At 43.4% G+C, this 52,267-nt stretch overlaps 1 long non-coding RNA gene across 1 annotated transcript; it reads left to right on the forward strand.

The window, feature by feature from the left end:
* The first annotated feature begins 21,008 nt into the window (after positions 1 to 21,008).
* On the forward strand, positions 21,009 to 36,308 carry LOC133502000 (uncharacterized). Its single transcript, XR_009795331.1, has 3 exons — positions 21,009 to 21,040; positions 35,319 to 35,407; positions 35,820 to 36,308. It is a non-coding gene; the product is annotated as an uncharacterized LOC133502000 (long non-coding RNA).
* The last annotated feature ends 15,959 nt before the right edge of the window (positions 36,309 to 52,267 follow it).

The raw sequence follows: 52,267 nt of genomic DNA on the forward strand, positions 1-52,267 counted from the left end.
ACTAAGAAGAAAAAAAAGATCATACAGTAAATGTATACAAAAAACATTTGGAGGCTGTCATTGCTGCGAAAGGCTGTGCAAAAATAATATTAAGGAGAGTTGCCAGTATTGCTGCATGTGTGCTTTTCTGAATTTCTTTGAAATTACAAAACAGAAGTGGGGGAAAAAACATTTATCATTCTTAAGTTACTTTTGACCTCCAATTCAAATATACTGATAGTTTTAAGTTTGGTGAGCACCACTGTCATGGCTGTGAGTTGTCAGCTCTGAAAATTTAAGATGATGAAACATCCCAGGCCCAGCACTCTGTCTCTCATTAGGCGCAGCCCCCCAAAAAAATTTTCGTGGCACCTTAGCAAACATCTTAATGTTCTGTCTCCTCTTTCATGTGCTTCTCCCTGGCGTATCCCCTCTTTCATGTCTCTTGAGCGCTTGCGTTCGTTCGTTGATGTTTCGTGAGTGATTGCTCAAGAAGCCCCTCACAACATACAGTAAATGCACGCCACACATTCCTGACATATGTTTATTTTTAATTTTACTGGTACTTAAACAAAGCGTAACAGTGGAATTATGACATCTAAGAATTCATTTATTCATTCCAGAGCTTCCGGGTTACGCTGGCTTAGTGGTTCCCAAACATTTTTTGCAGCGCGCCCATTTTTGGAGATGACATTTTCAGCACCCCCCCCAGGCCTGTTATTCCTTGGGAATCAACAACAACATGAACGACAGCTGGATGTAACTTGATAACGAAAAGTGTTTGCGGTGGTTCGCAAGGGGGCGCGCCCCCCAGTTTGAAACCTATGTGCTAACTCAACAGACAGACTGGCTAACGGTTAGCCAACTAATAGCCAGCTGGAAACTTGAGCCAATAGCAGCCACCTCATTTGCAGACTCATTCTTTAACCCAACATTAAATCTACTCCATTTCAATATCATTTACAGTACACATATTAAACAACACTCGAGCTACCGTATTTTCCGCACAATAAGGTGCATCGCATTATAAGGCGCACCTTCAATGAATGGCCTTTTTTAAGGCTTTTTTTTTTTTTTTCATTTATAAGGCACACCAGATTATAACGCGCACTGCAAATCGACACCATCACTGAGCAGGAATTGATCTCACACTGCCCGCACCAATGTCAGGCGTCAGTACCGCTACACCCTCTGTGACCGTTATTAGCACAATTTAAAGGTCAAATGAAGTTTTCCATATTTTCCTCACATAATTTGATAATATGAGCTGGGCCAAAAAATATGCAGCACACACACCTCCTTCGGTGTGCCTAACAAAGTGGTAGGGACGTGCTTCCCGTTTTCACCTGCAGAGAGCAGACTTGTTTGCAGAATAAACAGAAGCGATAAATTGTGGTTCTTTAGTCACCTGGTTTAACCTCCTTCAAAAAAAAAAAAAAAAGTTAAAAAAAAAAAGCATATGAATGGCAATCATTCACAACAAACAGCTATTCACAGGATTAACGGCTATGGGCTAATGGTGTTTTCAATTAAGTTTACATAGGCGTTTTTGGAATGTCGTGGGGGGGAGCTGGAATAGTCGTAGAAGACCATGAAAAAAAGAGAAAAAACGTGAAAACTGCACACAAGAAGCAAAGCGCTGAGATGTAGACACAGACCTCAGAACTGTAAGGTGGACATGTTAACCACCAGACCAATGTGCTGCCTTTAAAAAAAAAAAAAAAAAAAAACTTGAATAAATTTCCTTGTAGACTAGCGAGGAAATTAAGCCAAATAACCATCCTTTATTGGTACAAAAATAAGTTTTAATAGTAAAACTTGGGTGTTTTGGTTAAGCTACATCTGAGTCCATTGTACATACGCAGGCGTACATACAGCGATAATCATTTTCCTGCCCTTCTGATCAAAGTCAACACGACCATTTCTCTGTCTCGAGAAGATTATCCTAAGCGGTTATTCTGTATTGTGCAATGTGTTTCGTGTGATTTATTTTTATTTTATTTTTTTTTCTCCCCCTCCCCTATCTGCTCAGAAAACTGTCAGGGCCGACATTTGTGAATGTTAAACGTGGTCAATATGCGAAGCAGGCGTGCTGAGCACGACTTCACGGTGTTGCCCAATAATAATAGTCCGGCTTTAGTGACTTAATTCTCCTACCATGAGCAGTTTGTTTCCCTTAGACCAGAAAATCTGCTTTTGATTCAGGTTCATGTTGCTCTGCGGATTCCAAGCTAGAAATGTGAGATAAGGGTCCAGAAATAGAAGTGAACACAACAATGTGATCTCCTCGTGTGCCCGCCAACGTGCACGCACAGTAGATTGGTGGCTGATTGGGTCATTAGGAGGTCTGAGTCGTGACACGTCGTCCAGCAGCTCGGGCTCGAGTGATTCGGCCTGACCTCGGCGAGCTGAGGCGATGCCCTCGGTGTTGTAACTATTCTCCTTGCTTGTTGACAGCAGGCCCCCTCTGGGGGAGGCTGGCCGGCGGCCCCACGCTGACCTCCTGCCATTCTGCAGAAGGGTGGTGGTGGTGGGGGGGGGGGGGCAGCACAGGGGTAACGAGGGAAACTTCTTGACAGCTCTTTGCCTCCACTGACACACACAAACACAGTGTACAAGTTTGGGAGACTTTTATTGTGTGAGGGTTTCTGCACTTTCATCACTCGTATTTCCCCCGTGTGAGTGTTCATTTGATGCTATAATCAGTCCTCAAGTGTATGCTAACATTTTATGTGTTGTTTTTCAAATGCAGCCATATGTAATGGAGGATGGTATGTCTCAGGGAGCCCAGAGGTTTGGTTATTATTATAATTTAAGAAGCAAGTCACAGAATTGGTGTTGGGACAGCTCCCTCTTACACCTTTAGGAAGCGGAAATGGAATAAAATATGCCTGGAGTTGGATTCGTTTTATTTATTTATTTATTTATTTTCAAGTGGATCCAAGGGAACATTTGTGACTGTCTACATTCTCTATTCTAGTTCATACGAAGTTTGGGATTTTCTCCAAAAACCCATCCAATGGATTTACAATCTGATTAGTAGTTGGGTGTGCATGCACACACCGTTAATCGGACCTAATTTAAGCAGCCACCAACATGCCTTCACCTCCGATTGTTGGATGTCTCTAAAGACTACGCTGAGCAATTATCTTGTTACATGGAGTGTGTCGAGTTTTTTTTTCTTTTTCCTCTCTCAGCTGCTCAGAAAATGTTAGTGGTTGACAATAATAGATGTTAAACACCTTCACTATGTACAATAGTACAAATCTTTATGTCTGTGCTCAACACAGTTTGACTTTTTACATTTAGTCGAGGGTCTGAGTTGGTCGAGTCTCAGCCGGCTCCTGCGTTTGGCCCTGTTGGTGGCTGGGGCCCACAGGCTCTTATTGGGCGTGGGCAGCAGTGGTGCAATAGCCAAGCCCCTCCCTCCGAGACTGGTCCGGCCACGTCAATTGGGCCAGGGGGGACTGTCGTGGTCGGTGTCCCTCTGGCTGGGTCCCTTGTGTATTATTCGCTGCTGAGTTCCATAGACACGCTATAGTAGGCTTTAATTGCTTGTGCTAGAACCACTAATAACAACACAGGTTATATTAAGATATCAACTCACATGTTCTTCGAGGTGTTTAGAATCTAAAATAAATCCTGCGGCATCGTTCATCAGTAGCACTTAATTCCTCATTTTATTGAAACCAGATGAAAGACCAATTAGAAGAGAGCATCTCTTCTGCAGCAGTGAGCTGGCCAAGAGGCAGCAAGTTAAACGTCAAGTCCAAGTCAAACAAGTTTATTTCAGTTGTTTATTTTCGCCTCCTTCTCAAAAAGATACAAACAAATCAGTTGAGTTGAAATTCTAAGTGCCATGAATGGTGAGAAGTCTTGAAATGATTTTTCTTGTTCAAACGTCTTTTACGACAAAAATGGGCATTTGAAGAGGGGTGTGCAAACTTTTTATATCCTCAGCAACCTTCTTCCTATTTTGTAATCTCCCTGGTGACCTTTTGTTCTTCTTTTCATTTTGGCTTGTTCTTTTAGGAGTCGCCACAGAATGTCATCCTTTTCCATGTGAGCTTATCTCCTGCATCCTCCTCTTTAACTCCAACTGCCCTCATGTCATCCCTCACAACATCCATCCACCTTCTCTTTGGTCTTCCTCTTGCCTGCTTGCTCCATCCTCATCATTCTCCTCACAAGATGCTCACGGTCTCACCTGTGGATATGTCCAAACCATCAAAATTTTCTCTCCCCATTTATTTCTCTAAAATATCAAACCTTGGCCGTCCCTCCAATGAGCTCATTTCTTATCCTTTCCAACCTCCTCACTCGTATAGGAAAGCGCAAAATCTTCATTTCTGCTTCCTATTGTCTCTGAAGTGCCACCGTCTCTAATCCGTACATCATGGTTGGCCTCACCAGTCTTATAAACTTTGCCCTTCATCCAAGCATAACACACCTGACACCTTCCTCAACCTGTTCAAACCTGCTTCTTCACTTCCTTACCACACTCACCTTTGCTCTGTACTGTTGATCCCAAATATTTAAAGTCCTCCACCATGGCAAACTCTTTCCCCCTCCACCCCTCTCATTCACGCAGATATATTCTGTCTTCAGCTAATCTTCATTCCTCTCCTTTCCAGTGCATGCCTCCATCTTTCCACTTGTTCCTTCACCTGCTCCCTGCTTTCACAGCAGATCACAGTCATCTAGGAACGTCATGGTCCGCGGGGATTCCAGTCTAACCTCGTCTGTCAGCCTATTCATCACCACTGCAATCAGGAAGGGACTCGGAACTGATCCCTCATGCAGTCCCACCTCCCCCTGAAAATCCTCTGTCACACTGACAAGCATACCTCACCACTGTTCTGCTGCCCTCATATATGTCCTGTATTATTGTAACGTACTTCTCTGCCACGCCAGACTTCTCCATGCAGTACCACAGGGTACTCTGTCATGGCTTTCTCTAGATCCACAAAGACACAGTGTAACTCCTTCTGAACTTCTCTGTACTTTTCCATTAACATCCTCAAGGCAAATAATGCATCTGTGGTACTCTTTCTAGGCATGGAACCATACTGTTGCTCGCAAATACTCACTTCTGTCCTGAGTGTAGCCTCCACTAGTCTTTCTCATAACTTCATTGTGTGGCTCATCATGTGTTCCCTGCTTAAAGCACAGCAGCACGCTGTAGTCTGTGATGTCTTTATAAATGGGTGATGCCTTGAGATATGAATGGCCCAACTTACAAGTATGTCGAGATATTAGACGTGTCTTGGTTGATTTATTTTCTTTTTTTTTTTTGTGCTTTGACTTGTGAATATGAATTTTAGATTCAAGTGCTGTATGGTTGCTGTGAACTCAAATGAGGTAACTTCCCAACAAGAGGTAGTTTGACATAGTGTTTACAGTTCTTAAAAAAAGACGCTTCAAGCTGTTTATTTAAATTCCCAGTTAATTTCATGTCAAACTAAACACAAAACAAAGAGAATTACAGGTTCTGTATTTAAAATAACCACATAACTTTGCCTTGAAACCTGTGAGTTTAATGCTAACTGAGCGCCATAGATGGGCTAACAAAAAGCATCTACTGTATGGCGCAGTAGCAATGTAAGTAACACTTTAAGCAGCTATTTGAACACAAACATTGTGGCAAAACATGGAAGTGGAAAAACAAACAATACTCTTGGGCCCTGATTGACTAATAAATTGATCCGGAAGCATGTCCCAATAATTGAGGCCGCATATCGTTGGTTGGCTGTTGTCAGCGCGTTAAATTCCCCCACGTTGTGTGTCGGTAGATGCGCCAGAAATTGCACGGATCAATTAATGATTAATACGCCATCTGCTGGTGCCGTCGTTTCAGACTCCCTTTGGATGTTTGATCACCTGATAGCGGAGTGTTGGAACACAACAACAGCGCTGTTGGACTCGCTGTAGTGTCAGCGAGCTCAAATGTTTTGATCCTCCTCCAAGCATGCTCATTGGATATTCACCGTTGTGCGGCGTGCGCGCATACGGATACGCGTCTAGTGCCGCTGCGTGGATCCCACCCACGGCAACACTCCATCGGAGCCCTCCGGCTGGGGAGGATGTTGTGGATGTGTGGCCTTGACAGCTTTCTTAACCCAGAGGCCTAGCACAGACAGGAAAAAGTTGACTCTTTTCCCCGCTGAAGTGCCGCCTGGGAATTTGCTCCTCGCTGTCCGGCGTGACCTGTGGTCAGGAAGGAGGGGAGTCAGGCTTACTGTGCGCGTAGAAGTTGTTGTAGAAAACTTATCAGAGGGGATTCATTGGCCCTTAGCAGAGAGAACAGCATCAATTATTTGCTCTGGCAGATGTTCACAGAGGCAAATATGCATGAATGTGGATCTGGCAGGCCTCCCTCAGCCTTCACCATGCATGCAGGAGCAGTTGTTATGCTGGCTCTCGTTCAGACAGCATTCATCTGAGCTGTCAGCACCGCCAACCACTTTGGTGGAAATTATTTCACCCCTTAATAAGAGAACCATGGTGCTCTATTACATTTGGCGGTCGAGGCAACATTCTTGGTGGGTCTGTCATCACGTGGCCGCTTTCCAACGGAGGGCCTTGTGCGCTTGGCCGCCTGCACACCCTTTAACCCACGGACGAAAATAATACTCTAGACGAGACCTTAAATTAAGCCGCCAACCTGCCTCGCATCGAATCGTGGGCCTGAAAATGTGTCAAATGTCACGTTGATGATGGATTAGTATTTGGAGGATGTGCTGATATGTGCGGATGGCTTCTGTGTGAAGAGCGAAAGGTCAGGTTCAAGCTCATCTAACGCAGCCATTAAAAGTCAATAGGGAGAAGATCACATCATTTTACAACATAACACATGGCGAGTCTGGACTGGAACTGATGTGCATGTCTTTTAATTGCTGTGTTACAATACTGCATTCCCACAGTTAGACAGGAAGTAGATGGCTGTATATTTGAACCTCTGAGGGGAAACTATAATTAGAAGGGAAGGGCATCTCACTAGTGAATAATTCAGTGACAGTTTAATTTTCTGAAGCAAAGTGTGATAAAGCATTATTATTTATGTGCACGATTTGACTAATTTTAGTTTTTTTTTCCCCCATTTCTTTTATGTGTAATCTGCTAATGTTCAAAGGTAAAGAGTCCAAGTGTATCACAATGGCTTGCAAAGCCCAGACCGGTTGGTATTGTGCAAGCCGCTTTCCCCACTGCGAGCTGCCAATAACAATAACAAAGGCAGCGAGAGACAAGCGATGACTGTTAACGGTGTGCAACCGCAACTTATGGAGCTTTGCTTCAAGGAAGGCCTTTTGGCAGACTGCCACTCATTGCGCTTCCCCTGAGGGCTCTTACTCATGAATCAGAGAAAATGGGAATTTCACATATTAAAAGAGGGTCAACGTCTCTAATCACAGCACTGGGATGTGGGGGCTGGGGGGGGGGGGAGTACTGCTTGAGCACTCATCAGGCCCACTGTTGCTGTTTTTAAAGACACTTGATTCAAGGGGCATCTGTAAAAGGACATCCCTTGACGCAATTCACCATTTGGAAACCCGTCTGTGTCGGAAAGTGTTCCAACCCAACAGTGTTGACATCACTTCACGTAAAAACAGCAGTGTCATAATTATACCGAGTTAAATTAACCTGAAAAAAAACATGAAACACTGTCAGCAAATTAAACTTGATTCAGCCTGTAGGTGGTGATGTCACATTTTTGAAATTCTTGTTTCAACACTTTGTTGATGTTTATTTGTTTGTCTTTTTTTTTTAATACAGTGGTGCCTTCAGATAATAGTTTAATTTGCTTCATAACCACATGTAACTCAACACTCTCAAATCATGTATCCACATTGAAATGAATGGAAATGCTCTTAATCCATTCCAGCCTTGCCGAAAAAACACATTTTTCCATTTGCGTAAATAGCACTCTATAGTAAAAACAGAGTAATAGCTTAAAAGAATGTTAAGAATTAAAGTTCATGCATCATGATTTAAAGCTGCATTTCAATTAATTGTTCTTCTCCTTTTGGTGTGCTCACTTTGACCACTGGGAGCCAGTATAAAAGTCATGCACATACAAACGAAAAAGAATAGTACTTCTTGTAACGATTATAGTAAATCATTTTCCCCAAGGAACAAAAAATATATGCCTTCAAGTATTATGTTATGTCTACATCTTGCCCCACCGATTGTGTTCGCAACATTAACCGCAACATTAATGCCAACTGTTAGCGTTTCATTGGGGGTTTCCATTATATGTTAGCATTAAGCTAGCAGGCCATCTTTAAGACAATGTTGGTTGTTGTAAATATATAAGGTATAATTATCTCTGTATTATGGTTACATTGATAGTACACTGTAATTTGGAGAGGCATCAAACATCTTAAAGCCTCTTTTTTTAATTTTTTTTTTTTTTTTTTTTTTACTATTTATTCAACTGTTACTTATTGTGGAATTAGCTGAATTGGATTCACTGCCACCATACAGTGCTCACAAGTTATAGTAAAAATATTGGAGACTTCTGGAGACTCTAAGACTCCCTCTAGATCAGGAGTTGTTAAACCCACAACATCCAGACTGAATAGTGCACATAGAAAGCCACCGTTGGCTAACTTAATCTACACGACCGTGGTTGTAGAGGTGGTTATTATGTAAATGACGACACAAAGATAGGATGAAAGTGACGAACATCTTGCTAAAAGACACATTTTCAGAACTGCTGATGCAAAGGTTTACTTGATTGTTTAGTTTTATACTTGCTGGGAAGGCAGACACTCCAGAGACCCAGATATCTGTATATAACCAATTATAAAGTAAACTTTCTCCATTTTCACAGATGACTGTTTTTGCGGTTTCTGTGGAAATGATTAGGAAGATCTACTTTGAGTTTTTAAATCCATCTCCAATAAAAACCGCCCTTCAGGCGTTATACCACCACATGATAATGACCTACAAGTTTTGTCTGTTGTTGTGCTGGGGTTATTTGACTTCCATTGACAGAATAGCTGGTTGCGTTGACAGACAAATGTTTGTTTGTCCGTCCGATCAAAAGAGGTCATGTGGCGCGATGTTTGTTTACCCGGTCAATAGAACCCACTAACAGAGGATGCTAGCCAGAAGAGATATTTAAAAAAAAAGGGGGGGAGAGGTGAATACGTACTCATCAGGGGGCCCTTCCCCCTGGCCATACCACTGGACACTCACCCTCGATTTCCAGATAAGATGTCTGGAGTCGCTCCACCTAATCATTGGTACAACGACAGAAAACAACACTCAAAGGAAGGAAACTCAGGCAACTGTAAATATTTGGGCACCAAGGAGCTTTATGGCATTTGTTCTAAAATGAATTATAGCAACTGGGAGGTGATGCATGGGTTTCAGAGGCCTTGAAGCAACTCGTGTTTACAACATCGCCTGCGAATCCTCCCACGACTCTCGGCCAAGCCCGGAGAAGTCAACCAAATAAGCACTTGGGCTTGTGGAATGCAAACGGGTCCATTTTTACAAACAGGTTGAAGAAAACAGGTGTGAGCGTGTTGGCCTGCAGGCCAATTGTGCCTGCAGAGATGACTCACAGACAAGACAGGGCCGTGTCCTCCCTGCGAATGATTTGGAAACCGATCTTTAAAGCCATCAAGTGGATAAAATACTGTTATTTGCTCAAACCTGCGGGCTATGAAACACTGTCAACAAGACTGTTATGAGACATTTTGAGTTACCAATGAATTTGGAAGACACGGCGACTAGCGTATCTTAGTGTAGCTGCCGGAAACAAGTGAACAGCTAGCCTGACTTTTCTTGGCCAAACAAGATGTAAAATAATACTTGTCGCCACAGAAACAAGTTTTTTTACTTCTAAGAAAATGCTACTGGCTAATTTGGCACATGCAAGTTATCTTTTCCGAATTATTATCTTCAGTTTGTTTTGTTTAAATGTTTTTAGGCAGCATTTCTACTCAGAAAAATGCAATCACGCGATGGCTTGTTAGCTAGTTGAGGCAAAGTTGTCACATTAGCAGAAATACACCAAGTGATGCTATTCACCTTGCCAACTCAATATCAGTTTAAAAAGATAAAGGAAATAAAATTTTTCAAAGTGAGTCCATCTATGCATGAATTTTATTTTAGGGTCACAGGTGAGCTGGAGCCTCTACTAGTTTACAGGCAGGGTAAACACTACACTGTTCACCAGCAAGTCAGAAATTTAGATCTCTGGACAATTTAGTCGTCTGTGGCCGTAATGCATGAATGTTTTTGGAATGTGGGAGGAAATCGGAGGAAACAAACCCAAACACAGGGAGAAGAATCTAATTATGTGAGGGCCTTAACTGAGATTCAAAGCCAGAACCCCTGACCTGTGAATGCAATGCGATAACCACTAAGCTAGTTTCTTGTCGTTTATGATCGAATGACCGACCAACGGTGGTTTGTATTTATCAAGCTGTTTGACCAGGTACTTGAAACATTGTGGACTAAACTCATTACCATTAACCAACCAACACATTTCAAACTGGATTGGGTTTAGTTTGGTTCTAACTTGACCATCGAAAGTCAGGCCCATCGAACGCCTTGGGACGACCTATAACAGAGTTTGTGACTCACTTCAAAAAAAAATTCCCGGATAATTAAACAGTCCTGGAATGAGCCAAATGTGCACAATTTTTGGTTTGTGGGAGGAAGCCAGAGTACCTGGAGAAAATCCAAACCAGGAGGGTAGACCCAAGATCCAAACGCCAAACCCGAGAACTGTGAGGCCGACCCCGTACCACTAGACTCACGTGCTGCCCTCAAGTGATTCCCCAGTTTGCACAATTCTTTTCATCGACATCGTCCACCTCTGGCCCTCTTTAGCTTTCGCCTCCTCATGCATGTTGCATGAGGCCTTATCTGTATCCCTCTCATCTCTGCCCCCCCACCCGCCGCAAGGTCTTATCCGCCCGTCTCTTTCATCTCCGTACTGCGGGTTAGCCGGACATCTCGTCCAATGCCACGCAGACCCCAGCCGACTCCGTGCGTCCTTCCCACAAAGGTCAGACGGCCGCCTCGTCTCAGATTGCCACAGGATCGGGATTCCTCATTATCCTGTTAACTGTACATTTATCTGACAAGACTGGGAAGCGAGAGAGAGAGAGAAAGAGAGAGAGAGAGAGAGAGACCCTCGGCATCATTAAGCTTTAATGGACAGCCTCGAAATGAGAGGGAAGCCATAAAAGCGGGAGCCGAAGCAGAGTCTCTCTTGAATGTCTCTGATCGCCCTGACAGGATTATTAATCAGGAACTAAAGGAATTTAAAACCTTTGCTCTTGGCTCCCTCACTTAAAGTCTTTAGCTTGCACCATTACATAGCAAGCCAGGGTCAGGAGGGCCGCAGCTAATTGGTTCTACAGGGTTTTGAATAACAATGAGCTGAGCCCAATTACTGAACTACAGAGAGGCGGAGATGAGAGCAGGAGGGTGGAGGAGGAGGAGGCCCAGCGGAGCAGGCGCACAGAGGCCGGTGGGAGGAGGAGGAGACTGAGCGCTTTCGCGGCCACCGCTGTCTCTCTCCTCCGTGGAGTTGGGATATTAATGAGATCAGTAAATGAGTGCTGGCACAGACGGGACGTGATGAAGAAGAAAGCGCCGCCGCGGCCCAGCAAGACAGCGGCTCCTCATTCTCTATTCCATTTGACTTTCTCACCAAACGCCTCACTCTTTTTGTCCCACATTTTCCTTTCTCTTTGTATCTCATGTTCATTTATTAGTGATGTGTTTTGCTTTGCGCCAACACGGGGGTGTGGGTGTGGGGGGAGAGCGTCCCTGCGGTCCTTTGATAGCGCCGCCGAATTGCCGCCTGTTTTGTAAAGCCTTTAATGCTGTCTGCGGGGCTTTCTTCTGCACTGATGGCCAACATAGTTAGTCCCAGCAGTTTAGACGAGGCTGGCCTCCAAATTTGAGCTCATTCAAAGGCCGGGATCCTCATTTTTCCTATCCCCTACTGCTTTGCCGGGCATCAAGGCTTGTTTTTCACACTCATACTCATCCCCCATGACATGTAAATGTGGCTGGATGAGACTGCAGACTATCTGCACTCTAGTCTGCTCCTGCTGCTGATGAAACTGCTTCATCAGATTTTCGAGAGCTCATTTGTCGCGGCACACAAAAAGAGATTCTCGGGCACCTGAAAGGAAGTCTTGTGCTTCCGCATCGATTTATTTTTTGGGGCGTCCTTGAAACGTTTGCGTCAGTCCTGAGCTGTACGACTTTTTAAATGGGTCTTCTTTCAGATTCATGAATTTCTCCTCTTTCTGAGCATTCATAGCTTTCAATAAAAGCCGCCATTATGCCACCACCTTCTCATCTCCTCAACTGCCATTCAAGTGCTTTAAATTGGAAATGAGATTTAAATGGATAGCTACCGTGCACCTAAGCCCCGTGCCAGCGGATATTCACTGTAGTCGCTGCACTGGGACTGACTGCGAGATGTTAATTGCTGCTAGCGGAGGGTTTAGCCCTGACCTTTCCACATCAGCAGGCAAACCAAATTTTCTGTGGCCTCGCACGCCTTTTGTCACTCGCTCTTCATGGCTGGATTTCTCCCAGATGAGACGGATTCTCTTTGCTTACACTTTTAATCGGCTATAGAGCGACGGCAGAATACTCCAGCTGGAATGAGAAGGAGATAAATGCCTTCTTAACTCGAGACTGCAAATGAACTACAAATCCTTGAGCTGGATTGCTGCTCATTCTTTAATTATGTAAGTCTCCATCTTTTTTTTTTTCACACTCAGCAGTGTCAAAAAAAAAAAGCGCAGTATAGGCAAACATTGCTGCCACGCCAAATTATGATATTGTCAAATCCAAAGGAATGATAAGGACACGTAAAAGAATTGGAGCCATGTTGGCACTATGACTGGAGCCGTGAAAACATTTAAATGCGCAATTCATGCTTTGTTGATACTGTCCTGAATATTCATCAGCAGCGATTGATTGGCATCATGTTAGGGTTAGTCTTGCAAAAACCCTTTGAAATTCCTCCTCAGCTGCGTGGTGTGCAGTCAATGTGCCATTTCTCATCAATGTAAAAAAAAAGAAATAACCCCACAAATTGCTAATACGTTCTCAAACCTTCAATCTGCCGTATTTGCATGTTGTAACAGTGTCACAGCTGTGCGCTCCCAAGAGTTTATCGTTATTTCACATTTATTTTGTCTCCCTAATTACCTAATTAATTCCGTTGTTTTGATTGCGGTGTTTACCTTGTGCTTGGTGGAAGTGTAATCCGGTTGTATTTGTCTGTTTGAAGAAGAGGCACCCGCGCTGAATTATTCATGCGCCGCTTCAGTGACAGCGCAGCCGTTTAAATGATGAAGGCATTCATGAAATCACCCCCCAACACACACATACACACACACATACGCAGAAAAACGTCCCGAGGCGCTGGAAGTGAGGTGTAAGGACGGGAAAAGATCTCACCTCGGAGGTCACCTCAAGTGAGGCGTAGTGCAAGAATCACACGTCGTAAGACTGACTGAGCTAGCACGTGCTGTCGTCTAATTGGACAGTGTCGTGTGACCTTTCACCCCTGCACTGTACACACTCTGCGTGTCTACGTGTTGCGAGAAGGAACACGGACGGTTGAGTGGACTCGCAATCCCTCCAGAGTGCTGGCGGTGTGTCAAATGTTGTCCACCGAGCGCTTTTTGACGTGTCATGTGGCCGCACTTCACACTCTCTGATCTGACAGACTGAAGCATCACAAGAGATTGGGATGAGTTTCAGTGTGTCTGCGGGGAGTCTGCGGTTTATGGAGGAGTTCCGTTCCTACGCCAGAGACCGTACTCTAAATTTGTTAGTCAGAACACTCCCAAGTCTTTCAAAACCAAACCACAACGGTGCTTGATATACGAGTGATCCGACTTCCAAGTTTGTGAGCTACGAGCTGTCAATCGACTGATTATGTGCTTTGACTTGTGAGCACAGACTTGAGATACGAGAGCTGTCCGGTGGGAGTGAACGAAACAACTCACAATAAGTTTCACAAACATTTTACAGATTTGAAACTGACTTTTTAAATCCGTGATCTATTGTGAACTCATTAACTAGCTCATGCCTCGTTGGTACCATCGTAAGAAAAAGACTCCCGTTTTCTACCCTTGTTGTCTCTTAAAAAAACATTGTGCTGTGTTCAAATATTAAGCAGCCTCTTACGTTAAACCTCTAACCCGTTGAAATCAACAAGGTTTTGGATTCTTCTCTTCACTTTCCAGGTGTTTGCCATTCCCATTTTCAGGGTTTACACCGTTCAGTCTCCTCTCAGTGGGCTCTCCATAGGGTTTAAATCTGGAGATTGAATTAGTTGCAAGGGTTGGTAATATCAGTAGGTTACTGGCAATGATGGCGTTACTTTAAAATCACAACTTCGTTGAGGGCCACTGTATCGGTTTGTTTCTTTAATTCCCTGTACGGTTTTGTGGTGACTGTGACATCGTTCCCTCTGTCATTTTCAAACCAAAAATTCTTTTTTGTGGGAATGAACGCATGTTTCTACCCCATATCCAGCTTCAAGCGTTTTCTGAACAAGTTCTCACTTCCTTTTTTGTGTCTTTTTCCGAATGGTCTTGCACAATTCGACATATTCAATTATGTCGGTACGTCCGGATGTAAACATCTAGAAGTAAAAGCTGAAACAATTTCTTCTCTCATTTGCGTCTTTTGATATGCCCTCACTGCGACCAATCCTGGCTGTACACTTCTTTTAGGCTGGGCCTATGTGATCCTCATGAGGACAAGTGGTATAAAAATGGATGGATTCCTATAGAAATATTTTTGGAGGGGAGTGTATGAGATTTGTCTGCTTGCACCTGGAGTCCATTGGCGGACGAGGTTTTTTATTTTTATATATATTTCTATATATGATCTGGGAGTTGGCGCACCATGAAGCACATTGTGTAAAAATAGTCAGTCACTGGGCTTGTACTCTTGTTACTTGACTTTTTTTTTTTTTTTTAAGCTCGGGGAGATACCTGTACATTTTTCAAAGCTGGAAAAGAGAGCAAACAGAAACCTTGAAGTGAATTAATCAAATACATTAGTCTTAGTCGTATCCCATGAAGGACACAAATAGGCTCCTTCTTTATTCCTATTTGTGACAGTGCTGGAAGAGTACTTTCCCAGAGGGACGACGAGGAGGGAAACATTTGCGGCTCTCCGGAGGATGTTTATTGTGTTTACCATAAAATCCTGAAGGACATGCAGACATTGTCATCATCAGCGGTGCATAGTTTGCTCTCCTGCTTGAGTTTTTGCATTTTTGTCATTTCATTTCCTTCCTGTGAACTCTGTGTGACAATCGAGGATGGCAGGCGTCACTTTTCTGCATTTGCAAAACCACTTTGGCATCTCTTAAGGGACCACACTCCTCTTATACACTAATTTACATGAAGAGAATCCATCGACAGGCGTCATTTGTTCGCTGCTTCTTTTACGGCATTCCCTAGGGGTGCCATTGTCCTTAAAACACACAAATCACAAACGCTCACTGCGGTTTTAAGGATGCGTCTTTCTGCCTTGATGGACGTTATCTGCTTGCATGACTCCAGGCTCAGACAAAGCCCCCAGCATACAGAATGTCGGCTTTTATTTTTTTTAAAATATTCTGTTCTTTTCTCTGTGTATCCAAGTAGATTCCCTATTCTATTTGATCTGGCCTAAACATACATCTTTAATCTGTCCTGCAGGCTGTGTGTGAGGTTGCGCGTCGTTGCAGCTCCTGTGGGCGGCCGACAGAGGGCAGCATAGCAAACGCGGCCTTGCCTCTCTGCTCCATTACACCTGCAACCACTCCCCACACCTACCGTGTCTTTATTAACACTTTTCTTCATTGAGTCACACGAGGAAAAAAAAAAGAAGTAATGAGAAAATGACACGCACGCACACACGCGCCTGATGAGGAAACCACCACGGGCCCGCGGGGGGTTCTTCTGTTTTCACTGACAGAGGACGAGTTGCGCTAATTGAGCATTCTTTGCATAATTAGGGCGAAAAATGTTTATCATTATTATTAGCAGAGGATAGCCAGACGGAGAGTCATTTTAAGTTTCCCAGCAGGTTACTGAATTTATAAAAAATAAAAAAAAAAGAAAGCAAAGGAGACTCAATGTTATTCCTCCCGTCTTTTGATGCAAGCTGCATAATTCATTGAAGATACTTAGCCTGAATACACTTTAATGATGATGACTTTACCCAGTGTGATTTTCCAAGTGTTTTAATGTACTGTCTTCATTGCAGATGTGTTTACTATGGTAAAACGCGAGGATAGCACATCAGGCTCGTCTCCTAAATTGAGCTTTCATTTATGTTTAATGAGCCTTCACTTTTTTGGGACCTCACGCTGGGTGCTGCGCGCTGTGCTTGCGGCTGCCGTGGGTGTTCTTGTTCATGTCACATCGTGTGTGACACCACCGAGGGACTGGTAGCTGGTGAAGACACGCACGTACTTCAGAAATAAAAAGACCAAAATGCGGGGTCAGCAGGGGTCTTTGCTTAAGGCTGGATTTACACCGAAGGTCCAAAGGCCCACTTATGATTGAATGCCTATACCCAAATCCATTTATATGTAAATTTCGAGCGCCGTACCCGACACGCCTGTAGTTAGATTCACGGAACACGTGCAACAAATCACGTGCGCAGGTGTGACTCCACCAGCATCAACAAGAAAGCAAACAATAATGCCCTAATACAACTAACGTTAAAGCTTCCATCGTGTTTTGTTGGCTTGGGCTGATGCTTTTCCCCAATGATATAAATATTCTACTAATATAAAGAAGACTTGTGCTTTGTGCAGATTTCCTACCAATCGTAAAGGTGTGATTGATTGCAATATAAAATGTATGTGTGTGTCTTTGTATGTATGTATGTATATATATATATATATATATATATATAATATATATATATATTATATATATATAATATTTTTTTAAGTATCTTGTAAATTAAGTGATTTACAGTTCATAGATTTATGGGCACACGAGATGCATGAAAAGGGACAAATCTGTTTAATTCTTTTTCCACCTATGCTATATTTATCAGAATACCTTGTTTACACTATTGGGGTCACATAAAACATATTCTTGCCCCAAAAATCTGAGTTTAGATCCCCGTTAAAGCACCTTTAAAGACTCGCCGTCACATAGGTTGTATTTGTTAGCCTAGTGATGGTGTTACCCATTTTCGTTACTATTTAGCGAGCTACACCAAGTAACTCTTTTGCTTTATGTTTAGTTTGATCATAAATTTCAACTGAACGTGGCATCTAACCGCTTCATATCCTTTTTTAAACAAAAAATGTTCACAATCTGGCAAACAGCTGCCTGTTGAGAAATGAGTCGAGTTCAGTTAGTTGACTGCCATCATAAAGCGCTCGTCTCTCAATTTTGGCTTGCATTTCAAGGCAGAAAAAAAGGCAGATTATATCTTTAAAAAAACCTGTAAATCAGGTCACTTGTAATGTCAAGGAACTTCTCTGCTAATTCTAGAGTACAGCTACATGGTTTTATCCTCGATATTGACCTGATTAGCTCTCGGAGGTGGTTTCCTAGATCAGACCCAACATATTTTCTCAAACAACAAAACCTCTTGGAGTTTGATATAATGCACGACAAACAATTTGGATCTACGATAGCCCTATAATGCCAAAAAGAAGTGTTAGATTGGATTTTTTTTCTTTTTTTTCTAGGTGTGGGTGGGGGCCATCTTCATGTGGTTTGACATTATCACTGACAACTCTCTGAAAGCGCACCTCGATGTCGAGCAATAGAATTGCGTGTCATGGTCGGGCCATCCCCTCCTACGCTTCCCATTGTCGACATTTATTCAGGGCCAGAAATCATGATTCATCCAAATTTTAGCGCATGATTGGACAGTACAGCAGCATGTTTAATTGCGAACGTTAATATTAGCAGTAGCGTGGGGAGGCCCCGTAGCTCAGTGGTTAGAGCACTGGTTTGGTAAACCAGGGGTTGTGGGTTCGTATCCCAATGGGGCCTCCACTCCCTGAGAAGGGTTGCGTCAGGAAGGGCATCCGGCGTAAAAATTGTGCCAAACATATATATGCGTTCATCTGAGATGACACGCTGTGGCGACCCCGAAAGGGACAAGCCGAAAGAAACACACAATATTAGCAGTAGCGTGCTAGCCTACATCCCATTTTGTTGCCTGCTTGCGAGCAGAATTGTATTCAAAGTTTGTGGAAATTACCTCAAGCAATCCCTGAAGGGACAACATATTTTGTCATCTCCCAAGCACCCAGCGACACTGCACGTTTTTTCCTCTTTTTGTTCTTTTTTTTAACATTGACTCAACTATCCATTGTTTGACAGCTTGTTGTCACCATGGTAACGGTTGTATCTGGTTTTGATGAAGCGTGTCACGTTTTATGGTTGATGCCTCCCCGGCAGAGTCCGATTTAACAAGACACAGCCGAGTGATCCTCAAGGACGGGATACGGTGGGATCGGAATACACGTTGTGTAGTGTTTCCGTTGTCCGACTGAGATACGGCAAGAATTTATGGCAGTTGCCGGACAAAGTGCATTCGTGAAAAACCAAATTTGTCTTATAGTCTAATCCAGATATAAAAGCAGCATCAGTCAGGGTTTTCTGTGACAAAGTGAACTATTGGCGCAAACGTGTCCCACGATGCCAATATTCTCTCGTCACGTCTCTTGCTCCAAACCTTGAGGAGCGCCTTTAAATTAGCCTTTGCCTGCATTTAGGCCTAACGATATTTTATGCTGCAGTAAGTGTTCCAATCTGAGGCTTTACAAGGCACCGGGGATTAAGCCATTGTTGCACACTCCTCTCATTTGCGTCAGAGCTGGTAAAGCAAGCACTCTCAATACGCTCTGCACCAGTAGCACGTACAGGCTGGAATGGAGATGAGGGGCTTCTGATGTGAGGGGAGCGCGCTGTTTCCAACCCCCCCGTTGTTCTCCATCGAGATGGCCGACTGCTTTTCGGATGTAGGGAATGTTCCGGCGCTTCAAAGGGTCCCTTGCTTTTTTTTTTTTTTTTTTTTTTTTTTTGGTATGCGCAGCCCACGGCCACAAGCACACAGATTAATATTTCAAAAGATGTTTTTTTGCTGGCAGCCCCCCTCCTTCGCCCCATTCCCCACTCACACTGTACCCAACATCATCTCTCACACAGCCCATTCCTCCTTCAACGCTTTTTCTCCTCGCCCCTCCCCACCTGCCTGCTCGCTCGCTCACCCAAATATGAGATTTTCTTTTCCACGTCTCATGTTTTGCTGCTCCACTGCTCCCTTCTATCCAATCACCAGTGCGCTATGTTTTATGGATTAATAAGATATGATCCTGCAAGGTCCAGTAGAGAGTACCAAAGCAGTGTTGAGAGGTGTGTTCGGGGCTGGGTGGCGTCTGCGGTTGAATTTTAATGAGTACCAAGGGGAATATCTTGTCTTTTTTTTCCCCCTCTATTTTTTTCTTGGGGTGCCCTTCTGGTGCCTGGCTGAGAATCACTGTCACACAAACGAGGTATTTCCCATCATGCCTCGGTTTTGGCTCACTAACTGCGGAGAGTTGTGGCCTCACAGGCACACCTGCTCCACTGTCCTAATTGAACAGATGATCTGCCAATTTGTCATGTTTATCTTCAGAGGCTTGCCAGCCCCTCCCCTTCCAGTTTCAGATGTTAGCAGAGCTTCTTTTTTTTTTGCGATGACAGATCTTGTAGTCACTGAATAATTCATCCCTGCATTAATGTCTTTCGATAGCATCTTCAGCACCTTTCTTTTTTGGGGGGTGGGTGGTCCCCACCTTTCTTATTTTTATTCTCCCAGATGACAGCAGCGCGTACGAGAAAAGATAATTGCCTGGCTAGACTCAGACATTGATACGGAAATAGGGCTGAAATTATGCGACGCCATTTGAAAGTTAAATTGAGGTCATTAGTGTGGAAAAATGGGCAGGCATATTAGTTTTCCACAAAAGAAACAAGAAAATAGAACTTTCACCATTTGTAAAACCTGTGCTCATCCTGTCCAATGAAACTAACTTTGGCACAGCATCCAGAAGTGTTGTTAACAAATGTGACAAATTTGAATTAAAATTAAATTAATTTGCTGTAATTTCCGGCCAATAAAACGAGACTTTTTTGTGCATTTTTTTCCAAGGGCCGCAAGGGGGCACTAGAGCAGAAAAGGTAAGAGTGACACCGGTGCAATATATGTGCTAAGGAAGTGAGTTTTACTGATATGTTTTTTTTTTTTTTTTTTTAAACCAGACCTGTTAGCGCTGTGCTAGTGTGTACTGCCATGTCTCAGTGATTTTTACCGGTGTTTTTTAATTTTTTTAATTTTTTTTTTTATCTAGCCCTGTTAGCACCGCATTAGTGCCGTGCTAGCGTTAGCTGCTGTGTTACTGCCGCGTCTCAGTGATTTAGGTAGTTTTTTTTTTAACTGACCCTGTTCGTGCTGTGCTACCGTGTTCCTTCTGTGTCGCTGCCGTGGCTGGTTTTTTTTGTTGTTGTTTTTTTTTTTTTTAACCAGCCCTGTTCGTGCTACCGTGTTGTTGCTATGTTAAGCCAAGCTAAGGTATTAAAACTTTGAAAACTCTTTCTGTGTACAGTCTTTCTTTGTAAGGATCTCACGTTTCAATGTGGGCAGTTGCGGCTTTTACACAGGTGCGCCTTGTATATGTAGCAAATGATATTTCCTTTACAAATGTACTGGGTGAGGCTTATAATCAGGTGCGCTCTGTAGGCCAGAAATTACTGTAAAAAATTCCATGTTTATAAACATGGAGCTTCAAAATTGTGAAAATTCAAGTTCTCAAGGTCTGTGGACATGTCTGTTTTATGCGTTTCACACCACATGATCAAAAGTCAACTGTCGGACAAATACCACTTTTACAACCTGCAATATAGATGCTACTTCATCTAGCACACACTAACTGTTACGTCAATGTTTTACCTCACGCTTCTGCCTTCTTTCCAGGACATTCGCGCACTCGCAGCTGATAACAAGGTGCTCTTGAGCGGCCATGCCAGAGATCGACCTGAAGGTAACCTGTATTTTCGGCGTGTCCAGCAAAATGCACATCGCAAATGCGCCTGTTAACTGCTGAGGCAGACGGAGGCACTTAGGTTTTATACAGTGGGGGAGGGTGGACTCGTGCTGGGCCTAAACGTGCATCACGCGGCATCGTTTTGAATCGATACGTATCTCCCCAATTGTGCACCTCTAGTTTTCGGTCTTTGTACGTTTTCAGCAATTATTTTCAAATATGTATGTTGTACTTTTTAAAAATAAAATCTCTAAATTCACTTTACAGAGTCTTTAAATTCAATTAGAATTCAATACAAATTCCAATTTTAAACAAGTTGTCTTTTACAGGATTGCAGTAAAAGGAAAAAAATGTATTTGTTTGGATGTTTTGATCATATAATTCGGCTCCTCTTAGTCACATACAGATAAAATATAACAATTTAATTAACACCGTTATATGCAGCATATTTTATCCATGTATATTTTTGACTCCTTCAATTCATGTTGGTAAAACCCAAACACGAATGTGTGGTCTTGAATTGAAATATATAGTATGGTGATCCTTACATACTGTGTGGTGGTGTTTTGATTCAAATGAACTTTCGGCATAAGAAATGTCTTCTGTGGATTCTGCCATCACTACTTGTGCCTGTCTCCATCACCATGGCAACTAGGGTGGGGGCAGACGCAGGTGGCGGTCTGCAAGCTGTAAGATGTCATGGTGCGCAGTTTGATTGAAGCCACACTGACTTCTGCACATGTGCTTCCAAACCTCCCCACATTGATGATATCGGAACGCTCACACATCCCCCTGCTTTCTTCAGATTTTGGTTCATTTAGGAATAATTTCAGGGGGAACATTTCACGCTGTCAGCCCATTCACAATATATACTCAACATTTACTCTTTAACAATTGAATGAGAATCAGTACAGGATGGAAAGATGATAATGCACAGTTTTGACTGACAATGTTTTGGTCTGTTTTGCCGTGATCGTTGTAATTTTCACTGACTGTTGGCTTAAACTGAGGCATGTTTCTTATACTTTATCCCTCTTCAGTAGGTAAGTAAGCAGACCAAAATATAAGAAAAAGCTTCAATATCATGGAAGAAAACAATACAGCGCTTCATAATATAAACACCAGATTGGCAGTACGAGTAATCATAATAATTTGCCTTTCTCCAAAAGTACGAGGTAGGATTGATTATTAGAGCCAGTGCACAGGCAATGTGAAGGAATCACTGTTCATGATTAAGGTTAATCGATCACCTTTATGAGCAAATTTTGAGGAAGAAAGTAATGTCGGATTTGGAATGAGGCAGTAAGAAAACTGTGTTCACCCTACGCAGGTCAAATCTGAATTTGTATGTGATTTTGATCAATGTAAACAATACAATTCAGATTTTTTTTTTTAAACGTATCTGTCCCAGGCCTCTTTCATACGCCTATCAATTGTGCATCCGAATCAAGTGCAGTATGGACGCACATCCGACCTGTACATCGCAATCGTTTAACAAAAACAGAATCGTGTTCAACAGCCACAAATGAGCCATGACGAGACCTACACGAGGGGCCGTACTGACCGGCGTCAACACGCCGACTGACTCGCGGTTGTGTGCACGTTTAATGTGACGTCACAGCGTTCCGTTCACAGTAGAAGATGCATTTGTTTTCTAATGTGGACGATGACACACTAACATCAGATTTAAAAAAAAAAAAAATCAAAATTGGGCCTCGTGCGTTGCAGTGTCAACGTAGGCTAAATGTGGAAAAAGTGAAGCGTTGTTGGAGCCTTCCATGTTTCTAATCAAGATCTTCCAGCTAGTCTGGCCTTGCTGCAAAAAATGGTACAGGCAGATAGAGGATGACTGCAACGTAGCCTTAAGGACGACAAGGTGATGAGTTCTACAATAAGTGTTTCCACAGGGTCATACTGGGGCAAGGTGGGGGTCCATGTTTGACGACAGGCAGCCACGTGCCGCTATCAGCGTGCCCTTCACTTAAGAGTCCCACGGCAAAGCTCAGTGACACCACCACATCTCCTCCAGCCTCTCCTGCACTTGTACAAAGAAATTGGATCTCGTCCTCTCAGCCGAACACTTGAACACGAGCGTTTTTTCTCTCGCCCAAACTGTTTGTGCCATTGCAGGCCGATCGATAACATGGTGTCCTCGACTGGTCCGCCGCGCTGTAACATTGACAAGCCCCCGCAGAGGCGACAGTTTCACTTACTGGAAAAATGCTCTCCATTAGCCGCCTGCCCGCCTCTGCTGCTTGTCATTGTTATGCTAGCGAGGCTGTGACATTTGCGTTGGACGGGTGGCAAGTGCCTCCCTATTCATGCGTCGCGCTGCACTATTTGAATTTTCATCAACTTTTGACAGACAGCACCCGCAGAGTTATCATCAAGAGAATGGAATCTTCCCTGACCCGAAATGCCACAGCCGCTTGCCAGCGTCCCCCGGGGCCGCCGATAACAGCCGGAGGCGCTCGCACAGCGTCTCCCCGCGGCCTCTCGCCCTTTAGCTGTTGTCTTTCAACCGGGGAGGTTAAATGGTGCGGCTTTTTCCAATCGTTTTTGAAGAGGACTGCTGATAGACCGCCTCCTCTCCTTGAAACTCACTGACCCTCGGCCCAGGAAGTGGCGCTCGCGTACACCGGCACTTCAGGGCACAGTGTGTTTTTTCTACGGCTATGCTCTTAAGCCCAAACACTCATATTGACCCATCTCCCTCCTTTGCTCGCACAGCCCCTTCCGGCGTTTCCTCGTTTCAAACTCTATTGTCTGCCTGCTGCTATTGATTGCAGAAGATTGGGTCCCGGGAAGTGCTCCTTTGAGTCTGTTGCTATATTGGTCCATTTTTTTCCAGCAGCAGATGACAGTGCTGGGAAAGGTTTGACCGGTTTTAATTGCTATCATCTTCACATTAATTGATTTGGCAGCCGAATGTACAGAGGATCTAAAAATAGCGGCTTGTTATACTCCAGTGTAATTGATAGCATACCTGCGGTCCAAAGGGCTAAATGGAGCTATGCGCAGAAAGCAGCAACAATAGAATGGTACTCAGACCTCTGCCAAGGCCAAAAAAAACAATGCCAGAGAGAGCAGTGGAATAATCCACCCTAGCTTAGTGATGAGTGAATACTATATGTGAGAGAGAAAATGAAGTGGAAAGCAACTGTGTAAACAGACTACAGATGAGTTGTTGACAAAATTGTTAGGCTGTTAATAAAACATGAGAAGAAAAAGCAGCAGAGCAGTATGAACCTGAACAGGCGTTACTTTGACTGGCGGCTGTCCTACTCCAGTCCTGTAAGTGGCAGTAATGTGCATTACAATGTTACACACACTGCCCCACCCAAAAATGAATGAAAATTTATGTTTCTGTAGATACAAACTGTACAAAAGATGCTATTATAAAAAAGGTAACATCAACAGAGGAATAAAGATGATGAGCCACACAATGAAGATATGGGAAAGAGTAGTGGAGGCTAGACTCAGGACGGAAGGAAGTATCCACGAACAACATTATGGTTTCATGCCAAGAAAGAGTACCACAGATGCAATATTTGCCTTGAGGATGCTCATGGAAAAGTACAGAGAAGGTCGGAAGGAGCTACATTGTATCTTTGTAGACCTAGAGAAAGCCTATGACAGAGTACCAAGAGAGGAACTCTGGTACTGCATGCGCAAATCTGGTGTGGCGGAGAAATATGTTAGAATAGTACAGGACATGTATGAGGGCAGCAGAGCAGCGATGAGATGTTCCATATGTGTGTCAGAAGAATTTAAGGTGGAGGTGGAACTGCATCGGGGATCCCCGCTGAGCCCCTTCCTGTTTGCGGTGGTAATGGATAGGCTGACAGATGAGGTTAGACTGGAGTCCCCTGTTTGCAGATGATATTGTGACCAGCAGTGAAAGCAGGGACCAGGTTGAGGAACAATTAGGAAGATGGAGGTACGCACTGGAAAGGAGAGGAATGAAGATTAGCCAAACTAAAACAGAACATATGTGCATGAATGTGAGGGGTGGAGGTGGGAGAGTGAAGCTCCAGAGAAAAGAGATAGAGAGGGTGGACGACTTCAAATACTTGGGCTCAGCAATCCAGAGCAATGGATAGGGTGGTAACGAAGTGAAGAAACGGGTTCAAGCGGGTGGGAACAGTTGGCGGAAGGTGTCTGGTGTTCCATGTTACAGAAAAATATCCGCCAGGATGAAGGGCAAAGTTTATAAAACAGTAGTGAGGCCGGCCATGATGTACGGATTAGAGATCGTGGCTCTGAAGAGACAACAGGAAGCAGAACTGGAGGTAGCAGAAATGAAAATGTTGAGGTTCTCGCTCGGAGTGATCATGTTGGATGGGATTAGAAATGAGCTCATTAGAGGGAGGGCCAAAGTTGGATGTTTTGGAGACAAAGTGAGAGAGACCAGACTTGGATGGTTTGGACATGTTCAGAGGGAAGAGAGTGAGTATAATGGTAGAAGGGTGCTGAGGATGGAGCTGCCTGGCAAAAGAGAGGAAGACCAAAGAAAAGGTTGATGGATGTGGTGATGAGATAGGTTTAGATGGAAAAAGATGACACGCTGCGGTGACCCCTAACAGGACAAGCCGAAAGAAAAAGAAGATGATGATAATCAACGCTAATGAACGGAATGAACGTTCTCGTAAACCAAGGATCTATGACCAGGATCAATCGGAGGTTGGCAGTTTTGTGGTCACCTAGACTTTGACCATGTGTTTCTAGTTACCTTTGTCAAGGCTGAATGCGAGATACAACTCTTGTGTTGTGTTTCAGGGGAGTTTTCCCAGGTGTACTTAATTTTGCGCTGGGTGAGTGTGCAGGAAACGTGTACTTGTGGTCTTAGAGTGGATCCATACTCACAGTAAGAACCTTTGTCTTGTTTATCCTGCCATCCATTCTGAGTGCAGTTGTCCGCGCATGTCAGCAGTACGGGCCCAATATTGCACATAGTGGTGTTTTGTGGAAGCCGCCTCACCTAAATGCGTCGTTCATCCACGGTGTCTGCACAATTAAGACCAGCTTGAAGCATTTATCAATGGGCCACAATATGGCGGGTGCTGCTTGGTTGGCGAAGTGAGGTTTGAAGACAACGCAAAGACAGGCAGACATCCCTCACTTGTCAGACTTAACGAGATTACTTGGGGACACATAATGCAGCTAATTCGTTTAGAGCCGCGCGGTCATCGTTTGTTGCAAATGGATTTCCGCGTGCGTGTTTATTTTGGTCAAGTGAATCCCATTAGATAGCGTTCGCCTGTTCCGCTGGGGTGCCTCTCAACTGAGAGCTAATTTGCTAATGGCCCAACCCTTATTAGAAGGCCATTTTTATTAATGGCCAGCGGCTGATAGCCCTCGAAGCCCACACTTTCCGCGGCCGCCGCGCGTACCTATTTCCACGTCCGTCCGAGACGACCGGCATCCAATCGGCCTGACCTCCCGCTGGCTGTGAGCCGAGCGGCAACGTTGTCATTATCGGTGTGCCCGAGGCCTGCTAAATAACATTATTGTAGCCCGCGGAGTCCTACAGGGAATAAGTAGCGAGACGTTTAATTTCCCTAACAGCCGGGGAAATATATTTGTTGCATCACCGAGCAAACATCTATTGCCGCTGTGCAATTAACGACAGATCTTTTACAGAACTAATTTTCATAATGCTTCTTTTATTATCGGAGGAAGCAATCAACCCAGGAATGTATTTACACACCCACTGCAAATGGCAACAGTGTGCTAATTGGCTGTGAGATGATTAATAAGCTTATGGCACAGACTAATGAATGGTGCGTGCTCAGTGGTTCTGAGGTGATCCGGCTCTGCGCTTGTGTTTTGGCAGCTTAATTAGACAGATAATGATGTCACTTGTTGATTTGACTTTCAAGTAAATACAGTAAAAAAAAATGCAATTAAGTGGTTTGAATGGCCACCAGCTTGTGTGGCAACTGAATATTTCCTTATGCGTTATAAACTGACACTAATGGCGTCAAGGCCTTCTGCCTCTCCAGTTAACGATTGTGACCTGGTGAACTTTTCACATTTGACTTTGTCATCCAGCACAATGTGTTTGCATGCTCTGGATTTCCAATGATGAATAATACTTCAGTAATTACCATCTCGAACTACCTCTGAGAACAAACTGAGCGAATGAAACCATGCGAAAATTGCTCGGAAAGCCAATAAGCTAAATAGCCTTTGTGGGGCGGCATTCGCTCATCTGGAAGGACTTTGGGATATAGAACTGCAGGGTCACGGTTTCAGTGGAAACGTGAAAATGGCAACATATGGTATCTGGCTTTTTTTTTTTTTTTTAACACACCCTTTTGTGTGGTGGTCGACACAACTTGGAGGAGTGCAAATAAAATTTCCCCTTGAAGGTTTCTAATCATCTTGAATACAAACATTCAGGTAGGTAGTATAGAGCTCGTGCACGTGACGTCACCATTTTCACGGCGCCATATTGCCAGTCAAAAAGAGCTGCTCGACAGTGTGGGGGACATTGAACCGGAGCAGAATATACACAATGCCGGAGAACTTGTTGTGCTGTTGGTTGTTACAACAGACGAGACAGATATTCAAAGAGATCATTTTATGGAATACCAGCTGAAAAGACCAGAAAAATCGCTGGATTTCGGAAATTCAACGTGATGGATGGTGCCCAACCAAATACACACGACTTCAGGTAAGAATTATTCTTCTCAATCTCAAATTCCCAAGAAGTATTTATAATGCCAAATTGGCTCATTTGAGAACAATGCGTATTAAAAAAAACAACAACAGGGAGTCGTCTCCAACTTACACGGAAGCGTGTTGCGGCCAACCTCTCCCCAACAGATGTTTTTTTTTTTTTTAAATATGCATTGGACTCATTTGAGAACAAGAAAAGAAACCGTCGTTCACACAGAGATTTACGTAGATTAACGTGTGGCCGCAACACGCTTCTGTGTTCGGGGGCTGAAACCTATACCAGCGGTTTATTTTCTTTTTTTTTTTTTTTTAAATCCGCATTGGACTCATTTGCGAACAATGCATATTTAAACAAAAAAAATGTCTGTCACGGAGAAGTTTCCCAAAGTTTAACGTGTGGCCCCAACACGCTTTGTTTACAGAGAAGCCGATTCGCTGTCTTTTTTTTTTCCAATCAGAGTTAATGAATGCAAGTTTGTGTAAAACCAGGGGTCATTTGTTGAAATATTGGTCTTTGTATTGAAAAAATCTGAGTGGCTCAATCACTATGTGGTATTTATTCTTGATTAAGAACAGATCGATTAATGAAGTATTTGAATGCGTCCAGACTTTTCTACACTTTCAAACTTTTCCGTGTAAATCTGGACGATTTACTCGCCAGATCCAAGTGTAGATCCAGTTGTCCAAGACAACCGGAAGCGGTTTAACCGTCCACTTTCTTATCGGGGAAAACGTCGACATCTGCATTAAATATGGGTCCTCTATGCCAAGTGTGACTCATTTTCCATGTACCTTCATTTATTATCACCTTTTAAATGTTTAACGGTATTGGAAAAAACTCTGGGCGTCGTACTATAAGATGTATTTTCGTGTCATGTCCAACTGACGTAGTATTGAAGAATGCTTTGTTTGACCGACACTTCCAGCCAGTGATGTGATTTGATGACGAAGGTGCTCTACTGGAGGTAGAAGATTGTGAATGCAAAGCTTAATAACATATTTGTAACTCCAGGCTGGCCTACCTGTGGTTAAGTCGATATTTTCATATCTATTCAGACTTTCAACATTTTGCAAAAACATGCAGATTGCCTCCTTTTGAGCGCTGTGGCTGGTACATAATAATCGCACAACACAAAAGGCTGCTTTTAAAATAATGTTTTGACTATGTTTTGCCAGCAGACCATAATATTGACAAGCTTGAAAAAAAAAAAAAGGTTATTGCTTTCTAATTACTCAGAATCACATTGTGTACGCCACACTTGTCAATTGTGGGATAAGGCTGGGAGGACTGTCTTGAAGCACTGTCGGGTACGCGTGTCTGTATGTACAGATATACAGTAAAACGGGATTTCGCTTGTACATTTGTAATGCTTTTTTAGATGAGTTACTCAAAACTCTTGAACACTGTCTCCCAATTCATGTACTGATGACATAGTATCAGGAGCAGCCGGGGGTTCAGTATCTTGCTCGAGAATACTTGGCCATGGCCACCTGGGCCAAGGACGGAACCCACAAGCCACAAGAGCCCTGCTGCTCCATATCAATGAAGAATGTCATCCACGGTGCAATGGACTTAAACGAGATGTCCCGAGATGACACAGTTTGAATGTAACACGGCGTTACATTCTTCCATCGAAAGTGTTTTAGCACAATTTTTGTGGGAAAAAAAAAAAAAAAAAAAAGTCATCGCCAGTATTGTGAGTGGTGAGTTGCGTTTGAAAGCCTGAGTGAAGATGTGAACCACTACGTTAGCGTCACGTTCTAACCATTAGCTTGCTAACTGTCCTGGTTCCATATGTTGGGGGCTTGTGACTACGAGGACGATGTTCGGAAATTCAATCTGACGCGCAGAGAGGCGCCACATTTTCTGTAAAAACGGCCAGCTAGATTCCAGCCACAGGCTTTAAGTATATATATTTTCACAACTGAAACATGATACCAGAAATATGCTAAGTGCAGTAGCATTCCTTTTTCCAGGTTTTAGTAGTGGTGTTTGATTGACCGTTAAGTGGTGCATGATTTCAGCGTATCCAGTAAGAGTAGAGAACATTGTTTGATTTTTCACAATTTTGAAGCCTAATTGTATAGGTTTGGTGATGATTGTTTTTTTTTTCTTTAATCATTTAAATTTGGCAGGACTGTCGCTTTGTGGCACTTCAACTTTAAAGCAACTTTAGTACTCAAGATGAAGCATCCACATTGAAACAAGTTTTGGCACTGAATAAATTGCAATGAAAGGGAAAATTTTAACATTATTTATTGCTCTTTTCACCTTCTCAAATTCTTAAAGTGCATTGTTGTACTCATCGCCCCCCCTCCACACTGCCTTTAGAATTGAATCTTAAATAATACTCATTAAGGGTGAAACTCGAGAAGTTAATAACTGCAAAATATAATTTTGTACCGAAAAGATCAACAAAATAAAAGTATTTTTTTAAGATCAGGATTAACGTAATTCCTGGCCTACAGAGCGCAGCTGGTTATAAGCCTCACCCAGTACATTTGTAAAGGAAATACCATTTGGTACATATATCTTCCGCAGCAGTGTAAAAGCCGCAAGTGCCCACATTGAAACACGAGGTATTTACAAAGAAAGACGGTACACAGAGTTTAATCCTAGCGCCGCCGAGCTAACAGGGCCGGTTAACAAAAACATACCGGTAAAAATCACTGAGACACAGCACTAACACGCTAGCGCAGCGCTAACAGGGCTGGACCGATAAAAGTCACTTCCTTGGGACATATATTCCACCGGTCTCACTCTTACCTTTCCCGCTCGAGTGCCCCCTCGCGGGCACAAATTAGCCTCATCACTGCATAAACCGCACGGTGGAAAAAAGTTGCGGCACATAGGCCCGAAATTATGGTAGATTTTGTTTTCAAAACTACATCTTTTTTGGTGCCAATACTTGTTTCACAACTAGACCTCACCATTCTGGCTCTATACTAATTCACAAGTTTGAGGGTTTATAAAGCAAGAAAATCACTCCCTTCGGACTTTTTAAGGCCAGCATGCCGCCCCTAAGTGTTGCTAAAGCCAAGTCTTAATGAAACTGTATTTTACGAACTTCACAATTACATAGAGCAGCTACACTTGTGGCGAATAAATGAGAGGATCCCGGATGTATCTGATGGAATGTGCATGCATTTGTAATTGCGGCATCCAATTTTTTTTTTTTTTAATATATTTTTGCAAATCATGAGTCTTTTTGCCAGCCCACGCATGTAAAATTATGCGGAGGGAAAAAATTGCATCATCTTTGCTCCATCCTTCTTTTGGGGGGTTGTGGGACATTGTTCAATGGCCCTATATTTCCTCCAAACATAAATAAACACTTTGTAGATAATTACTGCAGTTTGTAACTTTTCTTACATAAGGCCCAATTTGGAGCATCTCCTCCTTACAGGGAGTTTGCTTGCTGTTTTGTTTTTCCATCTGCTGCTTCTAGAACAAAAGACGTTGCTTGTCTGCTGTGCTGGATCCTCTGGGAAAGCTGGCGATGAATATTTGATGTAAAGCCTGCGTTTTATTGCCCACACGCTTCTGAGCAGGAGTCCTCATTGATCTGCTGTTATAATCACAGGCTAAAAGAGAACGCGCTAGCCCTCCCTCACTTCCCCCACCCCAAACAATTCCCTGATTAAAGCTTTGTTTGCACGCTCACTTTACGACCCCAGCCAGATCCGCACACAGACGTTGAGGAAAGCCCCCAAAGGAGCAAAAGCTCTAAGTGTGGGGAGGGCGGGCGCGTGCAGTACATGCCCGGTCCCACGGGCCGTCGTCAACACCGACTCCGTGGTTCTGTTGCGGCTCATTAGCCGTCATACTTGGCCCGAATGTAACGTAACGTGCTTTGGAATCAAACCCACACAGAAGAGAAGAGAAGATGATGAGATTAGAAGATCTCGGCATAGTTCCTCTGCTTATTAAATTGTATTTATCTTGAATGGGGGCTTGGGAGCGACACCCACTGGAGACACTTGTAGGTCGAAACCGGAGACGTGCTAGTTTGCTTTGTGAGCTCTGCCAAGGCGCCCCAAAGCAGGAAAAGAAAAAAACTTCCCAAGGGACACGCTTATTCCTACTACTGAAGTAATAGTGTTGCTATTTTCAAAGGTCAAAGGTGAAAGCTGCAGTGGAAAACTTCCAACTAGTGTCGACTGCTGATGGATTTCAAAACCATAATTGGAAATACAAATCATCTTCTCCAAAGTCAAACTCTCTTCATATTTCTCATTGGATTTTTTTAACATTCTTAATTTGTTGCAAGTGTAAAAATAATATTAACAAATATTTGGGGGGGGGGGGGGATCATTTTAAGAGCGTTCCGTACATCTAAACAAGCCTTCGTCTCTATCCCACACTAACTCAGTAGTAAACCTATATTTACAGTCTTTATTTGCATAAAAACACATTTCAGCCATTAAAACAAACATGTCAACTTGTTTTCCAAAATAAAAGATGTGTCAAATGTCTTACTTGAATGAAACAAAGTCTTCTTTAGTATTCTAATGACTAATATGATATATTAATTAATATTTGCTGTTGAGACGCTGAAATTCCAAGGATTTGTGCAATTTAAAATTAAAAAAGTTATTTAAATGATTTTCAAAAATCATCGATAAATCTGACATTTTTTTAGTCTATTACTTGATTAATCATCACTCTTTTAGTTTTGTGTGACTTGACAGAAACATTTTTCCATAAACGTCCAATTCCGAACGGTCCTCAGCTGCATTTGATTTTAGAGTGTGCACTGTGCTCAAATGCACTACTTTCTTTTTTATTTTTCATCCCTGAATGTTTGTCTGGTTTCTTTGATATTCTAAAATGTGACCGCCACTCAAAGTTCACCACATGGCACTTCAATTCATTCCCCAGACGGCCGTGCGCGCAGCCAAACTGGCAGCCAATATCATTTAAATGGGCTTTGGGCCCTCTTTTTCCGAGCCGAGTTTCATCTTAACGGCGACAAAGACCAGCCAATCCCGAAGTTGTGGCGATTATAAATGTGTCTGCCGCAGCGCTGGCTTCCTCTTCGCACCTCTCCAACCTTTTATTATCACTTCAAGCAGGGGAGATTGCTCCGCGGTCGCCTCATCTGTTGCAATGCTCACGACGAAACGCATGAGATTAATCGCGTGTGTGCACGAGGGTAGTCCGGACTAATATCAACTCCTGGGACCCGCTGTGCATGCTAATCACATGGGGGTGTTTTTTTTTTTTTTTTTTTTTTTGTTTTTCCATTGAAGGGAGCTCACAACCAGCATCAGACTTAAATGAAACGTTTTATTGTGACAAACTGTGAGGGATACATTACTGCTTGAAAATCTGCGACAAAATATATATATAAACTTTTTTTAACCACTCCCACATGCTTTAAATGTAATAAAAGTTATTAAAATACTGATTAAAACACTTCTATGACTTTGACTTCTGGACCAAGCTGTTGCAGTTCCGCAAGAGTCCAGGGATGTCTGGTGTGGAGAGCTCACTTGAGGTCATGCCACAACATCTCAATGGGGTTTAGGTCAGGACTTTATAAAGATGGAAAAAGAGTTACAAAATGTTCCAAGAGGATGTTACAGAAATCAGTATAACATGCCAACATCTCTGTTGACACGTGTAGTGTGTGTATGTGAGTCTGTACAGGGCAGCACTGTGAGGGGGGGCACCAGTAATAACCCACCCCACATCATGTATTCGGACCCTCTTGCAAAAATTTCCGTCCATAACCCCCCCACCAAACACACAAACATACAATTTGATTTTCAATATACAGTGAAGAAAATATGTATTTGAATAACCTGCTATATTGCATGTTCTCCCAATTAGAAATCATGGAGCGGTCTGAAATTGTCATCGTATGTGCATGTCCACTGTGAGAGAGATCATCGAAAAAGAAAAATACAGAAATCACAATGTATGATTTTATTAACGATTTTATTTGTGTGATACAGCTGCAAATAAGTATTTGAACACCTATCAATCAGCTAGAATTCTGACCCTCAAAGACCTGTTAGTCCGCCTTTAAAAGTTCACCTCCTCTCCATGTATTATCCTGAATCAGATGCATCTGTGTGAGGTTGTTAGCTGCATAAAGACACCTGTCCACCCCATACGATCAGTAAGACTCAAACTCGTATCATGGCCAAGACCAAAGAGCTGTCCAAAGATACTAGAGACAAAATTGTACAACTCCACACAGCTGGAAAGGGCTATGGAGAAATTGCCAAGCAGCTTAGTGAAAAAAAGGTCCACTGTTGGAGCAAGAAGCTAAACATGACGGTCAATCTCAATCAGAGTGGAGCCCCATGCAAGATATCACCTCCTGGGGTCTCAATGATCCTTAGAAAGATGAGGAATCAGCCCAGAACTACACGACAGGACTTGGTCAATGACCTGAAAAGAGCTGGGACCACCGTTTCCAAGGTGACTGTTGGTAATACACTAAGACGTCATGGTTTGAAATCATGCGTGGCACGGAAGGTTCCCCTGCTTAAACCAGCACATGTCAAGGCCTGTCTTAAGTTTGCCAATGACCATTTGGATGATACAGAGGAGTCATGGGATAAAGTTTTGTGGTCAGATGAGACCAGAATGGAACTTTTTGGCCATAATTCCACGAACTGTGTTTGGAAGAAGACGAATGATGAGTTCCATCCCAAGAACACCATCCCTACTGTGAAGCATGGGGGTGGTAGCACCATGCTTTGGGGGTGTTTTTCTGCACATGGGACAGGACGACTGCACTGTATTAAGGAGAAGATGTCCTCGGCCATGTTTTATGAGATTTTCGGGAGTAACCTCTTTCCCTCAGTCAGAGCATTGAAAATGGGTCATGGCTGGATCTTTCAACATGACAATGACCAGAAGCACACAGCCAGGAAAACCAAGGAGTGGCTCCGTCAGAAGCATATCAAGGTTCTGGCGTGGCCTTGGCAGTCTCCAGACCTAAACCCAATAGAAAATCTTTGGTGGGAGCTGAAACTCCGTGTTTCTCAGCAACAGCCCAGAAACCTGTCTAATCTAGACGAGCTCTTTGTGGAGGAGTGGGCCAAAATCCCTCCTGCAGTGTGTGCAAACCTGGTGAACAACTACAGGAAATGTATGACCTCTGTAATTGAAAACCAAGGCTACTGTACCAAATATTAACAGTGGTTTTCTCAGGAGTTCAAATGCTGTATCACACAAATAAATTGTTTTAAAAAAAATCATACATTGTGAATTTTGGATGTATCTTTTTAGACACATTTTTTCATTTTGTCCGTGATTTCTAAGTGGGAGAACTTGCAATATAGCAGGATGTTCAAATACTTATTTTCTTCACTGTAAAGACCTAGGCTGTCTACTTGTGCTAGAGATTCACATTGGAAAAGCAATTTTCAAGTGGGGGTGTGGATTGGAATTTTTCACAGTTCCAAAATGGTCCGACTACGTGATGAGGGGCGTGTTCACACTGCTGCCCCACTCAGAGTGTCGCCCTTGTGCGGGCACACAAACAAAACATGAACGATTATCTGTAATATTCATGTGAAGGTGAGCTCAGGACGATCACAATTTGTCTTCATTTGTGTTTTCCGCCATCAGATTAAATGCGCTGCCTTCACGCACGTCCCACTGATAACCTGCTCTGACGCTACAATTATTACACCAGCAAGGACAGAAAGATGGAGAGAGTAAGTAATTAAATTATCCCCGAATGGCTAATTGGATCAATTTGGAAGGCAGACGCTGTCAAGGATAAGAGTAATCATGTATGCAGCAGCAATCTTTTTATTGCTGAGACACATCTTGTAAGAGACAAGGTGTGATAAGGAGGTTAATGTAATTACTGTCCAATTCTCTCACTCAGTGTGCACAATAATGCTAATTAATCGAAGATCTCTGGACTATAATGAAGCGCGACAAGCCAGGTAATTGTGATTATGCTATTTGGGGCGCGTCTGAATACTCCGCCAATTCCACGCACGCTGCAATTAGCTCTCTTCTTCCTCCCACTCCTCTGGCTTCAAAGCATCGCGCGTAGGGCAAAGTGGGAATAGTTTCCTCTCACCTGTGAGGCTTTTTTTTTTTTTTTTTGCTTTTCAGCCCAATAAAGGTCCCATTCACATTCCACGCAAGACAAGCTCGGCGAGGTGAAAAGCCGTGTAACGAGAGAGCGAACGGGGCATTCATATTCATTATGATCAGGCCTTCGGGAGGATGTGTGACACAGATGCCGTGCGTGCTTTATGGGCGCACTTAATAGCACGCCGGCAGCGGGGCCATCCGCTGAATAAAAGCCGCAGTAGTCGTCAGACCACTATTGATTCTCCCCCCGTGTCCTATTGATCGCTGACGTTTTCATGTGGCACAGAGCCGCTAATCTGCTGCGTATCACAGAGACGCCCACAGTGCAGCCCATTGACTCCACTATCAATAGCCTCAAAGCTGGATATCATTAAATCCTCATCACTTTGTTTCCCTGCCGGCCTCACACCGGGGAGCACGGCTCGACCTCTCAATAAACAGTGGCGCTGGCTTGTTTATGGCTCCCTGACATACACTTACTGCTTCTTTTAAAAAGGACGCCATCTGCTATTGACCACCTGAGTGTGTGTGTGTGTGTGTGTGTGTGTGTGTGTGTGTGTGTGTGTGTGTGTGTGATTGGCAATGCTTTTAGCCCATCGCGTGAGAGTGTACGCTAGGTCAGTGTTTCCTGACCTTTTGTGACCCAAGACAGACGTTTTACATGAATGAGATCCCACCGCTGAGCGAATGTCAGAAAAACTGCCCGAGGGACAAGAGTTTAAGTCATGTCGCAACCACGGTTGTAATTCCACGTGCTGTTCATCTTTTCCTGCCTCCCAATTAAAACTAATCTTGTTCAGGACTCTATAATGTTGTACTTCATAAAAAGTACAATGTCACAATTAATAGATTAAGAACTGAAGGAGCTCAAGTGAACATTTGAGAAATGTGAGCAGATAAACCCACTGAGCAATGTCTTCCTGGATCATCGTGTACATTTACACCAAAGTGGATAGTCGTGAGCATTGGCTGAAAAATGAAAACATATTCATGCTTACAACGGACCGTTATGGATGCAAGTTCTATTGAATGTACTAATAAATCGCACCTTAGCGGATCACAAATGAACGAGTCACTCTTCAGTTCCTCAGTACACCCGTTCAGGAACGAATCACTCAGTTCACTTAAGCCCCTCCTCTTCCTGCCCGGTGCTGACTGACGCCGAGTGCTCATTGGTCATTCGCCAAAGTAAGTAACATCACTAGCGAGTCGCAAATCAGTCCCGCCCCTGCCTACACAGTGGCTGCTCATTGGTCAATCGCCAAATATTTAGAAGTGATTTACAGAACACTTCAACAGTTCCGTTTCCCCTCAAAGGGGCGACTCGCAAAAAGAAAATCATTGAATCATTTTGTGAACTCATTCAGTTCAGTTCGTTTGTGTAACGTTACTGCATTTGACTGTGGACCAGTTCAGGGTGTAGCCCACCTCTTTCCTAAAGCTAGCCAGGATGGGCTCTACCTCACCCGCCATCCTGATGATGAAGAGCACTACAGAAAATGGCAGGTTAGATGGAAGCCAATACTTAGCATTTTAATGGAGTGGTAGTTATTGTGTGGGCCAAAATGATGTCAAATTACACCCTGGTGAATTTACAGGATCCCCGCTGGTTTATTAGTTTGATGATCCACTGTCATTGTTTCCAATTGGTAGTTACCAAGGTGACAGAGGCTCCTCGGACGGTTTACTCCAATGAGGGGCATCTTTCAGTGATGACAGCACACTCCACCAGGGAGGGGCAGAGGGTTGGGGCACCCCCGGGACAAGGACGGGAAACCAGGGGATCGATGGTGCTTAAGGCACAGTGGACGACAAGGACGGGTGCAGGAGAGCGCCCTCCGCGGCCCATTAGAGATGGCGGCCCCCCGCTGAGGGCAGACAGCATGACAAACAGCCTCAGCTCTGATAATAGTGCTGCTGATCAATAGGCTGTTCCCTCGCCACCCCCCTGGGATGAGCACATCCACCACCAATGACCTCATGTCATTGTGTACGTCTGTGGCGGGAGGAGGAGGGGAGGCCTACACCGTAGAAAACGATCACTGACTCAGATGGAATATCATGGAGGGGTCTGAAATTTTCATTGTAGGTGCATGCCCACTGTGAGAGAGATAATCAAAAAAGAAAAATCTAGAAATCACAATGCATTATTTATGTGTGACACAGCTGCAAATAAGAACACCTGTCTATCAGCTAGAATTCTGACCCTCAAAGATCTGTTAGTCCGCCTTTAAAAGTCCACCTCCACTCCATGTGTTATCCTGAATCAGATGCACCTGTGTGAGGTCGTGAGCTGCACAAAAAGACACCTGTCCACCCCATACAATCAGTAAGACTCAAACTTGGAACATGGCCAAGACCAAAGATCTGTCCAAAGACACCAGAGACAAAATTGTACAACTTCACACAGCTGGAAAGGGCTACGGAGAAATTGCCAAGCAGCTTAGTGGAAAAAAAAAAGGTCCACTGTTGGAGCAATCATTAGAAAATGGAAGAAGCGAAACATGACGGTCAATCTCAATCAGAGTGGAGCCCCATGCAAGACATCACCTCGTGAGGTCTCAATGTTCCTTAGAAAGGAATCAGCCCAACAGAACATTTTGGTCATAATTCCACTAACCATGTTTGGAGGAAGACGCACAATGAGTTGCATCCCAAGAACATCATCCCTACGGTGAAGCATGGGGGGTGGTAGCATTTAGCTCCATGATTTCCAAGTGGGAGAACTTGCACTGTAGCAGGGTGTTCAAATATTTATTTTCTTCACTCTATACATCCTAATGTCATACAAAAGAACACAAGTTCAATTGGATTGCTTTTTAAGGACTGAGCATTCCCCACAATTAAATAGAACTTAATTAACATAATTATAAGGATTGCAGGTGAACCCACGCACCCGTGCAAGCGCAGGGAGAAAATATAAATTCCACACGGGTGCCAGGAGCAAATCAATTAAAAAAAAATCAAATATATACCTATGTTTAGCAAAAGCTTTAATAGGAAAGAAATAAATCCACAAATAAATCAATATTAAAATAAATATTTACAGTGAGCTACAAGTTTAACTTGTTCCAAGACAATACAAACGTGTATCTAAAATCATCTTTCCCCATTAAAATAAATTGAAATGCCATGAATCCAGCCTCTACCACAAAAGGATTAGTCATGTAATGAGGAAAATAGCACTCTATAGTACTGTCCTTTCTAAACCATACAGTAAGAACAACCTTTTTGCATCAATAAAATGCAGTGATGAGGACATGAATACTTTTACAATTACTGTGAATCATTCAACTGCAGTAATCTTATTCCACAGAGAATAAGGAAAATATGCCTGTGAGTATTATGTTTGTCTACATGTGTTGATGCAGCATTTGTGTTCAAATATCCATTGTTAAAAGGTTAACACCGAAACTATCAACACTGTTTTGCAATGTGTCTTAGCATTAAGCTAGTTGAAGCCAACATTGTCTCGTTTGTTTAACTACACGTCATTGTGTTTGTTTTGTGTTTAGTTGCCAATACACTCGAACTAGGAGTGGCAATAAACATCTTGAAGATTTTTTGACAAATTGTTGACTATCTGGAAAATTGCTGCTTGTTGCAAAAAAAGAGTTGGGTTCACTACCCATATAACGCGAGTATCTGGAATTTTACTTTCAAAGCAAAAAAAACCAAGAAAATCCAACCGAATAACTGCTTCTCTTTTGAACAACAACAAAAAAACTACACAAAAACACGTTGGGTCATTCATATCTTAAGGCACCTCTGTGTATTTGTCCAATGAACATCTGGGATTGGCTGCAGCTCTGTCTTGACCCTAATGAGGACGAGCACTCTTGAAAATGGCTGGATGGATAAATACATTTTCATACACCTGTGTGTGATCGTATGCACACCATTTTTGTTTCGACATACTGTTACTACAGTCTAGGCACGTGTGTTATTCTGCTCTGTTTCAATTGCTATACTTCAACCAAATAACGTCAATCAAATATAGGATTCAGTCATTTTGGTGATGCAGTTTCATGTGAAGTACTTCCACTCCATAATACCGCTCATTAACAATTATGGTCATGGAACTGTTTTGGGTGTTCTTTGATAGCCGTCAAACATCTCGGCACGTTCTACTTTCTTGAAGTGCTTAAATGACATTTTTACAACATATGAAGCATGGAAAGTGCTTTTTTTCAAGAGTTGAATTTAAACATGAGGGTTAGCCGCAAGGAGGTAGATTACTTGCAGGGGACAATCTTCACCTTAAAGGAATTACTGAACGTGAGCCGAGTTTCTCAAGACATCGTATAGGAAGTCTGACCTTAAAGGAGCTTTCTGCCTCGTTGGTGATGCTGCGGACCGTCAAACAACAACTTAAGACTGTCACAGCTGCGTAATTCATCTATGGGAGCCATGAGGAAGAATGTTTTTACCACGCGCGTTTTGCAGCTAAAACTGGAAGCAATAGTAGGTAGCAGGGCTGTTTGAGTAGGCGGATGTGTGAAAACACGCACACAGTGTACAGTTGTCTGCCAGTGAGCCAAGCGCACGTCTGACGTGCGAAGTCCTTTCTTCTCGACGTGTTATCTCGCAGAACCAGTTGCGGCTTGAACGGCACGGAGACATCCTGACTTGCAAAGTGAGACCGCATCTCTCTGGAGCGAGCCCGCAAGCCGTAAACCACAGGCTGCAGAAGCTGCAGGCCGCCTAGCTGCGACTTCAAATACTAACAAGCTGGAATAACATTTTGCTTGGGGTGGCTTCTCTTGACGACTCCCAGCTGCTGGAAAACTGCTGGGGAGTAAAGACAAGATTTATTACAGGGCCTTGTTGCGTTCGGATAAAACCTAACCGCATCGTATAGAACGTGTGGGATCAGAGAACACGCCATTACCGCTCCTTTCTCTTTAGATCAGCGCGAGATCCGGCCTGGAATCCATCAGTTGGAAAATCAATTTTCTTGTCTCAGCCTGCTTCTTCCTGCTTGTCAGGGCTTCCTCGGGGCTGCGTGTGCAATTGTACTGACACTTTGGCTTGCTCGCGCGTCTGCTCTTAAACACAGATTCTCTTTAAACGATGCACCGAAGTCAGCGTAAAAAAGGGCTTGGAATCTCGGCGCTTGTGCTTTGTTAAGCGTTTTCTTTTACACGCTTTCATAACAGGAAGTGTGAGGCAATGATGAACCTGAAAACACTCTCCCTGCGGGCCATGACTAAGTGAGGACATGCACGAGGCAACCACCCTCGAAGCGGGAGGAAATGCTGATAAATATGGCCTTTGAGAATTCTAATATCCAACTAGTGTGCTGAATTGTGCTAGTAGCACCCGGTTGTCAACTATTGCATAATTTGTGCCTCAGAAACAACGTAGTTGGTCCTCAAGTGCACCATAGTCATTCTTCTACAATTGCCTTACGAGTACGTACATAGAATGTATGAGTACATTGGACAATTCAGTGAACTGATAAAATGAGAAGGATGCACAAGTAGAACGACTACGATGTCATGGGACCGTCTTACTAGTACAGTAGTAATGTTTTTTTTTTTCCACTACTGCCTTTCACCCATGTATAATAATTTTTTTACCCCAAGATCTACTTTCCAAACAGCCAGCCTCTCGCGAGCTACTGACGACGGTGGGTTAGGGGGAGGATGCTCCCAGTGTTATATTAATGTTATCTGATATATTATACTGAATATACATATATATATATTTATCTGCGCTTTCATCTTGGATCAGGCTGTGCCAAGGTGGAATTTTAAAAAGACACACCATCTCATCCTGCACTTTCTCCTTTGACTTCAGACCAGACCTTTCCCACTCGGAAGAGAGAAAATCTCGTCCAGTTTCACCACTTTTTCTTCGATTATTCACATACTTCGACAGTTATTGCATCTTAAAACAACAGCATTTCTTCTTTAACTTTCTCCGTTAATATTGAAAGTAAACATAAGAAGCACGTCAAGCTCATCTTTGCTCTACGTTGCCCAGACTGTGTTGCACACTAAAGCAGCGGTGGTGGACGCTGTCCTATAAAACATATTGATGGGCTGCGTAAGTACTGTAACATTTGTAATTATGAGTGTATGTCTTTTGGAGCGGGGATGGGCGGCGAGTGTAAGGTAAACTAGGAAAAATAAAGTGTGGCAGAGCAGCAGTCATTGTTAGAGAATGTTAAAGTTCCGTGTGCTGCCGAAAAGAAACCAGTTCCAGCTTCCTCTTTTCATTGTTTACAGTATGTATGTGAATTGTGCCTTTGGATGTAACAACCAGTCATCTCTCACTCATTGAATCACATTGCAAAATGCCACAAACTGAATAGCTGTATGTTATACTTTCAATTCGCATTGGATTTTTTTGTTGTGTGTGCAATACAGAATATCTGCGAAGAGACTGCATCAGTGGTGCACAATTGCTCACACGCGCAGTTTAGAGGGAACGTTGGCTGGCTTTTTCTTTTTTTTTTTTTTTTGGCACGCCATCCCGCGATCAACGCATTGAGCACCCCTGATCTAGTGGTTATCTAGTATTGTGCAAATAATAAGTGTGCCCTAGTCATTCTATGCATGGCAGTCATCCTACTAGTGCAGGGAATTGTCTTACCAGTGAGGACAAAGTGCGTACGAGTACCTGGACAATTAAGTGCACTAGTAGGATATCAGCCGAATGCTCAAAGGGCTTCTCATGGTTCCACATCCGCCTGCTGTCGTTAACATGCACATCAGTGTTGTGGCCCCAAACGAAACAAGGAAGCGAAAGCCGGTGCAGTTTCAGCCTTGAAAAAAAACAAGAAGTGTGAGGAAAGTATGCTATGTGTGGTTATGTTGACTTGCACAGAGAGCTGCTGTCGAAAGGTTAAGTCGGGCGCATGTGTGCGCGTGTTTCAAGGCACGGGTTCTGCTCGGCAACAAAGCAAATGTATCGCAGATGCAACGCTTCTTTTCTGTTGCCTGCCATCACCTTGACTTTGTCGTGTAATTGAACACAGCAGCGAAGCAGGGATGGCCGCACACGTCTGCTCACAACAACGTGATTGCATGAAATGGTAATGAAGCACTTCATACAAAACACGACAACAGGAGTAGATGCTGGCAGACTACGTGATGTTTACTCCGGCCTCGCCCTCCAAATTGACACAAGAGGAAGCCGGGACCACCCACGGCAACTCTTAATATGAGGCGCAAAGCGGCCCTCTTGAACCAGATAAATCTCGACTTTCATGAACCACATGAGAAGGGGCCACATCTGCACAACATTTCAGACTATGTTTGGACACGGTGCAGCTTGCAATTCCGACCCGGGAGGAGGTGGAAATTAGGGATGTGGGTGTGCGTGTGATGGAAAGTCATGTGGAAACAGCAGCAGGATGAGTGAGGAGGTGGGTTCTCGTCCAGGAAAAGAACACCTGCCGGCACCTTTTTTTCCCCCCACAACAACTATAATAAGACAACTCCTCATCGTGTACTTTGGGCCTGAATCATCCGTTGTGTGACACCCAAACATGCAGTGAAGAAAATAAGTACTTGAACACCCTGCTACGTATATTGCAAGTTCTCCCACATAGAAATCATGGAGGGATCTGAAATTTTCATCGTAGGTGCATGTCCACTGTGAGAGACATATTCTAAAATAAAAATCCAGAAATCACAATGTATGATTTTTTTTTTTAATGATTTTTTTTGTGTGACACAGTTGTAAATAAGTATTTGAACACCTGAGAAAACCAATGTTAATATTTGGTACAGTAGCCTTTGTTCGCAATTACAAAGGTCAAATGTTTCCTGTAGATGTTCACCAGGTTTGCACACACTGCAGGAGGGATTTTGGCCCACTTTTCCCACACAGATCTTCTCTAGATCAGACAGGTTTATGGGCTGTTGCAGAGAAACACGGAGTTTCACCTCCCTCCAAAGATTTTCTATTGTGTTTAGGTCTGGAGACTGGCTAGGCCACAACAGAACTGGCAATATAGCAGGGTGTTCAAATACTTATTTTCTTCACTGTACTTTTCCAATTCACATTGTTACCTCCACCTCGAGCTCTCGATTTTGGCTGCGTGTGATAGATTCTATAAACCCAGTGGAACCCGAAATCACTAAATTCCACGATGCCGCTCCAACTCAATTTTCTATAGTCGTTGTCATCATTAGGGTCACAGGTGAGCTGAAGCCTATCTCAGCTGACCAACTCACACTCACATTCCATCTTCGATGAACATAATATTTATACATGTACAAGTACCTGCACCTAGGACAAATCCACATAAGCATTGGGAATATCCAAACACCACTCAGGAAGGCAGGACCCGACATCCCAACCCAGAACTCTGCACCACCTCGTTTGAACACGTCCCTAAAAGATACAAAGGAAATAATCTCTTACTGAAGTAATCAAAAAATATTGATTAATAATAAATGTACAGGTAAGGTTTTAAGTAACTTAGTGGTCATATAATTTTACTGATCAGTGAGGAGGGCAGGATAAAAATTGTATCGATTTGTATCGACTTCACACAACACAGAAATTTACTGATAGTCCAATGTAAAATGTGAAAAACAACAAAATGCAGCTTTGACCTTAATCATAACTGACTAGCTAGTGAGCTACTGCTAAGCTAAAATTTGTGTTAACTGCTGGTCATTCATTTTCTATACACTGTCGCTTATCCTCATCTATGGGTTAGCTTTAGCCTTGAAATACAAGTTTAATACTTTCCATGAGCAACACTTGTATCTCTAATCATCTGTCTCCATTCAAATTCTATTAATCCATTTAATTTCCATTTATTCCATGTCTTTGTAGCATAATAGCTAACTAAATGCTGCCTCACCATGTTTGCTTTAGACTCTGTGCTCCACCATTTGACCCGAGTCTGTCGAACGCAGAGCCCTTCTGGGTTTTTATATCCCATGAGCATTCTATCATGTATTCAAGACTTAAAACATTCAGTGATTTTATAAAAATCTTATCTAAAAATCTATTCTAAAGATGACCAAGACCCAGTTTAGAGACTTTTAGAATTGGAGTCATATGCTCTGACCTCTATGTTCTGGTCAGAACCTGAGCTGCAGAATTCCGAATGAGCTATAGCTGTTTAATGCTCTTGTTTTGGTGAGTCCAGTCAGAGGACCATTACAACAGTCAAGTCTACTCGAGATACAGTTAAAGCATGAGACTTTAAGGCAAAGTTATAGGGTTGTTTTAAGTAAATAACATTTATGATTAGTTTGACAGTAAATTTTACAGCTTGAAGAGTTTTTTTTTTTCTTTTTTTTTTTTTTTTTTAAGATTTGTTGAGTGTCAAACTGCTGGTTGTTGTGAAGTGAGGTAAATTCACAGCCACCATCCCACACTCAAAAGTCAAAGCAAAGCAAAGCTTGTAAATTGGGTCACTCATGTCTCAAGACTGTATTCGATTTTAAGAAAGGTAATGTTAAATTTCATTACTTCCCCAATGTAATACATGTTTAAATGGCTGTTTCTATTTACAGTTTTATACTGATACTATACTTATCTATACTTTTATTTATATATATATATATATATATATATACATACACTATACTTTATACAGACACAAATTGGAATCGCCTTGCCTTATTGGAGGTTCGTGCTCTTCTCAGTGTCGTTCCACTTTGCTCCATTCTACACATTATTTTGATTTATAACTGCAAGTTGGGCCATATTGCACTAAAAATAACAAATGAGTAGAAACAGCACTTGTGTTCCTCTGATTGTATTGATTTCTTCAAGCTGGGCCAGCGTTTGTGTGGCTTGGGGCGTATTTTATCGAGAGCAGTAAAATAACAAAGGAGATGGGCTGGAAGTTCTCCATGTATACCAATCAGAATTTATAAATTGCTCCATTACCTTTATTTCCCTGGTTGCTCTAGGAACATTAGCAATTATTCTCTCATGGGCCTGGCTCATAAAACTAATAATCTGGTGATTTAGTGCCTCGTGGCACAGTGCGAGCCGGTCTCGCCACCTCCAATCCATTCATCTTACCACCTATTAGTTTTATTTTGGTGGGACAAATTGCTTTCCAAGAAAATAGGTCAGTATGTGTCCTCGATTAGAAACAGCTAACAATGTAAGTGTGCACATTGGTTTGGAAGAGTGGCACTGGCTGATTACCATCCCATTTGCATAGTGGGAGGTTGCCTCAATTATCTTTCTTGGGCCGCGTGACAAATTCCAAATAGCCGAGGCTGCGTACACCGTTCCAAGCGTGTTGTCGCTGAATGTTTGTGTGCTGCCTCAAAGTGAAGTCAAAGTTGCTTTCTTGCGGTGCCGTGTGATCATGGAGATGGATGTCAGGGCCCCGGAGCTGAGAGGGCTTCTGTTGCCACATGATGGATCTGTCCTACTGTCCCATTAGCAGCTCCCCTGGGAGCGAAAGCGCTGGAATCTCGGGAGACAGACTCAGATTAGCTCATAAATCACCACTCTGGGGACCCAGGCAAAACAGTGACATCATCACTCTGAGACGCTCTGCGCTGTGATCTGGCTGACGTTGCGGTCCTGCTCAGTTGATGGGAGTTGACAGCAGACTGTCAGGATGCCTCAATGTCTTTATCGTGTTTGTTTGTCATCTAGATGAATTAATCTGCTTTCAATGAAACATGCTTCCTTGTTGGAAACAGGCACTGGATACGGCCATAGATTCAGCGGAACCTTGTTGAACATCCCTGAATTCATACAGTTTAGAATTCAACCAATATGCTCAAGTAAAGTGGAATAGTAGGTGAAGGGGTCAATACATCTGCTTAACAGGTCTGAGCTTGGGGCTTCGAATCCGGGTTCCAGATTTCCTATGTGGACTTAATGTATGTCCCAGAGTCCCAAAACATTAATTTTGTTTTTTGAAGACACAAAATCGTCCTCAGTTAGGAATGTGAGTGAATTGTTGATTGTAAAAGTTTTTTTTTTTTTTTATAGAAACCCATTTTTGAGTCATGAACACTGACCTGTAATTCTTTAGATGTCGTCTTGGGTTCCTTTTTTACCTCCTGTAGGAGTCGTCACTTAGTTTTGTAGGCTGGCCACTTCCAGGTAGATTCACCACTTTTCCTTGTCTCTCCATTTGACATTAATGGCTCTCACCATGGGTAGCTGGAGTCCTAAAACGTCAGAAATGACTTTCCAGACTTATTGACCTCAAATACTTTATTTCTCAGTTGTTCTTGAAATGTATTGGATTAACAACACATTGTGTTGCAGCTTCTTGAGATCTTTTGGTGAACTTAATTTTGTCAGACCCATTCTATTTAGGTGATTTATTGATTGAACATGTTTGGAGAACATCCAGCTTGGGTGTGGTCAGTGAAAATGAACCCCCCAAATAATATGATCAGCCCCAGTTGCTTTATGATTTACTTTTTCACACAGGACCACGTAGGTCTGAATAGTTCTTTTTTAATACATAAAATCACCCTTTAAAAACCCCATGTAATGTTTCCCTGGGTTATCTTTATCTGATATTTCTGTTTGTTAGATGATCTTCATTATAAAAGAAAGGAAACTATGCAGAAATGATCACAATATCAGAAGGGGTCCAATAATTTTTCACTGCACTATATTTGTTAAAAGTGAAAAAAGAAAAACTTGAAATTTCTTCCAAAATGAAAAGAACAAACCCAGAACACTATCCACTTTACTGGCCTAAATAAAGCGATGTGATGGGGTGGATCTGATATTGACACCTGGACCGTAATGGATTTGATTCAATTCCCAGTTCATAATCCACTGCGCACTCGACCACTATGCCACCAGAAATTGTTATAGTTTTCAAGCAAATTAGCAGTTGGCCAGCGTCCAGGAATGTACATGATGTGAACAAAAGTATTGGGATATGCCACTATTAATCACCTAAATATGAGACTAGACTGGTTTAGTTCCTGTGATCCTAATTTTTCATTTTAACGATACATTTTGGACTATCTTCACTTGGCCCTAACCGCCTTTCCAGTCGCATAGATTTTGTCCTCATATGAATGAATGGACCTATTCTGGGTGAGTGGACAAATTCCCTGACACATCCCAAATATGGATACAGTGCAGCTGCAATTTCATGTTTTCTTGCATGTTCACTTCCTGTAAATAGATGTGTCCCAATATTTTAGACTGTATGCCATATTTGGGACTCCATGCTTTCTGCCACCGTGCTACAAAGGCTGCTGTGTTCCTTGCTGCTACTCGGTGGTAAGTGGCTGTCTGTGAGGCCCACTGTGTAGTCGGGTCTGTAATAAGGACCGCCGAGGCCTCCCTCCCATCTTTCCCTCCTCCATCCACACACTAACAGCTCTGTGGTCACACAGCTGGCCCTGTCTGGCCAACCACTCCAACCTCACCACTTCCCCTCACTGGGTGGGATGACAGGCGCACTGTGAAGTGAAACGAAGGGCTTGGCTGACCCCCGCCCCTCCCGATGTACATACAGTAAACACATCGAGAGACGAGAAGTGTTTTTTATGTTTCCACGCATTAAAAAAAAAAGAATCTCACACTGTCTCATTCAGTCTGTGGATCAGGGAGGTCACATCCGCCTCACACAAACACACACGCAGCTCAACATAGCCCATTAAGACGTTTATGCAAAGCGATCGATGCTGTCCACGACTATCGCTGTCACTGCACACAGCGTGGAGCTGACACTGGAAACAAATGCTGTGGGGGGTGCTTAAGAATTTGGACTGCATGGAAGTTGGCAGTTATAATTCTGCTTCCTTTAGGGACTCACACGGCTCCCAGTCGGGGAGAGAGAGAGAGGGAGGCTTGAATTATTTGTCACATGAGGGTAGTCATCCCGGTGCCCCCACCTCACACAACCCTCCGCAACCCCCCCGTGGCTGGACTCTGTCCCCGGCAGCCTGTGCTGATGTAATCTGCCGGACTCAAACTTGCATTTCCAAAGATGAGATAAGAGGCCCCACGGCCGACAGATCTGCTGCTATCAGAGGACTGGCCAACTTTCCTGCTTCCCTTGTGCATCCTGTTGTTGAGTCACGTTGAGGCACATTTAAGTGATGACATCACTCGGCGACCGTGGCCTGAAGGCACCCCAATCGTAAACTGACTCTAATTGACGGCTGTCGCAAGTTAACTACAGAGCAAATTTCCACTGTCTCCTCTGCTTTTTTTTTTTAACACCGGAAATTGGGAGGGTGCTATTTTAAACAGTTTGCATCATTTATTCCAGATTCTGTTTCAAACCAAATCAACTGGTTCACTTATTTGGGTAGGCTTATTTTCAGCAAGGCCTACTCTCCTAGCCCAAACACTTTCAGGGGCACTGACCTACATTTAAAACCTAAATTCAATTTCTTCCATAAAGTTGTATTAATCAACCCCCAACAGCCGATTCTCCTCATTTTGTAACTTGTAACTTAGCTGCACTGCTTTCAGTATGTGTTATATATCACCCAATCAGATTTTAGCCTTTATGTGCTGCCATGTCAAACTATTTGCGAGAATCAATAGGGCTGGCTGATGAAACTTAAGCTGTTTTAGCAATGACACTATTTCTTGAAGGCGGCACGGTGATAAATCGTTGGCCTCACAGTTCTGAGGTCCCAGGTTTGATCCCGGACCCGCCTGTGTGGAGTTTGCATCTTCTCCCCATGCTCGCATGTGTTTTCTCCGGGCACTCCGGTCTCCTCCCACATCCCAAAAACATGCAACATTAATTGGACACTCTAAATTGCCCCTAGGTGCGATTGTGAGTGCGACTGTTGACTGTCTTCATGTGCCTTGCCGTTGCTTGGCAACCAGTTCAGGGTGTACCCCACCTCCTACCCGTTGACAGCTGGGATAGGTTCCAGCACTCTCCGCAACCCTCGTGAGGATAAGCAGCACAGAAAATGAGTGGATGGGATGGACTATTTCTTTAACCCATCGGTTTTGAAATCCACTGGCCCTCGATAACATCACCATCGAGTTAATGTCAACTGCAGAGCTGGAAAAGCAACTGGGGTGTACCAGAGCATGTATCATATTTGATCCTCAACAGTGAAATTGAAAAAGCGATGCTCAATTCCTTCCCAGAAAGGTCTCTGAGAAAAATCCTCAAAATCGCCGCCCATGATAGGATGGATTACCAATGTAGAGGTGCTGGACAGAAGTCAACAGCAGCGACTGACTGAAACTGTCAGATAGGCGAGAGAAGCTACAAAGACCCATTCTACATGTGTCAGAGTACTGAAATCCTTGTGGTCCATCATGGGTGGCAAACAAGAGACCAAAGAAGACATGACGATCAACATTGAAATGGATCACTATACAAAAAGCTGCATCTACTTTGTGACAAATTGTGGAAAAAGTGTTTTCCCACGTGCCCCCATCTTATAGGAGGAGCTAATTCTTGTTTTGAAATTTTCCAATTTGTTGAAAACTATTAGTGTAACACTGGTTTGGGGGATTTTCCAGTATTGCTCTGCCAGTTGAATGCCTGGCGTTATTCAGTGGTTAGGCATGGGAAACATGAGGAAAGGTAACATGGTCATTATGAGGGAAATGATGTGCACATTTGTGAAGGATCTTTGGCTGGGCTGCCTGAGGAGCCATTATAATGACCCGGAGGCTGCCATAGTCATCGCACGTAACCACAGTGCCTCTGCATGAGGCACCCTCCACAAAAATATGCTCGGCTCAGCCAACGGGCCGGCTCCACACCCCCGGGTTAAGCGGCTCGCCGACCTGAAAGCGTGGGGTCAGTGTGGAGGAAAAAACATCACACAAGAGCCACAATTGCAGCCCTCAAACATGAAAAGTCTCTTTTTATTTTTGACAGGCTCGCCACGTTTAATGGCCGCTTGTGTGCGCTGCGTAAACAAACAGTGGGGCCCAGGCCTGCGCGGGCGGCCAACGGCAGCGGCTTCAGTGGCGAGCAGGATTACAGGCAAGCGCCGAGCCGTGGTTAAGATGGCACTCGCGCACACTCGGCCGCAGTCAGTGCATCCAGCAAGCGCTCTCCCGCCTTTTAACAGCTCCGCGGTGACTTAACATTTCCAGATGTCAGAGCTTAGACCGCACTCTCGGCTCACTTAGGTGTCAAATATTTCCTGCTTCATACATATTGTTGACTTTGCCCTTTCGCATATGATGGACTAGTTCAGAAAACCAAACAAGTCTTTTCCTGGAGACATGGATATATAGGTTTGATTTACGTTGTTAAAAACCAGCTTCTCTGTCTTGTTAGTCCACCTTTAAAGGGGGCATAGTGTATTTCGCCAAGCCCACTTATTCTCATATTTGGGATAGAATATTGTCTCTACGGTGCCTCGGCAATATGGAAGATGAATTAATTAATTAGCGCTACCGCGCGGGCACCCGCACAGCCCGGGCTGGAGCGGCAGGATCATGACAATTAAAATCATCCATGCATTCCTGAGTTCCAGACGTTTTTCTACCAAAAGACCTGAAATCAGGTCATTCAAATTTCTTGAGCTTATCTATGTCACAAGTGAAGACCATCGTCTACCTCTCCATTCCTGACCCAGCGCTGTCAACATAACAAACGTATGTGCTCCCTCACAAGTGGGTCTTCTTCACGGAGGCCACCAATAAGAGGAAAGCCAAATCCGGACCAAGCAGATACAAAATTGGGTCGAACAGAAGTAGCTGTCAAAGGGCTTTGTGTGAGTTTTCGTCCATAGGTGTGAAAGTGAGCGTGGATGGTTGGTTCAACTTTCGATTTGCTGGCGACCAGTCCAGGACGTGTCCCACCTTTTTCCATGCCTCCTGCGATACGTTCCAGCTCACCCGTGACCTGGATGAGGTCAAGCGCTGTGGAAAATAGACGGATAAGAATATAAACAGCCCTCCAGTATGATGAAGTATGCTGACATTTGATATTGGCGATCAAGGCAGATATTTGATATGTTCTTATTTTGGCTCTCATTCAGTTGATGTTGTGACCAGTGCCTGTATAATAATTCCTAGCCTATTAGCGTGTGTGCTGCTGAGTTGCTGTTGTATTGAGCCGCCCGTGTCAGCCGGGTAATGACAGTGAGTTTAATTGGTACCAGCAGAACCCCCGCCTGACTGTAACTTATTTAGCTGCTGTCAGCAGGTCAAGCTACGCTGCACATAAACACATCTCATTAGTCCTCCATCCTGTCCTTTGTATCTCGCTCTGGCATCCGGCGTACAATTTATCTCCATTTATTTGAATTTCACACATAATGAGATTCTTCCAGTTAGGATGGATAGCAGCGAACCTGTAACACCATTATTCACCCTCGCTGTGAAGTAGAGGATAAATATAGATGCTTGGCATTGTGGGCATCATCCAGGATTCTATCCAAATGCATACACTACATAAAAGTTAAGATTGTGTGAATGTTTTCTCATACCTTGCTGTGACTGTCGAATAAACATAATATAGCGGTTGTCCTCATTGTCCCAGTTGACCTTGGATAAGATGCATGGTACATCATGCATTGGTTGCCAGTCAACAGCAGAGTAAT

This window comes from Syngnathoides biaculeatus, chromosome 6 (assembly GCF_019802595.1).
Source record: "Syngnathoides biaculeatus isolate LvHL_M chromosome 6, ASM1980259v1, whole genome shotgun sequence".
NCBI classification, from domain to species: domain Eukaryota; kingdom Metazoa; phylum Chordata; class Actinopteri; order Syngnathiformes; family Syngnathidae; genus Syngnathoides; species Syngnathoides biaculeatus.